We start from the raw sequence: 72089 nt of genomic DNA, 5'->3' as shown, positions 1-72089 counted from the left end.
GACCGCGCGCAATCGTATTGCAGCCATATATTTATATCGTTTCGAAAATTATATTATATTATTTTATTATCCGGTAATCGTGCGAATACGAAACGTATATGAATTTATATACAATATACATATTATATACGCACAAGCGATTGAATGTAAACGATTAATTGACAGACGACGATAATGTCGTACTGCCGTTTTCCCCGAAACCTTTCGATTATCGGTACCTACGACTTCCTTTGTAGTCAGTGTTGAGACGTCGTCGTAACTTCAGTATATTGTAATAATTAAATTTTGTAAAATTATGACAGCTAGGTTCATTATTATAATGCAGGGGTCGGCAATAAATTTATATGGCGGTCCAAATGTTTAAAAAAAAAAATTTCGAGGGCCAAAATAATCTTAAACTTAATTTTATCATTAATGTATTTATTTTTGTATTAAAAACACATTTTAAGACAAAGTATTTAATTATTTATAAAGTAATTATACATTCATACTAATAATAACAAAATTGTATTAATGAGAAAAATGACATTTCTTTTCTTGAGTTAATTTTTTAAAATCTGGTACTCTTGGAGAACAACTGATGCGTAAAGTGTTTTCAAGGTGGTGATCTGTTAATCTCGAACGGTATCGGTTTTTTAAAAACGTCATTTTTTATTATAAACAGCGGTATACGATGAACGCTATCGTAATTTCCTAATAAATCATAAAAATAGATCGCCTCTGAATATTGTATTTTACACACACACATACACACACGCGCGCGCGAATGCAAGCGGGCAAACGTAAATTGCGCCCGACGAAAGGAAAAAATTGTAAATTGCGCCCGGTATTTTTTGGGTATACATTTCTATGTTGTAAATTGCGCCCGGTATTTTCCAGGTATAAATTTCTATGTAGTAAATTGCGCCCAGAAGAAATATTATCTTTATTATAGTCATTTAGTATTACCCAGAGGACACCACGAGGAGGCGACTATCACTATCCTCCAAAAATTATTTTTAATATTATGGAATTAATAAGTTGTTTTAAATATTTTTAGGTTAATTTTTACAGTAAATAATAATAAAAAAATTGTAATACTAAAAAAAAAAGTATAAATTATATAATATAGAATTAATAGTAGGTATAATAAAATTATAAGTTATATAATATCAGCATTCAGCATAGTAATGAGACATCATTTTTACATATTCAGCTCTCGTAATTGTATTTTCATTAAATTTTTGAATAATTTTTTTCATCGTTTGAAATTTTTTTTTTGATTTGTTGTTTTGAAATTTAAACGGTTCATTTATACTATTGATTTTTATGTAAATTTCGTACTGTAGCTCTAATAATTTATCCATAAAATTATAAATATGAGGATGAGGAGTAAAAAAGCTTTTATTAAAATTACTGTTTAGAGTCGTATCTTGAACGGTTGATATTCTATGAAGTATTTTTTCTGGTCTCTCACAGATATCATCAGTTGCTTTCCGCTTTGCACTAGCGGACACAACTTGTCGTTGTAATTTTTGTAAATCAATTTGATGATTATGATTTACATTTTTTTCAGTAATATTTTTATTTTCTGTCATAGTTTTCAAAAATGCTTTACAGCTTTTCACAGTACATCGCCACTTTGTTTCACCCGAAGACAATTCACGTTTTAATTTTGAAAATTTATAATTGTCGTATATTATAATTTCATTTTCTTTTTGGCTAAATGCAGTTCGTATTTCCATGTTGTCGTGTGGTGCGAAAAACATACTAAAGTATTAGTAGTCGTAACCTGTAGTATACGTAGTCATTTCGATATCGCTAATATCATATTATATAATATAATATAATATAAATATAAATATAATATAAGAAATAATAAATATATATAATAAATTAAGATAATTTTTGGCGGTCCAGTTATTTCCCTTCCGCGGCCCGGATATGGCCCGCGGGCCGCCCATTGCCGACCCCTGTTATAATGTATCTATGTAATAATATTATATAATATCATAAAATATCTTATCTTGATATATTATTATATAATTATCTAACATAATATTATGAAAGAAATTTTTTTTATACCTTTGATAGTTTTTTTTAACTAGATATTTAAATACGTCATATGGTAATTTTGTTTTAACCTCCCCCCGAAAATTTGTTCCAGCTACGGCCTTAGTAAACTGTATTCTAATAACGCTTCACTTCACCATTGGGTTGATCAGAAACTAATTCTTCGCTAAAAAGAAGATCAAAGGCCGTAATCGATGTTTATAATCAGTTAAATTGAATGTAATATTAACACAAAATCTAATCGTTAGTATAATATATGATTATATAAGGTAGATTAAATTGAGAAATTTTGTAATTACATAATACATAAATGCCTATACTTAAATTATAAATACCTATAATTAAATTATCTGATGGAAAGGTCGAAATAAGGATATTTACGGGGGGGGGCACAAAAATTGGAATTTTTAATTTAACGCGTTCTTCTGCTAAGTGCTAAGTTACTTCGAAATAATTAACGTATATGTAATCATACTCATGCGTAACCCAAAAATATTGATAACGAAATCATCATAACGTATCTGAAAAATGTAACAGTTAAACAAACTACGTTACAGACGGTATCCGGACAATTTCCCCCCTGACTGTTTTTGACGTAGTAGGACATTTTCGTCATTTTCCTCCCAATATATTCTCGATGCGGACATTTCCCCCCCCCACCCCCATTTTATTTTTTAAAGTTTATTATTGAATAATATAATATAATTTATTATTTAATAAGACATTATTTTATTTTTAATAAAATATTATTTTTATATTAAATAATATTATTTCCTTCTTATTTATGGAATGTACATCATTCTACAAAGAAAAACACAGGTAGAACAAATAATATAAGTGAAGGTTTCAATAATAAATTTAAAACTTTGATAAGAACTCAGCATCCAAATATTTGGATGTTCATTGAAGCACTACAAAAGTCAATTAATATATTATTAAAAATTAAAACAGGTACGGTTTTTTTTACAAAAAATAAATAAATACGAAAGACGATTACAAAATATGTGCTTAATTATAAAAAAAGAATTAGAAATTAAATGTTTTTTACAAAATATATCATTTTTATGTCGACATTTATAGACTATAATACTTATATAATTTTTTTACGTTTTATTATACAATTTTTATTATATTTATGAAAAAAAAATGAAATTTATAACCTATTTTACATTTTAACTTATATACAAATTGTTGGTTTTATTATATTTATTAAAAAAAAAAATAATTTCTTATTGAATAATAAATAATATTATATTATTCAATAATAAACTTTAAAAAAAAAATGGGGGGAAATGTCCGCATCGAAAATATATTGGGGGGAAAATGTCCTACTACGCCAAAAACAGTCGGGGGGGAAATGTCCGGGGAGAAATTGTCCGCCATTCGTTACAGACTACAGTCCTAATTAAAAACGAGTAAAGCACATTACGTTACCACCCAACACTGGAGTAGGTATACTTATTAAGGTCGATTTTTCGACCGCAGCAATTTCCGCGGCTGAACGCGGAAAGTGTGAACTGTGAACGCGTATCGGGCGGTTGCATTTAAAATAAAACAATTTAAATTTGTTGAGCGGTTGAACCGCTGCGGCTCGACCGCTATGTGTGGCCCGACCCTTAATTAATTAACTTTAGATAAATAGTTTATCGTATCTTATCTCTTATCTTTACCTTAATGTGGGTAATAATCTGTTGTAACTTGTATGTATATAATTTGTGTCTAACTGTCTACACGTGTCAACAATAATTTCGGAATTTCGTAACATAATACATATTTAGGTATTTTTATTTTTATTTAGAATGAATGTGGAAAAAATGACTTAAAAACCACAAAATGCACTAAAAATTTCAAAAAATGCATTAAAGTCTTAAAAATGCAAAATAAAAGTTACATTTTTTAATTCTTTGATGTATGAAATGAACTTTTTGTTTGGAAACCAATGTTTTCGGACATCCAGAAAAAAATGCAATTTGCATACGAATCCGTTCCCTATAGTTATAACTAAGAAACGAAATTTTTACAGTTTCACAACATAAAAAGGAGAATTTTGTCTGTGCAATATCGTTTTTATTTTTTCGATATCACTTATACAAAAAAAAAATTCTTATTGTTTCATAATACATTAATTTTGTGTTTTTTAAGCACGAATAACTTTTTTTGTAGTTCTTATATCGAAAAAATAAAAACGATATTGCGCAGACAAAATTCTCCTTTTTATGTGGACATGTGGTGAAAACTTCGTTTCTTAGTTATATAACTGTAGCTTACTCGGCTCTTTCCCGCGCAAAACAGTTTTTGCAATGTTACGCACTTGTAAGATGGAGACAAGTAGACAACATATATGCGGGTGTAGCGTCCTTTTAATTCCTATTGAAAACTACTAAAACAAATTTTTTTTTTTTTTTTAATTCAAATTATCTATTTAATATAATTTTTTCATTGATTATCAAATTAAATATGCTCCAAAAATAGTAAAATTAATAAAATAAATATGTACTTAAAACTTTAAATATTTTTTACATGATGGTGTTCAGAGTGTAACTTTCAAGCTTACTTAGAAATAATTCCAATACCTCACAAAAAACATGCAAATGCTACTTCCAAGCCAATGATATAAATTTTAGTTTTTAGTTTCAGTTTTACTTATTATCATAAGTATAAATATGTATTATGTATATGTATGTAATATGTAAACTATATTTTTACCTAACTGAAAATAATTGTAATCTAGCTGTAACAATGATTGTGATGATGTCGACTCACCTTTACAGTTCACAATCCTCGTGCCTTCATCTAGATAAACGTAAATATTATCAATTTATAATTTATTTAACATTCTTCATAAGCTATAATATAATATTCACAATTATAATTTTTACTCTATACACATTTAGATCTTAATGACCATTAGTATAAGTACCTTAAGAGCTTTTTTTTAAATGTTGGTTTTTCTTGCTTACTTTTTTTTTCATCCCTTGAATATCACTATAGGCAAAAATGCTTTATACACATCAATTTACCAATGATATTAACTGGGATTTGGAAAGAACCCAAAAAAATTTAATTTCTGTGAGCTCTACTCTTTATGATTGTCTAGATGTGTTAGGTGAAGATAAGGTTAAGTTTATTTTTACACACATATTATTTTATATTTAAATATTTTTAGTTACAATCATTGTTTTAAGGACACCTTATTATTGTAAATGAACGCAGCAGCAACTTCTTCAACAAATAAAAGTTAATATTTTCCAATTATTTAACAATTTACATAGGTAGGTAGTTTATTTTCATGAAGCACAAAGTCCTCATATTCTCCTATAGAGAAGAAATCAGCTTAATAAAATGTTTTATATAGAATAACTATGTTTTCAATGTATTTAGTATTGAATATGGAAGAAAATGGAACAAGAAAATATAGGCTTATGAAAGTATTTTAAGTTATAACAAAGCTTTAACTACTCAAAAAATATTTATTAAATTCTTTGAAGAGGACGCTACACTAGCAGTGCCTGATTTAGGGGGGTACCCATAGGCGCAACTAGGGGGGTGCTTGGGGGTGCTTCAGCACCCCCAGCCTTTAATTTAGCACCCCCAGATCAAAAACATCAAAAATGGAAAAATTATATGAAAAAGTTTTTTTTGTTTTTTTTTGTTGTGTAAGGTTGTTTAAATTTTAAATATTGAAAGAGATGTTGTTAATAAAATTACTTTTTCAGAAATATTGGAAATATATTCCAATTCCACTAATAAAAGAAAAATAGTATTAGTGTAAAATAGTATATTATATATTATGTATAGGTAATATTGTATATTATGTAAATATAGTATTATTACCTAATCTTTGAGATGATTGTGCCTCATGTAAGTGACTGCTAAAAATGTAAATTGTATAATTATTTTGACATCAGTTATTGAAAAAAATAATATTATTTATCTGTTTATACTAGGTCATTATTTGAATCACCTAAATAATAATATAGGTAATATACCTAATGTGTTTATGAGGTAAATATTTGTGTGCTTATGTTTTTATAATGCATTTAAGATTGGTTATAGTAATTATAAAGTTGAAGTAGGAACTTGAGGTGTGGGGGCACAGCCCCCACGGGTCTGTTTCATCTACATAATTTTAGCACCCCTAGTGTTTGGCCTCTAGTTGCGCCTATGGGGGTACCAGGGTGACTAGTTACCCGGCCCCAATTTGAAGTGGCCCCAAAAGTTTTGCTGGTTTTATATATTATTATAATATTAATAAATTTATATGAGGCCTCTTTTTATTTAAATCCCCGAACCCAAAATTTGTAAATCAGGCTCTGTACACTAGCGTGTGTTGTCTCTGTCAAATGTACAAGATAAAAAAAAAAAACTATTTTGAACGGGAAAACTATACTGCCTCTACAATAATTATAGTAGATGAATTACCAAAATTCCACAATGCACAGGAAAGAACTTCTGTTCTTATCTGTGTAGAAGTGTTTTTAGTTTTTATTTTTTTTTTTTGATAGCACTAACCAGTAACCAATAATTCAAAATAATCATATTGTGGCTATAATAATATACTTAGTAATTTTTACTAGGTAGGTATCTAATTATTGAATACAAGTAAATTGTTAAAATTTACCAATTTGTAAAAACTAAAAACAAAAAAAAAATTTAAATAGATTCAAATCCATTTTATCTACCTAGGTACTTAATTAATATATTGAATAATGAATTCTATCGTACAGTCAACCATTTGCTCACTATAACTAAACAGGTGTAACTTGTACCACTGATGCCCACACAATCTAATCAACTTTCTGCTAACGTCAATAGATACAAAACTCATGAAGCCACAATTCTTAATACTTATAGATATTATAGATATTAGATACTAGGTACAACAAGGTGCCAACTATTTATTAATGTTAAGTAAAATTATTGTACGATCTCAGTATCTCACTAATAGTGATCATTTCTATTTATATATTTTATTTTATTACAAAAATACCTACCCACCTATACACATGAGTTTTATATATTTATAAATTCACAATTCATGAGGTTTACACGAATAGTAAAATTGAATAGAATGTTTTTAATAACCTGTTATAAAATAAAATCTTATATATTATAGTATTGACAACTTATACCTAAATTCTAAATTTGTACTAAAACTGTACTATATTAAATATAGTTATTTCATTTTATTATTTTTAAGTGTTTGAGCAATTAATTTTTGGAATTATAAATACTTATTAATACTGCAGTAAACAGTAACCACATAAACACACACTAAATTTCAATTTAAGTGAACTCTGCGTGAAATATGAAAAGATTTCTAAAACGATATAGCCCTGTCGATTTTAAATTTCATACATAATATATGTAGGTATCTATATTTACAGACATATTAATATCAAAGTGATTATTACTATAGCTGTTATTATTTTAATACCTTTTCAAGGCATTTATTTTTTTTAATCAACTTAACTTATTACTAAATTGAATTTAAGCTAAGTTAATAGTGTTTGTTTACTTGATTTAAATTTTGTATAATATGTGTATGCCCCCCCCCCAAAAAAAAAAAAAAAAATACTCAACCTGACCTTAAAAAATATCATTCATTTGTCCAGCTTTGTTAAAACTTTAGACACTATAGTAATTACAATACAAAATATCTACAGACCATAATTAAAGCTTTTATTTATTTTGTTTCAGGTGAATAAGCTGGGATGTTGTTGCTACTACACGGCTACTTGCTATTTAAAAACAAAAATACACTAGATACACTAGAAAATAATTCTATCAATCAATCAGGCCATGGGGCTTATTCACCCTTAGAATTATACATGATCAAGGATATTTATTTATATAACAAAATATACTTTAATGTTCTTTCATCAATTTATTTGTTTGATAATATTATTATGGATTAATTCTAATGCAATACTCCTGATTTTCCAATCTTACTTTTGGAGTGTCCGGTATGAAGTCAACAATTATTAAGGTTGTATTAAATGAAATATAAGGTGAATGATACAATGAATTAGTAATTGTATATCAATTGATATAATAAACCAAGATTCATGTCTTGAAGGTAAGTTTATTATTATTATGGTGTATGTTATACATGTTTATTTTGCTAGACTTCCATACCTTTTAGTCATGGCTCATATCATTAGTAACATGTAAAAGTATTATTGCAGTTGAATATGCACATAGATTGATAAAAAAAAACTGCTAATACAGATTATAATATTATTATTCATTAATTATTTGTAAACTAATATTAACTAACAACACAAAATTGGTTGTGTATGTAAAATGATTTCATTTACAAACCAATATAAATATTTTGTCATCTTAACACAGTTAAAACGGTTGAAGGTTAATTAGAAGGGCGATCAATGACAGCATGGTCATTTCATACTTCCATCACAGATTAGTAGATGGCTGACATTAGTTGTTCAGAATGTGCTGCAATCGGTGTTGAAAATTTCATCAATAACAATAGCTTATGATTGCAACTCATTTAATTGACCATACCCTATAAGATTGCTACTTAGTTTGGTATTTAGTACTAAGGGAACACTTATTTTTTATTTTCATAAAATTAAGTACCTTAATCTGAACTTTAGTGAATAATATTATAGATTATGAAACAATTGTTTTGTGTTAAAATTAATTTAATAGTATTATAGATACTTATAGAAATGAAATGATTTTCATTATGTAAAAGATTTTTTGTGAGGAATTATTCAATTAATTCGAAATCTGTATTAAATCAGTGATGATCTTATTTATATTTGTAAATAATATGTTAACATATAAAATGGTGTTTCATATAGAAAACCTTAAAGTCCTATACTGTACGTTTGCAACATAATAAAAAACACCGCAGACTTTTATATATTTAATTATTATTATAATTATTTATCTATCCTATGTTATTATCAATAGCTATAGACACTGTATATTGGGTGGCAGTATTGTGCTGAACAGTTCCCACCCGTTCCTGGTTTTTGAACAGGAAAAAAAAAGACGCTGTATTTTAAAAATAATATTAACAGTTTATTCATGTATTGGAGGTTTAGTTCATTTTGAGGGTATCATAAAAAATGCAGTATATGTGATAAATTTATATATAAAAAAGGTAATATTTTTTTTTTAGGAAGAGGAGGCACAAATGGTCATTTTATGCATGATGGAAATGCAATGGTGATACAATTATTATATTTTAGGAAAGAGTGTACTCAGTGCTGGCACAAGGTTTTGTGGGACCCTCATTCCTAACTTATACATTACATCCTCATCCTAAATTAATTATAGATTTAACATAAAGAGTAATTTTGTCCATCAATTTTAAAACAAATAATTTTTGTATGTAAATAAAATCAAGACAATCAACAATAAATGTATTATCAAATTATTTGCATAGAAAATAAACTTTTCAATGATCATCTCAATAATTATTATAAAATATAATATTGAAATACTAATATTATTAAATTAATAACTAATTTTACTAATTATATCTATATAATACCTAATAGGTAAGTAATAAATTTAATTTATAAAGCAAGTTTAAAAAAAAAATATGCTGAATACTAAACAAAAATAGAGTTAAATAATAAATAGAGAAACAAAAAACTTTTTTAAAATACGTATTTAATACAAATGACACAACACAATCATTCAATTTTAGAATATTTAAAAAGCTGTGGAAGTTGTTCTGATATGTAGAAAAAACTCTTTGTAATTAAGTATCTAGTTTACTGTAACGGATGCAATAAGCTTGTTTTAAGTCATTGCATAGGTTGGCAATTTTTAGCGGTGAGTAAAGACTGACATACAATATTTCTAATAATGTTATACATATTTCTATTATACTATAAGTAATTTTTTTTTTTAAGCAATTTGGTAGGTTTAACTTATTTTTACCAACAATGACATAATTACATTTTAGGTACAGTAGAACCTCGATTATCCATGTTTGCGATTAATCGTATTCACTCTTCCAAAAATTTAAAAATAAGTATAATCGAACATTTTATATTACATAATACACAATATCGACAATCGTATCAATGACATTTTTGACAATAATAATATGAAGATAAGCAATATTGTACATTGATAATTATATTTATTGAATCACCTTCAGTTTGCTTTTATCCATAGCTATCATTGAAAGTAACGTGTGGTATAATGTGTTGTATAAAATTATTGTATGTATATTATGTATATTTTTAATTATAATTAAATTTAAATTTTCAAAATTTCATTATTATAAAATTGTACCTATGTATTTCTACTTAAAATTAAATAAGAAATTTCATTATTATAAAAAGTCTCATTTAACCGTGATTTTCATTTATCCGTGTGACCCCTCCCAATAATAACCCTGGTTAATAAAGGTTCCACTTTACTTATAATAATTATCAAATTATTGTTTCATTGTTTCAATACGGATTACTAGGTATAGTTAATATTATCAAATAAGTCTAAATAATAAATTGTTAAACAGTCCATGTATACTGTATAGGTAATAAAAAAACAAGTAGAAGCAATAAGTTTAAAGTCTCTACAATGTATAAATAATATTTTTGAATTAATACAAAATATATATATAACCTTAAAAAAAAGATTTCAAAACTTGTAAAAATTAACTACTCAACTTGGATAAAAATTTTTTCTAAACACCAGATTTGATAGTTGGCTATAATGGATTTTTCGAGAAAATTTAAATCAGATTTAAATTTTTTCATTTTCAAAATAAAAATAAAAAATTATTGTAGTATATAATAGTAGCACAAGTATTTAAATAAATTATATAAAAAATAAAAAAATATTGATTAAAAGATTATTTAATTTGTTAGATCTACCTGTCTGTTACACCTGTATATTACGTTTGTAAAAATTAATCAATGAACAATAACTTAATTCTAAGCGTTCTTTAAGTAACTAGTTAAGTAACAATACAAAAATAAACTTTAGAATTATGATTTTTATGCTCAATAAAAATATAAATTATTTGATCTTTCAATTTTTATTATTACATTTTTTTAATATAAAATTACATATATTTTTCATTAATTTTAAATGTAAATATATTAACAAATATAGGTGCTCACATTCTAATTAAATATATGCATCTTAGGTTCAGGTAATTTAAGTTTAAATTCTGTTGGTAACAAAATTTTAACTACAGAGCAAGTTATTTTTAAATTATAAGGATTATCTTGGTAATCACATAAGTATTTGCTTCTATCATCTATTTTATGATGTAGAGTTATAGAAGATTCATTGCCCATCATTTTTAACGAACTTGAAGTCTGAAAAATAATATGTTTATGGTGGCTTTGTTAGGATATTTTAAAACAAAAATATCATATTAGGAGTAAGTTGCATAAATGTCTTGTAACAACTTACCAAACCGTTAACCATTAATGGTTTTATTAATAAAACCATTAACCATTAATGGTTTTATTAATAAAACTGTCTGTTGCTTAAATGCTAGACAGTGTTCATGATTCTGTAAACTATTGCTTACCGAGTCTGTAAACTACAGAGAGAACTTTGGTTCGATAACTTACTACTTACGGATCAATGAAATATCAATGTTATTGGTGGTTAAATAAAATTGGTAATCACGGTTATCAATAATTTAATAATTTATTATGCAACACTAGCATAGTTTTACTTTTACACAATCATTAAACCTTACAGGACCGGTAAATTACAACGCCAGCAATAAATTCACAGACTGTTCTTTATGCAACTCACCTTTATGAATGCGCAAATAATATCGATATTGTCGACATGTCAATATTGTGGCCAAAAATATCAATATTTTTATGTCAATATTTGCCATTCGTAATTTTTGTAGTATCGATATATGTGATTCAATATAAATGTAATAGCTGGACAAATGGGTCCAAAGATTTTTAGAAAAGGCTATGTTCCAGCACTCAAGTCACAGGTGATACTCAGCAGTGGCGGCGCCGAGCAGGCCATGGCCCGTCTTGAAAACTTATGGTCTGCCTTGAAATTTCGATTTTCATGAAAGTTGGAATTTAAATTTTCAAATATTATCACGTAAATAGTTTTAAAAATTTAAAATATATGTATAATGCCAAGGCCTGGTTTTTCTACAAACCTATACCAATGTACACGCACGCCATGCACGACAGTGTACGCACACAGTCACACAGACAACTGTAGATTTGTTTACGTATTACACTACTACGTCTTATATTTTGTGTCGGTGGAGGAAATGGTTATTTATTTAATATTATAATGGTTATTTGGTCATCAATTAACTTAGTGCGAATCTAATTTTAGAACTAGGGACTGGAGTCGTCTAAAAAATTTTGGATAGTATAATAAGTGAATTAGATAAACTGTTTAATAATAATTCTGATATTTTGTGTGGGAGAAGTGCCTTTAATTCAAAGGGTAACCATTTTTTTGATTTTGATTTAATTGTACCTTTAGCAAATAATTATTCTTGCGATTTAGATTCTTTAAAAGCTGAATTAAAAATAATCAAAAAATCTATTAATGTATATGAAGAAAAGTTCAAATTAAAAATAATAGATGTTTTTATTTTTCATGCATTTTTATGTGAATATCAAATAGCTTTTACTGAAATGTTTAAACTTTGTTCTATTGCCATAACTATACATATATCCTCATCTGCTTGTGAACGTACATTTTCATGTTTGAAATGAATGAAAAGTTATTTAAGGAACTCCTTGCTAGACAATAATTTATCAAATTTGAGTGTTATATCAGTAGAAAAAGTGAGGCTAAATTACTAGATATAGATGAAATTATTGATACTTTTTCAAATTCCCATAACAATCGTAGAATCATTTTAAAATAACTGCTCAATTATGATGATGATCATGATTATTATGATGATTTATTAAAATACTTATTTTGAATTATATAATTTTTAAATATATATATGTAATGTGTTATATAATATTATATTACTTAAATTAAGAAAACATATTAGTTTACTAATTTTATTAATTACACTACCTATATTAATCTTTATTTATTTTTTTACCTATTCTTTTTAAATATGAATGTCAGGAATAATTAACCTACCTGTGATCCGAAACTCCTGGTATTCAGTATTCACCGAGTTCGGATCGTGGGGGACACCCTACCCAATGCCTCAATTTATGTCCTACCAAGCGACTGTGCCTGCCCTAATATATCTTGGCCTCCTTGAAAAAAATGCCTGGCGCCGCCACTGATACTCAGGCACGGTTCTAGAATCACATTTTCATATGGCAACAGATTTGAAATTATAATAAAAATTTAATTTTTCAATAAGGGGAACTATATAATTTGCATTATCAATATATCGGTTTTATAGTTCCAAGAATACCAATTATATATCGATACATGGATTACTTAAAAAAATTGCGCATCCCTACTCATCTTAGGAATATTATATAGAGAACTACATGTCTACATACTTTAACCCATTGACGTTGTATTTCTGGTGAACGCACATTATGTTCAGCTATAGTATTTTCTAATTCATCATGAAGAATTACTTGTAAAATATATTTGTAGTGGCGATAACATCCATTTTTAATCCTGTGAGACATATAGTTTGATTATTTTATATAAGGAACATATTTTAAAACATGTAAGTATCAATACATACCATGCACTAAATATAATTTCAGGTTGGAGTGATTTCATTACATTTTGGTTCAAACCATGATCTTTGAATACGATTTTTTGATACATTGAATAAAAATTATAAAGAGGTGTTGTGAAATACAGTTTATATCCATTTAAATCTGGATCTTCAATTAATTCAGTTGGTGTAGTTAATGGTGAAAGTTTAAAATCAGTCCACAAACTCAGATTAGACCATAAAGTAAATTTGTTTATAAAATTCACTTCTCCGGGACCATCCCAATGACCTTTACCTGTGTTTAACATAATAATCATCATGAAATTTTAAGAATTATTTTAAATTCTGATCGATAATAGGCATAAACCTGATTTACTTATACCTTGTCCACAAGAGTTTTTCACCAAATTTTTATTGAATGGATCATATTTGCCAATTAAATAGAACACATACCATGGTAAATCTAGACTTCTAACAGAATTTGAACCAATTTGTGAGAAACTGTAGTACCCTCGACCATCATTCGCAAACTTATTTTCTATAGCAGTTTTTTCTTGAAATACATATGTATCTATAAGTTGTTGCCATTTCTTGCACACAAGCCTGCAAACGAAAAGCGTGTCCCAATCGATAAAGATTAAAACGTGACTAACAATTTCATTGGGTAGTAAATCAAAAAGTTCGTGATGATTCTTTAACACTGTCGTCATTATAAATTTTATTATGTATCACTGCAAAGCCAAAAAATAATTATAAAATAATTCACTATCTGGCCGTAATTTTATTTATTACAATATAGTAAGTTCAATGGAGTACATTAGACGCAAACAGTCGCTAAACACTAATCTAAGTCCATGATAAATTAAATTTAGTTATTTATTAAATTAAATTTATCATGTCTAAGTCTAACCTCTAACCAGAAGGCAGCAACAGCAAGCCAGTAACCCTAGTCTCTGATCCAGTAAATAGTGATGTCACGTGATTTCACGTCACACACGAGCATCTTGGGAGCAAAATTTCGCGACCAATCAGAATCGTTCACATTTGTTATCAACGATTGTAAAAATCACATTTCTTATCATCCTTTAAAAAAGAAAACAGTCCGAGTACGTAAGACTGATTGAGAATAAATCATATGTGCGAGAGAGACAGACGGTTAGGGTTAGGTTATCAGTGACTTTGTATAACAATTTTACAAATTCTTTGGTTTTGCTTAGATAGACTACTAATAAGATAACGTAATTTATTATTATGATAGCTGCTGTCGGAAACTCGCTGTCCTGAAACTCGGGGGATAGGTGAGACTCGCTGAAGTGGGCGGTGGAGGCTAGTGACGACAATGTCGTCGTAGTTTTACATATAAAAATTGTTTCTGTTTAAAAACAAAAATTTGAGGAGGTGATAAGGATTTCTGATAATGCTTGGCGAACTCGTTACGAAGGCGGGAATGTTTGAATTTCGAGTTTGAGTGTCTAGATATATTCTCACATCACCTATGGCCTATGCAAATCGGCCATTGAATAATACGGCCTCCCGTCGCATGTCCGATGCTTTTTCGTATGTAAAAAATCGTCAATTTGAAATCAATGTTTCAGTGTCTAGCAAGTTAATCTCCTCAAGTGAATATCGATTAACATATGTGCAGCAGCTTGTCAGGTAGGCAATCCACCTGCGGTGGATTGCAGACCCTCTGTTCCGCGGCAATACATGAAATTCGGCTACTTTGGTAGTATAAACCTATTCTGTACACGCATAATATATTATTATAAACATTTTAGAGCACACATGATTTTATTCGCCATGATAAACCCTAAGCAAATTTTATCATACACAGAGAAGTAACGTAAACCATACACACACACACACACATATATATATATTATATACCAGCCATTGAATTATACGGCCTCTCGTCGCATGTCCGATGCTTTTTCGTATGTAAAAAATCTTCAATTTGAAATCCATGTTTTGGTGTCTAGCAAGTTAATCTCCCCAAGTGAATATCGATTAACATATGTGCAGCAGCTTATCAGGTAGGCAATCCACCTGCGGTGGATTGCAGACCCTCTGTTCCACGGCAATAAATAAAACTGCGCTACTTTGGTAGTAGATATATATCTATTTTGTTCACGAAAAATATATGAATAACAAAACGCATATAAACGTATTTAATCTGATAAACCAATAGCATTTGATCATATAGACAGTCAATTTTATAAATAACACGCAATTCGCAATAGAAATTCACGATGAATAATAATAAAGTATTAAGTGAATTAAGAAATGAATGAATATCACAAATAAAATGGTGTGCATGCCGTGTAGAAATTCTTATGATTAACCGAGTATGGTTTAGTCACAAATTAGTAATAAGTATTAATACAATGATGATCTATTTTATTGTGTTTCTGTTACATTTGCATTGATGAAATGAGTAAAATAAAAGATATTCCTTTTATATATGTGTTTTTCTTCAAGGTGTTCCTATATAGTAAATTTTTTTTATATACCTATATAATCGAACCTAACTTATATTAAAATTAAATACGTCATCATAAGTTCGAACAAATTACTGCTGGTAGTTGTGTAGCCTATAGGTTATTGAATAATACTGAAGACAACATATTGTATGTTTTAAGGAATTAGAATTTATTTAGTGTAACCAATGGCTTATTTTATATTATATACTACTATATACTATTTTGTATACTATACAGTATACACACACATAGCTTAATTAAATGGTTTTTTTTTTCTTGAAAACGGTTTATTATGGAAGACGGATCGTAAATGGTTAGGTACCCATCAATTATCATTTATCGTCGTTGTGGGATATCCAAATACATTTAGGCATATAGCTCTAATTGGTTTTCAGTGATGGTGGAGCAACCTTCACTAAAAAAGAACTAAGTAATAATAAAACAAAAAATAATTAAATAAAATTCGAAAAAAATGCAAAAGATCTCAGGTGGCTATGTTATTTAAATGAGCCACCGCAATAACTTAGCTAGTCCTACAACTAACAATTTTATTATTATTAATTAATTAATAAATAATACGATGTACGCGTAGATATAAGATGCGAAGTGATTAACGGTACTAAGCGATATCCAGAGACCACAGTATTTTCAAAAACACTTTTATCGATATCATTGATATCAATAAATAGATCACGCGTAGTTATTAAATATAACTTATATAACAGACTAAAAACACGGACTACCTAGTATTTAAGTATTTATTGTAGGTATAATATGCAACAGTAATTCGAGTGACAAATTATGATCATTAGAACATTGGAAAATTATGTAAAAAAACGAAAAAAACATTAGGACATCGGTAGATTAAAAAAAAATCAATCATTTATATATTCGATATTTTGTCGTTATTAGTATGTCTTTATTCCTTACGCAGTCGGATGGAAATTTATCAAATTTATTATTCTCCGCCGCCGGGATCGAACCCTATACCCTAACGTCTAATGCCTAACGCCTAACCTACTGGGACATTCTACCGAGATACTGAATTGTGGAAAAACTTTAGCATTTAAACCGTTTTTATTTAGCGGCGATTAATACTAAAAACGTTTAAACGTGTGAATTATGTGTCAGTTAATCTTATAATATAGTAGGTATGTTTGTTTTTAATCGATGTGTTTATACTATTTCGGTATAGTATATCCATCTATGATTCTGTTCATATTGTACTAAGTTATGTTTCTATTTACTGTTTAGTCATAACATTTAGTTAACCTACCATTATTTTATTGCATATTGTAACTAACAAAATTAATCAAGAAGTCATGTGAATACACAGCAATTTCTTTTTTGTTAGGTATAAAATAAAATCAAAACATATTGTAATATATACAAAATCATTGTGTATATTTTAAAAATACATATACACGGCTAAATAATTAAGTTCTAGGTAAATGTTAAATAATTTACAATTAGTCGTTACTTCTAAATGTAGTGTAATATCAATATATTATTTTTTATTTATTTTGATAGTCTATGTTTGAATAATTTTATTAAAATCAAACTATTGAAGTCCGTTTAACTAAATTTGCTTATTAATTTATTCTAATTCTAATGATTTCTACACAATTTATCAAAATAAGGGAGTTTAACATAATATGCATGTATGTATACTATTTAATAAAAATAACATTTCATTTTGTCAACAAACTGTTTTGTGACTATACTATTATATTACATTGGTGTACATTTGTGGGCTTGGTTAAATAACTAACCTAACCAATATAGATTACCTACTTATAGAATCTACCTTGCCCAACAATAGCATAATTTAATACCGTATCCATTTCAGTACATATAGACTTTCATAACTAACACCGTCAATGAACTAAAGTGTTATTTAAATCTATCAAATATTTAAAAACAATAGGCTTTTCACAGTAGCTAACTTACCTATAAACAGTAATATTTAATAACACACTGACAATAATAGAGCCGGCGATGAACCAAAGCGTTAATATAATTACCAAAATATGCTTTTTCTGGTAAATTTGGGTAGGTATTTGATTATCACAAATGTATAGACTACTCATAGAACCTAAATTATTTATCAACAATAATATTTAATGTTTTATCCGTCCCATGAATGACATTCATACAGCCGTTAATAAATAAAACTGTCCATATTATTACTACTGGTGTAATTTAGTAACTATTTAATTACCACAAATGAATAAAAACTACATTGCCTATAAGTAATGATATTTAATAATGCATCCGTAGCAGTACATACTCACTTTTACTAAATTATTAACATTACCACCAAAATATTCTTTTCATGGTATAACCGAGTAGTTATTTAATCAATTTAAACATAAAAACCCTAAAGAGATTACATATACACAGATACTACGGTTGTCGATTAACCACCGTCGTAGACTACTCATTACACCTATCGACAGCAATTAATATTAAACACCTTATACGTAGCATCATATGATTACGTTCTTTGAGCCGTCGACGAACAAAAGTGTAAATAAATATTACATATTATTATATCACATGTAGTCGCACCTTTTATGTGCTGTGTTAAATATTTGGCTACTAACCGAGTAGCCGTTTTTGTAATAATTTATAAAAAGTAGGAACACTCAAACACCGTCGACATGAGCTTAAAATAAGGATTTCGAACAGGCAAAAGACAGAATTAAACGTATTTAAAACAATATTTATTGAATCAAACAAAAACAGTATAATATTTATTATTATCAGTACAATAGGTAGGTACAATAAGTATACTACGCGAAAAAAGAGCAGTCGGCGGTCTTAAAGACGAAAAAGATCGAAAAAAAAACGATAAAAACGAAAGTCGGCCGCGTTTTCGATTTTAAAAGAAACGCGCTTAAATTAAACGTAAAAAAAAGGCGACGGAAAAGGGCGTAAAAGCAGAAAAATCGAGTAAAAAGTCGAAAAAATGAGCGTAAAACGTTTCGAAAAATCTAAAACACGATATCTGTGACTGATGAGTGATACGATAACCGAAAAATCGTGATAGCTCGGCCGCCGCCGCGAGGAAGTAACGCGATTGGCCGGTCTTAAGAAACCCATGGAAGAAAAACGTAATTCTTCCATGGGTTGCTTAGAGCGATATATATAGGGATTCACGTTTTATTATATAAGAGATTATTGATATTTTAAATTTTAAATAAATTTTAATAATATATTATAATATATTTATTACTTTATTAATCTAAATTAAATTATTTTTGTTGATTTCACTGTGATAAATAATCTACATTGATTAATACTCTAGAAACAATATTACAAAGATTTTTTGGTTTTCCTAACTTTTGGAAGTTTTTTGACCATAACATAAAAGTACCATAAAATTAATCATGAACACACATTTAGAAAAAACAATTAAAAAAATTGCCGGTAACTATACTGCATTAGTTCCTATAAATAAATTATTATACAAAAACTAAATTTAGACATAATATAATTATTTTAATATTGTGATGCGCTATAAATCCACTATTTTCAGTCAGCTCCAAATTGTGTAGACCATATTATTTATCCATATTGATACATAAAAACACAAAACAATGATAATTAATAATCAATAAATAATAATTATAAATGTTTTAATGTTGCCAATTTTCTATTTTTCTTAACTTTTTCAGTAACCATCTCTTTATTTAAAAATTTAACTGATGAAAAAATTCTGAATCTTATAAATAAATTTAAAAGATATTCTATATTAAAATTTTCACATGGATGAGAATAATAAACTGATAGCATGCTTAGTTTTAATTTTTCACCTACCTTATTTTCAGCTGCTAAAATAGGGAAACGATTAATAAAAACTGTTTATGTAGTTATAAAATTCTGAATGAGGCATCATTAGGTTTCCAAAAGTGGATTTTTCAGAATTTTCATAGGCTTTAAAATAAGAAAATAAAAAAGATGGCTCTACATTTTTTTGAAATTTTGCATAATTTATACAAATGTCACAAACATGTGTTTCCAAACATTTTTTAATCAAATAGCCACAAATATAGGTCAGTACATTTTGTTCAGGCAATTCCAAATCCCGATAATCAACAGATGCTACTGGTATTGAAGTTTTAAATTTAAATGGAATTTTATCTGGAAACATAATATTTTGTACCTCGGTATTGGTAGGATCTGAAATTTCTGATAAAATGTCATCAAAATCTTGTAAACAATTAGCATTGTCGGAATGTTTAAAATAATTCAAGCAAAATATGTTTTTAAATGAATCATAAAATTGTACAGGAGTTGGGTTGAAATTATTTCCTTGTTTCTACCTAAAGGTATAAAACAAGTTCTCAAGACAATCTTGATTTATCCTATTTGTGAATAAAACATAATTTTGTCTGATATTTATAGAAGATAAGGATTGCCACAATAAATTTAAGCTAGCAATAGAAACTAACCATTCTCTTATAATCTTCATTTTGTTAGTTACATTTTTATTATTTCTATCTAAAACTATTAAAGATGTAAAAAAATTTTCCATAAATAATAGGTGTGATTTTTGAAGTTGAGAATTTATAAATGGTCTATTATAATCTTTAGAATTAGGCCTTTTATAAGAATTAAAAATGTCAAATAATTTATCCATATGTTTAATAAATTCAATTGTAGGCCTTGAATCAGAAGGAAGTTTATTCAAGGCTAAATATGTTTCCAAGCCAGCTCCAACTGTGGCACTAAACAACTGGGCTGCCAGATATACAGGCATCTTCTGGAATGCATTTGGATAAATATGTTGGTTAATTAATTTGGGAGCTAACCTTAAGAGGACGCCACACCCGCATGTGTTGTCTCCGTCGTACAAATGCGTAGCATAGCAAATTTTATGCTCAGAAGATCACGTTTAGCTCCGTTAATTTAAAATTTAGAGTGAATTGACCTATTATAAAAATTAAAGGTAAGATTATTACCGAGGGCATCTCATAAACTTTTTATTTTATTTTAATTTTAAACCAAGTTATGAGTATTTTAAAATTGTAAATTATTTTTATATCTAAAAATACTCATAACTCGGTTTAAAATAAAAATATAATAAAAAGCCTATGAGATTCCATCGGTAATAATCTTGCCTTTAATTTTTATAATAAGTCAATTCACTCTAAATTTTAAATTAACGGAGATAATCGTGATCTGCTGAGCGTAAAATTTGCTATGCTATGCACTTTTTTTTTCCTGTTTAAATCACTGCATGGAGGCCGAACTGTTTTCACATTGCTTAGCCCCCATGCAGCATCGCTTATTTATAAAATTCATAAATTTATACAAGTAGAAGTAGTCATAACAGTTTTGAGATACTCATTCCTCAGTAACCTGGTATATATGCGAATGCCCCAATCCTGTTATGACTTTACAAAACAATGCATTGTAAGTAGGGACAAGCAAGATTAACCCGCTATACCCCCTCACAGCAGTCTATGCTATGCACTTGTACGACGGAGACAACACATGCGGGTGTGGCGTCCTCTTAAGTTACAATTACTATCTTCCTTATAAAATAACACGACATATTTTTAGTCAATAATATTTTGGTCTACTTTGAATGAATGCTTAAAAAACATATTTCTAGTAGATTTTAAAAGGTGTGATGTATCAAAAATATAAAAAAAATTTTTATTATTGATTTCAAAATATGGACGAGAAGGAGTAATATTAAGATTATTACTTAAGCCTACAAAATTTGATCCCATGTCTGTAATGAAAGCTTTAACATCTAATGGTGTACTTTGTAGTCTTATTAATGCTGTAAAAATTATGTCTTGTAAATCATACCCAGTACAAGTACTTGAAACTAAATAATAAGCTATAGGCAACTTCCAACTCACATTAATACACCTAAACATTAATACCAGTGCATACTTTGCAGGTTCATATGTCTTGCGACAGTTCGTTATATTGAATCCCATAATTTCATCTTTTTTTATCAAATAATATAAATGACTTTTTATAGACATTTCGTCCGCACAAAGTATGCACTGTAATGCTTCTGCAGAATAATTTTTGGTTTTAAAGTTTATAAAAGAAAACAGGAAATCATTAAAACCTGGTTGCATTTCAAATTTTGAGGTAGCTCTCTTAAGTGTAACTGTACTAGGTAATGATAAAGTTGTTTTCATAAAGTTATACACTCTAGGACCTAAAAAATAAATTGCTAAAGCAAACTGTTTTAGTGATTTTGAATATCTATAACCTGGTTTTTTCCTAGATTTACACATTAAATGAGACCTAACAATCAAAAGTAAAGAAGGAGATAAAAATTTTTGACATTGCTTTAAAAAAATATCTGTAGAATCATTTTCAGCTAATACATTACTTAAATTTGCCACAGTTTTTTCTAAACTCTTAATTTTTTCCTTCGCTTCTTTCAATTGTGTTCTTAAAACAACTTTCCTAGGTGTAGAATAGGATAAATGGTCTGGTGTCTGAGAAGATGAGTCAGAGGTAATACTTAAAGATAAGCCTAAAATGATAACAATACAAATCAATAATATATTTATAAAAGAAAAAAGGTTTGCCTGAATTATTAAAGTATTTTATTTTGAAAAAAAAAAAAAAAACTAAAAATAGGTTCCTATACATATGTGTCTTAATATTACAAATCTATAATTCATTATTTAATTAACTTACTTGTACTAGTACATGGAATAAGACTTGAGCATGCGATTGGTGTAGAAAGATCATGCGATTCGTTTCTTGTCAAATCACTATTCGATTCTCTTTTAGCAAGAATTTCATCTAAAATTTGTGAGAATTAAATTATTAGTAAAGGGTACCCTTTTCTTCCAAAACCCAGCCAGTACTATCTACAGAATAAATATCATACCACTGAATAATGTAGGAACTGCAAAATCTGTCAACCTGTTTTTTTTATTGACATTAAGGAAAATTTTGTCCTCAAAGTGTTCACTACATATTCTAAGGTTCTGAACAAATGCATTTTTGTCGATATATTCAGGCAAACATTGCTCAATCCACTTAGAACGTCTAAAGAATAAAATAAAATAGGTATAGCAATGTAGGTAATGTTGAAATTTATATTATTAACTAGTAAAATGAATTATATACAATAAAATATTATTATTTACCTTTCTAAATTTTTTGGTATAGTGAAATAACTAACACCAACAGAGGTCCTCGACTTATTGTTGCAGTATTTCACTGCACATGAAGAGCCATGCCCTTTTTTTGCTTCCATAATACTTAGGATAGCAAAACAGAATGTACAAAAACACCAAATCAACAAAATTGTTAAAGAAATTATAAGAAAGTTTTAATTTATAATATTTAAATGCTTTATAAACTTAAAATAGTTAAAAGTTAAAACTGACTTGTTAGTTTGTTACCATGTAATAACAAAACAAAATGTTATCATGAGAAATTCTTGATAACATACAGTTAAAAAATATTACCAATTCATTAAAAAAAAAGAAAATTTAATTTTTCTATCAATGGCACGCTGATTTGAAAAGTACAAGAATTTGTTGACATTTTTACGATTTCGAGAGTGTACTATCGTCTATCTGGTTTTACTTAATCTGTGATCGGACTTTTTGTCCCCATACAAAACATAATAATATGATCATATCATCATTCATCGATTTTGCGACCGCGACGTGCATAACAATAAAAACAATTTGCGAATTTTTGTGATTATTACGTATTTTGTCAAAATTCAAAATTTGAATGCTTATAAAAAAAAATTGTGACTATGAATTTATTTTATTTTTCAACTGCTATTGTAACAATATGTTAAAAACCTTGTATTAAATCTTCAATATTTTCTACCCAAAAAATAAATTTTTATCGATATTAATTTTAAAAAAACTAATAATGATCGAAAATTGCATATACCTATGAATAGTACAACATACGTCAACAATTTTTGAAAATTTCATGGCGGACAGAATATACTTATAAAAACATTCGGTGAAAATTTCATGTATCAATGGTCATTTGTTTTAAAGTTACATCAATAATCAAAATCGATTTTGTCGAAAACTTATTGTGCGTAAAATTTACCGTTTTTCCCATAATTTTTAGTTGGTTTATCCCGATTATTTAGAAAAATATGACTTTTGACCACCAAAGTACCAACTAGATTCACTTTCTGATCGAATAAGGTACTGAAGTCAAAAATCGAAGCACTTTTACTACACCAAAACGAGATGACAGACACAAAAAAAAATATTCATGGTTTTGACGAATTTTTGTCAATATTTGAACTTCAAATGCTAATCACAAATGCAATTACAAGTTTTTAAATCTTTATCACAAATAAAAAGTCCACCGGAAATTCAAATTAAATTTTTATGAGCATTTGAAATTTAAATTTTTAAAACATTGGATTTTCACTTTTAGTGATTTCCTTATTTTGGTGTAACTCTAAAACAAATGACCGCAGGTACTTGAAATTTTCACTGAATGTTTATATAGGCATTTTCTATATTTGATAAAATTTTCAAAATATTGAGATTTGTTTTGAGCTGTTTACTGACATTTTAATTTTTCAACTTTTTTAGTTTTTTTTTCTATAAATATCGATAAAAATTCGTAGACACGATTTTTTTTTATAAGCATTTAAAAGTTCAAATTTTGTGAAATACATAAAAATTACAGCAATGTTCAAATTATCTTAGATAGAAAATCATAAATGTTTTTCTTTTTAATTCTAAGATTTGAAAATTTAATACAAGGCTCCTAACATATTTTTACAATAGCTATTTATTATAAATAATATACAATTAAATCTACAAAAATATCATGCATTGTGTTTAATTTAGAGATAACATTATTAAAATTGATTTTGTTCTAAGGTTTAATGTTAATAATATAATAACTAAATTATTTATTTAATAATAAAATTAACTTCTTGTCTAATTAGTATAATGCACATACGTATAACATTATAAATGATTTCATTTAAGTTAAAATACGAAAAAAATACTGATTAATAATACAAAAATCAAGTAAAAAATTATTAATTTGGGGCCTCCAAACAAATTTTGCACACAGGGCTCAGAATTAATAGTTACGGCACTGGTTTTAATATTTCCGTATATATCATCGTGTATACCTATAGGTATAGGTTTTTACGGTATTATATCGGCAGCATATATCGGAATACTGGATATCGATAAAAAGTGGTATCGGCCCATCCCTACTGTATTCCATTAATTTAGGGAACGGACTTAAATGCCATAAAAAAATAAAAAAAATGTTCTAAAAAATACGACTAAAGCCTTAAAAAAATGCCCTAAAACTTTAAAAATGTATTTTAAATTCAATAAAAACACAATTTCGAACTTAAAACTTATAAGAAACACATCATTATGAAAAATGTATCTGATAAAAATATTTAAATACAATAAAAACTATAATATGTTTTAATTTGTATGTATATGTTATATGTATATACCTATACATATAACAATAATTTCGTCTGGGCTTATCTAATCGGTAAAAACATAATACATTTTTTTTTAAATTTAAATTTTAGAATGAACATTCAACATACATTTTTATCGAATTTTATCCATTACTATATAAAAATGACTTAAAAACATATAAAATGCACTAAAAATTGCAAAATAAACATTACATTTTTTAATTCCTTGATGTATGAAATGAACTTTGGGCTTGGAAAGCAATGTTTTCGGACGTTCAAGGACCATCCAACTCATACAATTTTCTTTGGCTTAAAGTATAGTGCATTCTATAACGAAAAAAATGATACCACTTTAATTTGCTTGTGACTATTCGTTCGCTAGTTATCGTGATTCTTGACATTACGCGTGACGTCACGGATTCATTCGACGCGGCGGCGGCCATATAATATAATACACGGCAGTATTTATCCATTTTTGGTTTAATGTAAAATAACTGCTAATGAACTTATTTTTTTCGAATGAACTAATCAAATGTATTTAAGATTATCTCATAATCTTTCTATTCGTATAATTATATCATATTTTGGTTTAATATTAATAAAATAATGGCCTACATATATAATATTATATAGCCCCATACTCCCATATGTCGCCGCCGCTGTCCGCAATTAAATTTTAAGTAAGAATAGTCAGATAACAATATTATGCAAGCCCTCACCCACTTCTAATATTAGCTCAAGTTAAGTTAAAACTAAAATAGCCAGTTTAGGCTTCGAAAATCTGTAAGTACACGATGTCACGATCGTCAATACAATATTACACACGTTTACTGTAATGAATGTATGGTAAATTCGTAAAATAATTGATTTAAGTGTCATTTTTTTCTAATAGATTAAACCAAAATGTGAAATAATGATACGAATAGAAAGATTATGAGATACTCTTAAATACATTTGATTAGTTCATTCGGAAAAAAATAAATTCATTAGTAGTTATTTTACATTAAACCAAAAATGGATAAATATTGCCGAGTATTATATATGGCCGCCGCCGCGGCGAATGAATCCGTGACGTCACGCGCAATGTCAAGAACCACCGTAACTAGCGAACGAATAGTCGCAAATGAATTTTAGAAGTATCATTATCTTAGTTAGACTCTATTCTATTTATTGTGGTAATAAAATAATAATTGATTTTTTGAGTTGGATGGTCCTTTCAGAAAAAAATACAATTTGAATTCAAATCCGTTCCCTATCCATTACATTTGTGTTTAGCGCGTACCTCGAAAACTTGCATGTGATATATAGTGTGCCGTAGACCAAAAAAGCTCGAGAACTACTGATGTAGATATAATAATAATATCTTGTAATACGTATAATACGTCTATAGACATTTCACTACCTATAGGTACTTCAGGAATATTGTATGGATTTAAAAATTTTTGTTAGGTACTCTTATACCTATAATTTACACTATGTACTCGTAGTATAGTATACCTACTGTATACTGCAGGTCTGCAGCTCTTTATATTTATAGTACCTATGTATATATTATTTCTTTGACATTTAAAACTATATTAATATACAAATTATTGATTAAATTATTAGGTACATATTTCAGAGGATATTATTTTTATTTTTATTCCTTTTGAATTACATTATAAATTTTTTATTTCATATTTCGAAGTAATTATAAAGCTCAGTCCAGACCAAGAAAAATTTGTCGGGAACAATTTACTCCAAAAAATTTCGATATTTAAAAAAAAAAAATATTAAAAGTAAGTTACTTAACTTTAAATTAACGTTTTTATCATCAAAATGTTACTAACAATTATTATAATTATATATACATAATACATTTTACAAATCAACTATTTTGAATTTTTCCTAAAAACGTTAAATAGATTTTTAAATTATTATTTTCTGTATTAAAAAATAAAAATAAACATTATATATTATCCTACCTATATATATATATAACTGTATGTACTCGTAGAATAAATTTCAATTAATTATGTACCTATAAAAAAAAAAATGTTTAAATATTTATTAGAACATATAAGTTATTTAATCAGCCAAGTCTATAACCATATTACACATTGCGTACCTATACTTCGAAAATTCAACTTTGATACGTAACTACATATAAGGACATTAAAGGTTATAATATAGTTATATTCACACTTCACAGTGACTGTATAGTATCTTTTCGTACTAAGTACATATATCTGTGTCTATAAGAATAAAACCATTGGTTGAATAAAAAAACCGGTCAAGTGCGAGTTGGACTCGCGCACCGAGGGTTCCATACAAACCTGTAGGTATATAAGTAAAAGTTCACCCATCACGACAATCGAGTCATAGTCATGGTATTTTTATTGCAAAATTAAATTTATAACATCAAAATATGGAAAGCTGGAGGATCATAAATACGCGTTCATGAAGAAAAGGATTAGAAGTTTAAAATTATTTGAAAAAAAAAAAATGATGTGATCTAATTAAACATTTAAGGTTTTCGGAATTTTTCTGTTGTATGTGCGCTAAAACATTGCTTCATGCCGAATTTCGAGGTTCTAAATCGACTTGAAGTACCCTATAGATTTTGATTCCCTCGCAAGTAGTCGCGAGTTTGAAAATATGCGGCTTAAATTGTTATTATTTCTTTCGATTGCGTTGACATAAAAGTTTGATTTTGTTACTGTTTAAAGGTATTATGGACTTAAGTATTTAATATGAATTTTAATTTAATACCTCAACGCGTTCATGAGATAAGGAGTAGTAACTTTAAAATTTTCAAAATTGTCAAAAATATTATTTTTTTTATATGATGAAACTAAAAATTTACGATTTTCGTAATTTTTCCTATATCTGTGCTATAAGACGTGACTTCGTACTAAATTTCAAGATTCTAAGTTCACGGGAAGTACCCTGTAGGTTTTGATTCCCGTGCGAGTTTCGAATATTTGCGGAAATTTGCGGCCTAAATGGCTGTATTATTTGATTGCGTTGGCTTAGAAGGTTGATTTTTCTACAGCTTCCAGGAACAGTAGACCTAAGTATCATATATAAATTTCAGTTTGATACCTCCTCGCGTTCCTGAGAAAAACGGTCTTGACGGACGGACAACAAAGTGATGCTATAAGGGGGTTCCGTTTTTTTCTTTTGAGGTACGGAACCCTAAAAACGTACCACTCCTACAAAATTTCTGCCCACCATCGCCCACCTCTAAATGCGTCACAGAATGCTGCAGTCGTATTGAGGAGAGGACGCTATATATAATCGCATGCGTTGTCTCCGCCTTACAAGTGTGTAACATTGCAAATTTCGTGCTCATCGCTCATCAGATCATGTTTAGCTACGTTAGTTTAGAATTTAGAGTGAATTATGAAGATTGAAGGTAAGATTATTATCTATAGTCAATCTCATACAGACTTATTAATAGGGTTCTAGGGGTTTATAAAAATTAAAATTGATATGATAATATAAATATGAATATCAAAATCATGTATAATATGTGTGCCCGATAAAATAGAAATGTGCATATAAAAATGCCAAATAAACAAAAAACCTATGAATATGCAAAAATATGCAAAATAAGACTTCACATATACTTAACCGCGATACCTTGAAATGGATTTCTGCTATGTCACCTAGCTAGCATTAAATAAATACAACTTCGCGTGATTGATATGCAAATGCATGAACTTACGAGCCCTGGGCCACTTATAATTATATATATATATAATATATAATATATATAGTGCTGAGATTTTGAAACAAAGGCATCTTTTTTTCTAATGTTTTGAAACGTTGATTCGTAAGTATAATATGTGTTTTGGGTGATACTGATTATTTTAATGTATATAATTTTTTTTTGCTTTTTTGACAAAATTAACTTAAAAAGCATTTTTCACAACTTTACTTAAAATGAATTGTTACGGTTAACAAGAGACTTTCGACAAACTGTCATTGTTACGCATGATAAATTATATAGCACGACAAGTTATTGTTGATAGTAATTTTATTATCTAGGCCTTTCCACACGAATTATCACAGTTATAATATACACCTATATTATGTATATTATTAATTTTAGCACACCATTAAGAAAACGAATGAAAATACAATACTGAAGTATTATTCTTAAATTTTTTTCCCATGTTTGAGCTATAATAATTTAAATGCATTTTTTGAGTTTTGTAAGTCATTTTTGCGTTTTTTTAATGGCATTTTTTGAGATTTTTTAGTGCATTAAAATCTCGGTGAAAACGCTACGTAATAATACCTACCTATTTGTTTTTTTTTATTTAATATTGTTATAGCGCAAATCACTACGTAACTCTAAAGCCAGTGAAACACATGAGCAATTTGTTTCGTGAAACAAGAAATTAATTTAATTACTTGAAACCGCGTGTATTTAAATGGAGCAACACACACTGTTGTTTCCGAAACGTTATCGCAAAAATATTTTGTAAACAAGTTTCATGAAACCAAACGCGTTTATATCAACTCCCGCGCAGTTAACGACGTAAATAGGTATGTATACAAATATCAATATGATAATTTATAATAATTTATATTGTTATTGATTATGATTATATTATAGTATTAAACTATTAACTACCTTTTTAAACTATATTCTATAATCTATACTATAAAGGATCAGAAAAATTACAAATATCAATAGGTAATAGTAAAAATGTAAAAAAAAAAAATAATGCAAAAGTTTAATACCTTTTTTGGTATTTCACCACCACTGCAGAACAATAATGTCATCATCGGACGAAATCTTTAGACCAACTAAAATGAGCTGGGTGAATTAAATGGTGGGTAGGTGAAAAAATATTTATGAAACAAATTTGTTCTGTGTGTATTGACTATTGACCATGAAATATGTTTCGTGTGATTCATTGTAAAAAACAAATTTTATGAAACAAATTTCTCATGTGTGTCACCGCCCACCGGCCTAAACCGTTACAAGCGCGAATCGTGAATTTTATTGAATATTATTTTCCGTACGTTGTATGTGCAACTATCAAGATTTTTTTATTGTAGGGATCAGACTGACAACTGTGCTCCACCATCGATTGTGTATCCGTGAGTACTTATTATATATTTTCTTTGTTGCTGTGAATTGCACCATTGCTGGTATTATTATATTTATAAATACCTATTGTTTATACACTAATTGCTTAATTAAAACTATATTTAGTATTTACCTATAAAATAATCACTACTCGTTCCGATAGCTGCGCTGTATATCATTTTTTATCTGTTGGGCGGTTGAGCCAAAAGGGCTATAATTATTGTAATTTGTATTGTTGTGCATGATTATTGCATCATTTGGAATATATAGACAGAAACATTTATTACAAATTCTGTTACCATTTTTATGGTTACCCTCTCTGTTATTTTTGCTTTAAGTCTGCACACAGGCACACAGCTCGGTCGGTGTGTGAGTGTAACGTACGAAGCAAACGGTGGCCAGGCACAACGCCAGCTTATTGTTCGTCCCTGGCCCGATTTGACGGGTTTTGTGTTTACAAACATTTCACAATTTTAAAAATTCTCATAACTCGCTTTCAAATTAAAACATAACAAAAGCGGGTAAGTCGTGGATGTCGCACTGCTGTACAGTAGGTTACAATAAGTGGGTTACTGTAATGGATGGAATTAAATTTGAATCCAATGATATTATATCATTATATTCGAAAAACGATTCTGAGCGAAGACGGTTTATCTGTCTAGGATATATTATAGATTATTAAAAAATTTCAAATCTTAGATATAAAAAGAAAATTTTTTATGAATTTCTAGCTTAATATAATTTCTGTATTTTCGTGATTTTTACATAATATGTTGTCAAAACTCAAACTTTGAATGCTTAAAAAAAAAATTGTGACTATGTATTCCTTTTATTTTGCAACTGCTATTGTAAAAATATGTTAGGAGCCTTGTATTAAATTTTCAAATCTTAGAATTAAAAAGGAAAACTTTTATGAATTTCTATCTAAGATAATTTGAACATTGCCGTAATTTTTACGTATTTAGTCAAAATTTGAACTTTAAATGCTTATAAAAAAAAATCGTGCCTATGAATTTTTAATATTTTTTAACTTCTATTGTTACAATGTGTAAGAAGCCTTGTATTAAATTTTCAAGCTTTTCTACCGAACAAATAAATTTTTATCGATATTTATAGAAAAAAAAACTAAAAAAGTTGAAAAATTAAAATGTCAGTAAACAGCTCAAAACAAATCTAAATATTTTGAAAATTTTATCAAATATATAAAACGCCTATATAAACATTCAGTCAAAATTTCAAGTATCTGTGGTAATTTGTTTTAGAATTACACCAAAATAAGGAAATCGCTAAAAGTGAAAATCCAATGTTGTACAAATTTAAATTTCAAATGCTCATACAAATTTAATTTGAATTTCCGGTGGACTTTTTATTTGTGATAAAGATTGAAAAACTTGTAAGGAATCTTGTATTAAATTTTTAAATCTTAGAATTAAAAATAACATTTTTTATGAATTTCTAGCTTATTGTAAAAGGTCAATTCACTCTAAATTTTAAAGTTACGCTGCTAAACGCGAACTGCTGAGCGTGAAATTTGCCATGTTACGCACTTGTCAGACGGAGACAACACGTCATGTGGGTGTGGCGTCCTCTTAAATGATAAAAACACAGTTCCTTACTTTTTCCTCGACACGTTTTAAGTGTTGACCACTTAAGCGCCTCATACGTACCAGGAATCCATAACAATTATATGATTTGTTGATAGACGCAATTTTTATAATTCTTCTTTACTCAATTTTGTTTTAGACGGTTACTTTTGGGCCTACACATACTAGGGCCCCATATGAACGACCGCGTCGGTTTGTGACGGCCTACATCACCAGCGATCATTGATCATCCGGCGACCCGTGGGCCATGATTAATGATATAAGTAGATACTTTTTAAAAGTATTCAGTTAGTACAGTCAGTACAGATACAAAAATAAATCGGTCACGTGTGAACCTTTTTGGCTAATTTATTGATTGTGCGATATTAAATTCGAAATTAAAATTCCCAAAATCAATACTTAAATATTAAAATAAATTATGATAAACACGATTAAAAAGTAGATTGCATTAAAATGTCGCTTGCTGCATAGTTTCAATTTTTTCAGTAATATGTAAAATATTATAATAACAATAAAATAACATACTAACACCGCAGTAATAAATAATAATAAATAATAATATATGGCAACAATGAAAATGTGTGTATCTAATACACATATTATACTAGTCATTAATGTAGTACTTAATATATTTCAATAATGATAATAATAATAAATTATTAATAAAAAACTTCGGACTCTTACTAACACTGACAGTACATACAAAAAATGTACAATTTTTAAAACACTCATAACTCGCTTTAAAATTAAAACAAAATAAAAAGCCCATGTGATAATCTAGATAGTAAATGTTAGGTACCTTTGATTTTTATAAGAGGTCGTTCACCCTAAACTCTAAGCTAACAGAGGCCAGAGCTAAACGCAAGGCTGGGCATTCACGTGTTAAAAAGTTAAAATTAAATTAAGAAGTTAAGTTACTTTGAACTAAGTTACTGATCGAGTAATTTTTATTTTCATAAATAACTTCTAACTTAACGAATTTTGAAACGTAGTTTCTTATGGCGCGATGTGAGCGGAGGGACCCTAGCCCAGAAAAACCATGAGTAACGAAAATAAAATCGTTAGTCGCTATCTCTTTCTCTTTACCGCTCACGTTAATTCATTTATTTTTCTTAATATAAATTTCTTAGAGTTAAAATTGTATTTTGATTTTTACAACTTATTTGTATTATTTATGTATAAATTATAATTGTGGCAATAACCAAATATTATATAATATGTTTTAGTATGTGAGTGTTTTGCATTATTTCTATATTTGAAATAACAATAGGTATTAACTTTATAAGTCTATTTGTATGTTGTATCCAATATTTATGTGTGTAATCCATTTAATTAACTCCAAATCCAAATTTGATAATTACAATTAACAAATTTAGTGGGTATCAACATATAAAAAATATTAAAGTTTAACCATAATTTTGTAAAACTTGTAGCCTGTAGGTAAAAAAAACACATTGAAATAATTTATTTGTTTTGTTTGATTTTATAATTGATTTAAGTATGTAAGTATTACTTACTAATAGTACCTACTGTAATTATTAATTAATATAATTACGTATTATATTTATTAAAAATAGTAAGACTTCCACGTTCCACTATATTATGTTATTTGTTAAGCTTTAATAAAAATGTGTGATCATTTATTTTACATGAAAAAAGAAAATTAACTTATTTTTAACTGAGTTAAGTCAATTTTTTTCAAGTTAACTTTTAAATTTTAACGAGTTAAATAGGTAAGTAAGAAAAGTAACTTTTAGCTTTAGCTTAACTTACATTTTTGTTTTTTGTGTATTAACTTAACGAGTTAAAATATAGTTAACTTGACCAGCCTTGGCTAAACGTGAACTGCTATTGAATTTGCCATGTCAAACACTTGTTAGACAGAGACAAACACATGCGGGTGTGGCGTGTTTTTAAATAAACTTCTTACTCTTTCTTACTTTTTCCTTGACCACTTAAGCGCCTCATACGTACCAGGAATCCATAACGATCCTACGATTTTGTGATAGACGCAATTTTTATAATTCCTTCACTTTCTCAATTTTATTTTAGATGGTTACTTTTGGGCCTACACATACCAGGGCCCCATATGAACGATCGCGGCGATTTGTGGCGATCTACACCACCGGCGATCATTGCCCGTCCGGCATACGTCGCACGTCTCCCCAGAGGTGATTTTTTTTTAAGTATTCAATAATATTACAAGTACAAAAATAAATCAGTCAAACAATTAAGTATGTTATTAAACACCATAGATGCTTTATATTAGATTAATATTATATCTTTAGGTAATACGCATTTTTTATAATGTAATCACGTGCGTATTAATAATACATTTAAATATAATATAATATATAGCCATATATAGGTATAACTTCACAAAATTATTACAGAAGACGTGTAAGGTGAGTGATATAATTTTGTTTATCGATACGTTGATATTCACCTACTTACCTACACATGTGTCATGTGTGTGGGTAGGTATGTGAATAAGTTGATATTAAACAACACAAATATAAGACTACACAACTTCTCTGCAACATAACAATGTTAGTATATGTTACTATTATACGACCTGTACTTAAAACTTGTACTGCATGATATTTACTATTTAGAATGTAACCATTTTATTTTTTTACAACACCTATGCCCAGTTAAAGGGATGTAGACATGTAGTTTTAGAGCAGTAATCGTAGACCATCTCATTGATGTGAAATAGACTTTGAATGAAAAGTTTGAGACTTTAAAACAACCATATCTGAGATGTGTTGTTGGTCAAATGCACAATGGGAACATACTTATTTTGAAAAGTATTTACAATATATATGTTTGAATACTCTGCAATAAAAATTGTAATTGAGTGCCTAATATGAATACAAATACTTAAAAAAAAAAGTATTTATATATACTTTTAATCTTCAGCTACTTTCATTTTTTTTACACTACATTTTTTCACGTTATATATCAACAGAATCAATTTTCGTGTTATTGTACGTTACATTTATAGAGCCTTTACGCCGTATAATTTGGTGTAATTATCAAAGTTACGCATTTGGTTTTTTTTGTCGAATTATCAGAGTTAGAATTTTAATTCATAGAAAAAATATTAAAATTAAATAAAGAATTTTTTTATGCGATTATATTATATAAAACTAAAACGAATAACAAGTATTCGAAAATTTGAGAAAGCATTCAAATTAATTTTGTTCAAGTACTTTTCAAAAAGTATATGATGTACTGTCATTATAATATATATCTATTGTCTTAAAGTAGCTAAAAATTAATACCTTTATTTCGCATTGTGGTGCGGGTAGGTACTACCACAACTATAAACTATTTAAAAGACAAAAAAAAAAATAATAATTTGGTACACGGACAATGTTTCATTTATAAAGTAGAAAGGTACACAAAAGTTCAATATTTTACTGCTATACATATTTATTTAAAATTGGATAGTTAATAATTCAGTGTTTTTCGTGTAAATAATTTCTGCTGATCATTGTCAGACATACTATATTTTTGTCAACACAATGACTTTAGAATGGGTCTTGCTTCAGCACTAAAAGCTGAAATTTGTTATGGTTGCGCAATGTCTCGTCCCTAGGGCAGGGCGAGTGGAGTCTGGGTACTCACCACAACAGTGGCTTAATTAGGAATTTGGTTGGGGAGGGGTAGTATTATATGGTTTTAGCAAAATCTGTTAGCCTCATAAAGTAACCTACCACATCAAATATAAAATGTTAACAGTAAAGTAAAAGATTGGGGGGAGGGGGGGTATTTATCACCCTTAATTATGCACCACAGTTAGACAGGCTGCACTATTATAGATACAAAAAAATTAAGTTTATGGTGAAAATAAAGTTCATAAAGCTAAATATGTTACTTTAGTTGTTACTTATTATTTGTATAAACTGTAAAATACCTACAAAACATACCTACCTAAGACTGATATATTATCTTTTTAATAATAATAACATTTTTTTTAAATATAATTCTAAATGTTATCTATAAATTTGGTATGAAGTCATTTCTAGACTTAAAATAAAACTACAATGTTTACTATGATAAAATGGAAAAATATTCATATGTTCATAATAATAATATAATATAATATCTATTATAGTAATTTATTGACCCACCTCAGTGCTTTAAATGTCAAGCATATGGCCGTACCCATAATTACTGTTGTCACCCATCTAGATGCGTCAAATGACTCAAATGTGACCATCTCACAGCGGACTGCATTAAAGACCAATCACTCCCGGCTAAGTGTGCTCTGTGCTCTAGTAATCACACAGATTCTTATATAGAATGTATACTTAGCAAGAAATTAATCCAAGCAAAAGACAAAAACTAAAAATATCAGAACTTCAGAGTCAAGAAGCTCGTGCTAGTCATCATGGCAACAATACCTAAGTGGGTCTAATTTGTGCCAATATATTTATTTACATTTCTGACCGAAATAAAAACTTTATTAAGATCTCTACTCTCCCTTTTCACTAAATTATAATTTATCAGTGATAAACAAACTCACAACGCATTCTCCATAATTTATCACAACCAATTACATTCAACGTATTTATGAAATCCACACAACCTTATTTGTACCTATAATAACCTTATTACTACCTACTATTATATTCTTTGTTTTTTCTCTTCTTCTGTGTATTCAATATTGTTATGATTTAATATATTGCTGTTAATTTATTTATTTTGCTGTTAATTTTATGATGTATAGTCGATCTGTAATAGTTGTTAAATGAAAGGCTAATAATAATAATAAATTAATAACAATAAAAAAAATATTAATTTCTTAAATGTAATTTATGATATTATATATTCGATATTACAATTAAAATGTTTTTATTTTTTCTTTGCGACAAACCGTATGAAATTAGCTAGTTTATTTTATTATATAATTTTCAATCAGCTAGTTTATACATATTTAAATTTAAATTTAATTGCATTGCCAAGTTTAACTACTCAGTAAATGGTGTACAACATAACTAAATAACATAAATGGCAATACATCAATAGTCTATCAATAGTCTTAATATTAAATTAGAAACAACATATTGTAAAAAAAGTATAACAGTAAAAAAATACAATACACTCAACTAACAAATTAATTTATACAAAATATTAAAATTGTTATATTTTCCTTTTGTGGATACTTAAAATAAAATAAATCACAAATTCCATTTTTAATTATACCAAGAATTATTCAAAAACATTACAGAATAAAATAAAATGTACAGTAGTAAGTATTAACTTTTAACTTAACCAAACTGTATGTTAACGAATAACAATAAAATATAGTAAAACACAATAAAAAAACAATCAATTTATTTATGTATGAAAATATTGATATAAATAGTACGTATGTTATTATCTGTTACTATTTAATCATTTTCATTTATAAGTAATTCTGTTAGTTGATCAAGAGTGAGATCAACACCTAACGATGGGTCATCATTGATAAATGTTTTTGTGATTTTTTCTTCGATCGAATTTTCAATGATGAAATGATGTATATATGTTTGTCTAAAAATAATAAATAAATTAAAATATAATTAACAAATATGATTACAATTTTATGGTGGAGTGATAAAAATATTATTCTAGGATAAATTAGGATAACAATTTAGAGAAAATATAACAAAATTAAAGGATTGGAATTAAATTCAAAGAATTTAGTCATTGAAAAATAACTTATACTTTGTACAACTATTAAATAACTAAATTAAGTAATAAATTGTAAAAATAAATTGCAGGAATGAGTTTAAAATTAAACTTAAACCAAAAAATTTGGACTGAGAACTTTAAGCCTAAAATTAATTCAAACAGTAAAATGCTGCAATAAAGTATTTTCAATTAAAAATATGATGATACTGAACTACAATAATTCAATTACTTTATTTGTTTGCAACATATTTGATCGACAATTTGGTTCTCAAATGATTTGTCCATAATTGGTTCCATAAAAAATACTGTTGTTGCAAAATTTAATTTCAAATTATTCAATCCTATGTTTAAATTGATTAATATTGTTGTCATCTCTTCTGAATTCTATCAACAAAAACAAAGAATATTATATCAATACAACTGAGGATTTGATTATATTTATAATAATACTGTATTAATGTATTATGTAAATTATGGATTAAATTCGATGTTCCCTAAATATGTTAGTATTTTACTGACCTTAAAGTCGTTTAGGACATTAGAACTATTTGAACAACCCAAATCCAATTGTGTAAACTTTATAGCATTTACGCTTAATGCTGCAGAAAGACAATCCAACGATGTTTTTAACTGAAATTCATTTGATATTTAAAAATAATATTTATGCTTAAGTAAATACTATAGATATAAGAAATACTCACAGACGAAAAAATTATGACTTTACTACATTGATCTATCGTTATAACTTCTTTCAGTTTACAAACTATACTTCGTATCTTAGTGGAATAGGATCCAATCATTTGAATACTAGTTTTTTGTTCTGTTTGAAGCACTCCATATTTTCCATAGAATTTGAAGCATGACATTTTAGGCAAGTCAAATTGATAGAATTGGAACATTTATATGCTTTTATCAAACAATTATCGCATAAAATATGATAACAATATAACACTACAAGCTGTTAAGGAATAGTAAAATTTAACATTACTAAACATAACTAAATATTTCTACAGTTGTCTACATACTTCAGTTGGACTAGTCTTACAAGCACTACACATAAAGCAAATATTTGACATGTTAATGTTGGAAATATATTTTATAACCTTCAAGAAACGTAAAGATTCATGATTGGTTTTTAATTTATCTACATAATGTTCATTTTCTGTTCTTAATGTAGACAAATGTTGCTGCAGCTGAAATGTTTAAAAATAATTAATAACAAACAAATCTTTATTTCTCAGTTAACTTACCAAGTTGGTAATCTCAACACTATCATTCATCTTTTTTTTTTTAAATTGAATGTCCAGGTTTTTCAACCTCAGCTAAAACGTCATCAATTGTAGGCAATGATTTAGCTTTAATAATATGTTCGAAAGCGTTCTTACATTTATCAAGATTGAACCAAAACCTCCATATATTAAGAAATTCTGAACTAAGTAAGTTCAGAATTTCCATACGTTCAGTTGCTATTTTCATATAATCATCAGTCATTATTGTCATTATTGTCTCTTTCGCACAGAATTAAGCCTAAAAAAAATAAAATGTATATTAATGAAAAATGTAAAAGCTCATTTAATATTTTAACTAACTCCTTAATAAAATTTCATGTTGGGACATAATTTTTTCTTTATTCATTTCTGCAAGATTGTTCATGATATACTCATCAAGATCTTCAATATTATTAACTATCAAGTTTTTATAACGATGTATTGATGTTCAAATCGACAAAATAAACATCTGAAAACATAACAATAATTAATTCATCTAAAAAATAAACAGTAATTACACACAATAATTATTAACAAACTCGTTAATTTTAGTGCGAATTGCTTCATTGCAAACATATGTAAGGTTATTCCCATTGAAATTGTCATCCAATGTTTTGTACATTGACACTACATTATTTCTAGTTGTAACAATCTTTGACAGCCAATTACTTAAAGCAAAATTAACATCACCCATTGATTTCAATCTAAATAAAATCAAACAAATTTAAAAAAAATTGTAATTAAATCTAATATGAAAAAGTTGAAAATGGTTATATACAATAAATTATATATTTACTTAGTCACAATGTTCGGTATCCAAGCTTTACGGTTAGAATCTATAATTATTTTTACTTCAGATAAAAAATCTGATGGAGATGAAACACATTCCAAAATATGAATCCACCAGTTATCATTTCTTAGCGAATTAATTTCATTATCGATATTTTTTGTTTCGGATATCTTTTGTCGTAATATTTTCCGATGATTTACAATCTAAAATAAAAAGATTTCATTTTTAAAAGGTAGAAAAACTTGTGGATATTTTTATTAAATGTTCTAATGTTGGTAAGTTATAAAACGGAAATTTTTTTTTATAAATTTACATATATGGTAAATAATTTACAAATTTTCGTTATTTTAACAAATTCCGTCAAAAATCTAATTTTAGACAATCATATAAATTTATTATGGATATACACACAACTTTTTTTTAATAATTACATTACTAATAACAGTAATAACTCACTCATCTAGAACTTTGAATAAAATCTCTCAATTTGTTATCCAACAAAAACTTATTTATAAACAACAACTATTTCACTTATGTCGGTTATTATATGACTAAAAGATGAGGAACGTGTTAAAAATCTTTAATGGACATAATCCACGGGATTTTGTCACAGAATGTTTTGAACATCATCACACTGATTATACGAATTAACCACACATTTTGAATCATAAAGAATCGGTATTTTCTACGAGCAATGAAGTGAGCTGGATAAGCTAGTATATAAATATATAATATTAGATTATTGGGATTCAGTTTGATAGAAAAAATATTAACAAATATTTCATTAATAAAACTTTTTAAATTTTATCAGTTTCACGAATTGTAATAAGCAGTTTGCTTTAAAGCAATAAATCATGGATTGTTCTAAATAAATAAGTTATAATGCAAATATATGGTTTGCTTCAATTAATTAAGAGGGCGCAACACCCGTATTTGTTGTCTCAATCCTACAAACGACTGTACATAATAATATAGCAAATTTATGCTCAGTAGTTCACGTTTTATTACGTTTGCTTAAAAATTAGAGTGAATATACCTATTAAGAAACTTGATGGTAAAAACATTATCTGTATTTTGTAGGAAGTTTTTTTTACGATAATTCAGTTTTTAAGTGAGTTATGCGCATATTATAATAAATTGTAAAATTAAAATGCTCAAAAGTCTTCGCGTAAAAAAAACTACCAACAAAATACAGATAATGTTTTTACCATCAAATTTCATAATAGGTCTATTCACTCATTTCACTCTAATTCTTAAGCAAATGGAATAAAAAGTGAACTGCTGATCGTAAATTTGCTATGTTACTATTATACATAATATTCATTTTGGTTTCCGATGCTGCGTAGCATCTTTCGTCAAAGGGAACTACGACGGCACGACGCACAGTTTTAATATCTCTAGTATACATTTTTATTACTACATAAATCTAAGCTGTACACAAACGATACTCACATTATTAGAATGAAATTGTAAAACATATGCTTCCAAATTCTGAATTTTATTTTCCAAATAAGGTATAGTATATTCAGGATGTTTTATTTCGGGAGAATTTTTTTTTTTTGAGAAGCATCGAAAATGTATAAATCAGTCCAATAATCTATTTAAAAAATTTTCAAATTAATAAACTTAAGTATAAAATTATAATTATTTATACATTTTACCTGGTAATTTATACCAATTGAAACTGATCCTTTATTATGGTATTTATTAATTAAATCCATTAATATTAAAAGATATTGGTGAAAAGTATGTTCAACATCATCTGGAAGAAAGGTAAACACATTGGCCAACTTTTTCAGATTTGTAATACACTGATGCAAAAATTCCCTGCATCCATCAACACGATTTTTAATTTCATCGTTTGATAAACTAGGTAGTTAAATTAAACATCCCATGCATCTTCAACTTGTATTTGCCATGAATCTATGAAATAAAATAAAATATATGTAGGTACCTTTTGTATGAATCATTTAGATTTTTTATGATAGGTTCGTATGTATATAAAATTATAATTACAAGTGGAACTACACATGCTTCTAATAATGTTAAAATATCTGCAATAATTTCTTGTTTTGTATCCCGATTGACGTCCAATAATTTATTCATCAAGACAGACTTTTTTCTTAAAACAAAATAAAATAAAACATTATAAATTATATTATTGTAATTTCAATAATGTGTATAGTCAATATTAGAGCATATTTTAAAATGTATAGAATATTTTTCATTACAATATTTTTTTATTCTATATATTATAGAAATTTTATTACTTATATAGTTATATATGAAGCAATATTTAAAAACTAACTATTGCCAAAGCATTGATTTTCACAAATTATATAAAAAAAAAAAAAAAATACATGAATATACCAACTATATATAGTAATTATTAAGAAAATAATACTAAAGATACCTAAAAGCTGGGTATATACTTTACCAAATTAAACCAGACATGAGCAAAAGGGTGTGCCAATATAATTCTAATAACATTTTCATTGGAAGCAGAGCAATCTACTATTTAATATATTCAAAACCATAATCTATTGTCACAGTTCACACATGATTTAGTAAAATACAATAATGATTTTTAAATAATAATTACATGTACAAAGTCAGCTATTTTACAATATTTTAAGAAACTTAACCTGAAATAATTATTGATGTTTTATAGCCAATAAACACATTTGGATGAAAACAATGTTATTCAAAAGTATATCATATTGTATAGTTATTAGTTTCAAATACTGCTAAGATTTCAGTTGTTTGGTATTTTTGATGTGACAGTAACACAAAATAATGGTTCCTGACATTTTGCGTAATTCATTTAACCTAGTAATATGAAAATAAAACAACACTAATTTAAAAGGGTCAAACTAGAATATGATTTTCACTATAAATACAGGAATTGAGTTAATAGTTTATTTAAAAAATACACTAGAAGAAGTTTATTGGTAAGCTAATCATTAGCTAATAGCTGATATATGAGCACAGAAATTATATTAAAAACAATTACTGATGAATAGTATTTGGATGTTTATGTATCATGAATAAATTGGATAAATATGAAAAATGATACAATACGAAGTTAAATTCATAAAACATGCAAATTTTCAGAAAAGTCACTATAATATGGAAAAAAGTTTATACACTGATTAATATTGTAAATAAAACTAACGTCAAAATTCAAATACAATAACAAAGATTAAAATTTGTGTGTGTGTCGTATTATTTATATATAAGTTCATTCAGGATATACAAATAATTAAAAAAAGTTTATAGAAATACAAATGTGTAAGTAATTAATGGAAATTTTATTTTCATTTTCAAAATCCAAAAACAAGACGTATTCAACTACCTCATCAGTTATGACAAAACTAGAAAATATTAAGTGAAATCAAAATGATGTTACTAATCAACTTGATTTAAAAAAAAAGTATATTGAACTTCATAAAACGTGTACAACACACTGTCAACTAGGTAATAATCACCAGTTATTATTTAAATTATCTGCTAAGTTATATATTGCAACAGAGCCAAATTGTAAGAAGATACATAATAAAATATAGTAAATAATATATGAATAATATATTCGATAAACTATGTATATTTTTAAAGTACTAGTTATATATCTAAAAGTGTATAAAAAACATGATGTGAGATGGTTTCTTTCTTGATGATTTTAATGTGTATGGCACAAATAAATGATAAAACATGTCATATTTTAATCAATACTTTAATTATGCATCTATCTATCGTATGTTAAACAAATTATATGTATCAAGTTTAATATAACTAATTTTTATTATTGAGTAAAACATTACTTGTCTTTTAAATGAGAAGTCTTAATAGTAAACAATTTTTCTATCTCCTGATAAAAAAAAATTTTCAATATTCGAAAATTGCAACCAATGAACTTTATAATTAATATCTTTGATTAAATTACACCATAAAATATCGGAAAATAATAGGATATAGAATCTTCCGGTTTTTCTTTAATCGCCTTAGTAAAATTAGCATAATCAAATTTGACTCCCAATAAATTCAAGTACTTCATAATACTAAAAAAATCTAAAAACATAATTTTCAAAACATTAAAAGGTGTTGTACATAACATAGTGTAGTAGATGTTTACTTTTTGAAGATTCTTGTACTAGCGTTCCGGGCAATATCCATTTATGGCCTGATTTTAATGGCGATAGAATTTCGAATACTTTATCAATGTTACTATTGTATGTTTGCGGTTGATCGAGACAAATTCTCCACCATTTTAAGCAAAGTAGTGGTGATTGGGGATACTTCTTCAAATGCCGCAAGCCAGTGACAGTTTGATTTTCATCAACCTTTAAATAATTATAGGTATATATTTTTTAATAATTCTTAATTCAAATATAAGTTATGGTTCATGGTTTCATGAGCAATGAGCCAATGAAATACATTTATTTGTCTGAATTTTCACTGAGTTAACATTATTTATTTATTATAATACAAATATTACACAATTATTCAATATAATGATCATAAATAGTTTAATAAGTTCCATCAAATTAGCACCCAAATTTCTATAGGTACTATTCAAAATTGCACTAGTATATAGTAATATAATTTTGAAAATTCAATCCAATGTGCCCAGTAAGAAGCATTTTTCTTAAAAAAAATATAAATCGAAATTGTATCACTTAATGATACGTCATGAGTTTTTTCTGTGAAGCATGTTTTTGAATAAAAACACAAATAATGTGCAAAAGGAAACAATCTCCGAGAAAATTTTGTAATGTAATCAAATATATTTTTAGAAAACTTGCCGAATAAATAGGATAGTTAAAATAATTGAGACAGAATATTGATTATTTTGACCAAAAAAAACATATTTACTCATAAAAATTAATATTTGTATGTACTCATTAACATGACCCATTCAAACGCATTTAGACAATTGTCTACTATATTAAAATATTATTAAATTATAAAAAAATAAAAAAATACCTAAAATCATTATTCTCCACTTAAACATCTATATCCAAATTTAAGTCTAAAGAACTTAAATGGTTATAAACAAGATAAGTATTTTTAATATTTTTAACTTGCTATTATAACAACATAAGAGGAACCTAATTTTTTTAAAGTTTTTTTAACCAAACCAAATTTATTTTATCTACAATAATTTATAAAAAAATTATAAAAATTTCTTAGACATATAAATAGATCAAAAAGAGTCAAAATATTTTGAAATTTGTATGGTTTACTATGACCTCTCGACACACATAACCATCTTTGTAAAATCGATATTTTCATCGCTCCAAGTGGTTCAGATATACGATTCTATTCTCTATACACTTCTTTGTAAAATATGTCAACTATTAAATATAATACTTACATAACGTTGTCCATAGCTTAATTCCTTTGCTATATGTTATAGTTATATATTATATATTATATTATATTATATATTATATATTATAGTTATATATGTTATATATTATAGTTTACTATATGTAATAAGTACTACGTCAAAGGTATTGAAAATAGTCGGTTGCATAAATTTACATGAATGAATTCCATTATAGACAAAACACTTTAAGGGTGGGCTAACTATTTTCTGTATCTGAAATTAAAATTACAATATTAATTTTCATAAATAATGTATAATTAAATGAAAATGTTACGTCATGAATCCAGTGTTCCAAACAATAGTCTGGAACAATAATTAGTGTAGCTCTACATTGAATGGGATCATTGAATGTCCAGCAACTGGAACACAAATATGGCAGCCCTCCATATATTTTTGGATTATACACCACACAACTTTTCATGTTGTGCTTCACCACACATTCCACAAATCAGTAAAATGCTATTTGATTGTATATTGTTACAATAACAAGCAAGAATTTCCTCACTCTTGACATTTCTTTTTGACAATTTGTAAGATAAACGCTGAATTATACTTTGTGATGTATCTGCTGTAAATGTAATATAAATTATAATTGAAATATAACAAGCATTTAATTACAAATTGATGGCATGCACTAACTTGTAAATCCATTGAATGCTTTTGGTATATTAACATAACGACTATTTATTTTTGATATTATACATTTGGCATGCAACGGTATCATATAGTCTGATTTTAAATTTTTGTCGAGGTTATCAAGAAGTAGGACTTTTTGCCGAAAAACCTAAAAAACTTATAACAATTGATTTACTGAAATAAAATAAACGGAAAATGTAATATTAAATACTATTTGTGGTGGAGAATTTGCCAAAATGCAAGATATCATTTCCAATCGTTTATCTTCATTCAATACATCTGCTCAGGGCCGGCGCAAGAAGTTTTGGCGCCCTTAACACCCCCCCCCCCCCCAAGACTAGTTTGAGTAGTATTAAAATTAAGTTTTTTAGTAAGTTAAATAAAATTAGCATGTATTTTGTATCATAACAATATTGTAATAAGGTTAGACATATTATTTTATTAACTTATAAAATTGTACAACGAAAATAATATTAAATTTATATTATCATATTTATAGATACTGCGAAAAACGTGTTAAGTTAATAATACTAATTTTCATAATAATAAATATGCGAATGTGCGATTCACCACGTTATATCGACCGTTGCGCCATATATTAATTATTATATATCATCATATATTCATATCAATTATCAAAATTCAAAGTATATCCATTAACATAAAATATCAAATCAATTAATATTATATTATTTCACGCCACCAGCCCACCACTGCCTATAATATAGGAATATTGTGTTTCTGGTTTCACTAACTACTTATTAATTAAAACGGAATTTATTGTAAAAAAGAAACCAAAATACTATGTACAAATTTACTAAACAAAATATATTATCATATGAATATTGATTACCTGTTGGCGCCCACAGAAATTTTTCTAGGGGGGGGGGGCAATGTTAGGATTTGAGGATAAATATTATAATTTTACTAGGTGTTTTAAAATAATAACGTTTTTTATTATACTCGTATACAATGTATTATATTTTATTATATTACAAATTATTTTATATTTTAAATTTGTTGTATAGTATATAGTCATTTATCTTAAAACATTCAATTAAAAAAAATATTTTGAAAAAACCAGGGGGGGCAAATGCCCCAGCTTGCACCCCCCTGCGGGCACCTATGGTTGGCAGTTACTTGTTAGCTTATACATTTGAGTATTTGACATTACACAGGAGCGAGAGCTCGTCGAAAACAATAAATTGAATAAATAATTTGTGTGTGTCAGACAATTGTGTCTTTTCGATTTACGCTTTACTCTGCGGTATTTTCACCGTAAGGTCCGAATGGGTTTTACCGCCACGGTTTTTCTAACGAATCTAACTAATCGTCTAGTTATATGATTTTATTTATAAATAGGTAAATATTATAATAATATAATAATTATTACGACCATCTATATATTTTATTGACACACACAAATGCGGTGGTATGCTTCCATAGTTCCGTGTATTCTTTTTACATCAAAACCAGCGGTATCGATGCACTGTTATGTTATTCTTATATTCTACAAATATGACTAATATGAGACAATCGAAGATGCATCTTCAATTAAAATGACTTAGATAATGAATATTTCAAATTGTATAGATTATTAATGCGTTTTAAAAGATAAATAAATAAAAATAATTTTCAGTTTGGCGCCCCTCCGTGCTGGCGCCCTGGGCAGTCGCACAGGTCGCCCATAGCTTTCGCCGGCCCTGCGATCTGATAAAATACCTCCTGTAAACTGAGATTGATCATTTATAGCTGAAAAAAATAAAATTTTCATATTAACTATGCAAATCAATCAATAAATAATTATAATTGAGTTATATATTTGTAAAAATCATGGTTTCATGATTTATTCTTGGACCATCAATTGAAAAGTTTTATGAATATTACACTCTATGTATGTTGATAATATTAGTATTTAATATCTAAAAATGTTGAGATAACTACTTTTGGAAAAATAATGTTTCTTTTGATTGCAATTTGGTATTTTCATCAAATTTTTTTTTTTATAAATTAAGTTAATACAGAAACAAAATTTCAAAAACAATAGCAACCAGTTCAATTCACTATTCAGTTAAGGTTTGAATTTTTGGAAATATTTATAAAATGTTGTACCATGGTATTTAATTGGTAATTATAACATAATATAATATTTATCAATTTACCATCAACTTACAATTCCTGCGTTCAACATTCGCCATCCATGACACGGTTTTACGGTGATATGAAGCATAGTTTTCACTCAAAGTAAAATGTGGTGGCATCACAAATTTCTCTTCAAAATCAAAATTATAAGATTGAATGGTTTCTATAAGTAGTGGGTCGTAAATATCATTTTCTGAGCACATCAAGAGTGGAAATTTTTTTCTAGTTATCTTTCTGGCGATCGATGACACAAATCTGAAATAAAAAATATAAAATATCCATTTAGGTATTGTCTGTAAAAAGTATACTCATCGAAATATTCTAAATTGTACATGTAGCCGCAATCGGCTTTAATATTAATACGTTTTTGTATATTAAAACGCCTTTACGGCAGGAAGGCAGGCCACCCAAAATGCTGCACTACCAACCAGATAACTAATAAGGAATAGTGAAAAATAATAGTATAATATAGTATAGTATGTATAATAATAATTGAGTTTGCCAACAGTAGAGTGTATAATTAAACAAGTGTAAATAATGTAATATATATAATAATTGAGCTTATGACAATAGCAATGTATAAGTAATAAATAAATGTAAATAAGGTAAATAATAATATCAGGCCTCATAATGGCTCAGGTAGTAAGGAACAATATAATTTTAGTGAGAATAATTGGGTAAAGTAAAAGCCCGTCGGCTATACAAAAAAAAATCAAAACTATATAATACAACACAATTAATGGTCGACCAATTTTAATAATAACAAATAAAATGAACATTGCTATTATATCCTTAATTATAAATTATTATAATAACGGTATATATTGTTTAATTATAATATAATGTAACTAAAAAAGATTTTAGGAACCATGTTATAATGTTAAAAACTGCCTAACAGAAATTACAAAGATGGGTTTTAGTCAAATTCAATCAAAAGATCTTTAGTAGGTACTTCAAACAGGATGCATCTAAGATAGTAAGATAGGTACACTACGTTTAAATAAAAAAATTGAACCATGGATATGGATGAGCTGAGAAAACAATAACATTTTTGATAAAACTGCCGGAAGAAGTTCATTTATGAATAACGGACTGATGAATAAACCATATATAGGTAAAGTGGTAAAAATGTTATAACACGTTACGCGCGTGTTCGCGTAAACTGTACAATTTTAGTATGACATACGTTTGACGTGACTAGGTAGGTACGATGCTCATAATTCACTTCAAAACTGGACCATCGTAAAAAAACCTAAAACACACATAACACCACGTAGGCAATGTTCATCAATTTTCATAAGAGGTCGATTCACTCTAAATTTTAAACTAACGCTGTTACAGGCAATCAGCTGAGCGCGAATTTTATAGGTATGATACGCACTTGTAAGACGGAGACAACAGAATATGCCGAGGCCACTCTCACGCGGCCTATATTAAGGGCCGGCCGTAAGTTTTTTGACGCCCTAGGCAAATCTAATTTACGCTGCCCTACGCAATAGTTAATTTTTTTGGGGAGGAGGCGGTTGAATAAAACACGGAAATCCATTTTGAACTATGAACTCTTGTTTTATTTAAAAAAAAAAATGTTTTGACTGATCTCAGTTTTCTTTACGAAATATAAAATAATAATAAAATAAATGTTGGGTATGAAATAGGACGAGTAATATTTTTGACCATCGTTATATCACAGATCAACTTTAATCAAATTTAATTAAACATCAAAAAACATGTTAAATAAAATCAGGCTGCCTATTTCGACCCCCCCAAAAATTCGGTCAGTGGTTTTCGTACTCGCAGGCGCGGTTTCTCGTCAGTCGCCGCCGTTGGCCTGGCGGCGCGGTGGTTGCGCGGTACCGCCAGGCGGTCGTTCGGTTACTGTACGGCGGAGAGGTGGTCGCGGTGCGGAGGATCGTAGGCCGTACGGCGACGCGGTGCTCGGGCAAGAACAAGTGGAGAGGTACAGCGGTGCTCGGGCAAGAACTAGTGGCGTGGTACCGCGGTACGATCGGGCGGTTTTGAGGTAGCGGAGAGGTGGAGGGGTGCACGCCGTGTTGCGCGCCTAAAACGATGCTATCAGACATTAGACAACGACGTCAATAACAACTACATCACAAAAACAATATTTTCACATACGTCTGAGAATATTGTTATCTAGCGGCGCCGCCGGAAGTCTGCGTGTTATCGAATACTACACACACACACACACGGCGCGCGCGCGTTCTCATAATATTGTACTGTACAACAATTATTATTATTATTATTATTTTCCCAATGACTTGGGCAATTTTGAAAATGAAATCACGCAGTACGTATACGCGCCGCTAAACGTTATTAGTTTATTACAATATAGGCACGATGATAGGCGCAAATAACTAACATCGGAATCGAGCACCCAATAGATTTTTGAAGAAGCGAATCTGCGGGGGCTTTACCCCTCACATTTCTCATAATATTATGTCGACACTCCTCCTTATAACCATCAGATATTATGTTGGATGTAATAATTGTTTATGACGTTAAAATCGGTATATATATTTTATTCGATATTGAAAATATCTAAACGTAAAAATCAACTTAAATGCTGTCAATAATTAATAGACTTTAGGTTTTCCGAATCAAAATTATACGCAGTCGTAGCGAAGCCCTTCGACGAAGAGCAAAACAAACCGGTTTTTTATTTGGCCACCACTGGATGCGGCGGAACAGTGCTGGTCAATTGAAATTTGAAATATACACGTGCTGCCGCGTGCAACAGCGAGTGCGCGCGTCGACGGCTGGCTTCGAGTGGCTTGTCGTTGGCCGGGTACGGTGTGATGGTGCGGCGGTCGCGGTACGATCGGGCGGTCGTTCTGTTGCGGTACGGTGGAGTGGTGGTCGCGGTACGGGACGATCGGTTCTCGAACCGTACGGCGGAGCGGTGCACGCTGTACGACCGACCGGTCGTTTGGTTGGGGTGTGAGGTGGAGGGATGACGCCAATAATTTGCGCGCCGAATATTATAATATAATAATATTATGCTTGTAGAGAGGAGCGTTGTCAATAGCATTTGGGAATTATTATAGCCATCACACACACGCACGCACGCACACACACTTACACGCAAATTCACACACACACGCACGCGCGAACGCGCACACACACTCACACACACACATTTACACGCACTCACACTTACACGCACGCACACGCACATACGCACACACACGCGTGTAAAAAAATAACGTCAAGTTAAATAATTTGCATAGTACTCGCAGTCAATAACTTATTCTAATGTTAGGTTAGGTTAGGGTTAGGATAGTCGGTCGGCTCGGCGTGAGCACACATGCTCGGTCTGTTCGTGCTCAGGTGTGTGGATATATATATATATATTTAAACGAAAAAATGTGACATCGCACTAAATACCAACACAATAACATAATGAACACAAATTATTCCACTAATAAGTAATATTATTCATCGTACGGTATAAATTATGAAAATTGCTTTCAAACCAAAGTTAAATGTACGATATAGTTATATTTTGTATTATGATTAAAATTGTATAATTACTTCGATAATTCTTGAACGTCTGCCGCCGGTGAGTGGACTTCCACCTCCGGCAAGTGGAATTCCACCTTCGGTGAGTGGACTCCCGCCGCCGGTGGTTGAGTAGCAGACGCAGACGAAGTCGGGTTTGCTACACCACTCGGTCCGGGCACTGGTGACGCGTACACGGAGTTTGGCATTTCGAACGCTTTTTCAATCAAATCACCGTCCGGTGAGATCAAACGCGGCGAAAAATAATCGTTGACGAACGTTTTGGACCGTGTACGGTCAGGTGAAGGAGGGGCGATGAGGAACGGCCGAACGGACAACGGTGTATAATAGGCAGAGACGCGGAGAACCGATGACCGAGCAGGACGAGAGCGGTAGGACGAATGAGCAGCAACAGGCGCGGTACAAGAACGTTAGACGGACTCGGACGACGTCGTCCGCACGAGGGGAGAATATATTAATTATATTATAATTAATAATTGGATTGGATCTGATTGGACGAACCGTGCTCGATAAGTGCGCACCAGTGCAACCGATCCGGTGGAGGTGCTCTCGGGGGCGTGCTGCAGTGTGGGTAAACACGTTCGGCGTGTATGGTACACGAAATCCGAATAATTTTAACACCTGCAGTGTCACGTTTTACGAACCGTCACCCCCCCCCCCTCCACCCCTAGAGGGGTCACCTTTATATATTATAAAACATTTTATACTTAGAGACGCGGTTTAAGAATTGTTTTATAGGGAGGGAATATTGGGAAAATGGTATCGCGTCCACGCGAGTTTGTAGGGGACTTAGCCCTTCCCTTTTGAGGTTTCCGATATTTTTCTATTACCTGTGTATGCCGTACGAAGCCCCAAAAATGTTGAACGCTGATACATATACATAAAAACAAATTATGCACACCCGAAAGATTTGCTTACAGACTATATAGTCACTATAAAGATTAACGCAATATTATTATCTTTAACCAACTCTTATCTGATGATGACATTGTTTTCGACGACTTCAAAACAAAGTCAGGCCTGATCGTTTAAATTGTTTAAAATGTGAAAAGTTAATAGTTTCCTTTTTATTTTGCGGTGGTGGCCCATATTCATCAATAACTACATTAATATTTATCTTATTTTCACTTATTTTGCGCGTTGGACTCAAATATCATAAATGTAGTATAAATACCTATGAGATACCTATCTAAAGGGTAATCTTAACATTTGTAAAATAAGATTAATTACTTACAGAATTATAATTTGAGCGACTTAATTTATAAGGTATACAAAAATAAAATATAAACCGAAAATACATTGGCGTTCCTCATTAATCGTACTGTGCAAGGAGATAAATTAAAGGAAATTAGTGAGAGAAGTTAGAAAGACTCGTTTAGCCCATTTAGTTTATTACGTTGATATAAACCCGACGCCTGTAGAGAAGACAGCACTAGTTGATTTATGTCAATGGTTATTAAAAAAAAAAAAAAAAAGCGGGTAAGTCGTGGATGTCGCTCTGCTGTACAGTAGGTTACTGTAATGGGTGGGATTAAATTTGAATGCAATGATAGGTATCATTGTATACGAAAAACGATTCTGAACGGAGATGATTTGTCAGTTTAGGATATATTATATTTAAATATTGTCATATATTCTATTTTGAAACAAATATTTTATTTTTCAATTAAGACGCATTTTGCATAAGGCATGGTTAATCAATTAGTGTAGTTATCATGTAGTTATCATAATTCATAATACCTTATATATATATACGAATACCTGGTTTGGGGATAAATCGTTATCATTACGCGATTTCATAAAAATTTAAAACTTGAACGCTCAAAACATTTTTCCTATAATGACGCTTCAAATTTTTTGTATAGCTATTTGAATCAAAACTTGTGGAAAACTTGGTGTTAAATTTTATAATCTTAGATATAAATACAAACAATATTATGAATTTTGAACTACAAAATAATTTGCAAATATTCATGGTTTTGACAAATTTTTGTCAATATTTGAAATTCAAATGCTAATAAAAATTTAGTTTGAATTTCCGGTGGACATTTTTCTGTGATAAAGATTGACAAATTTGTTAGGAATCTTGTGTTAAATTTTCAAATCTTAGATTTAAAAAGAAAATTTTTTATGAATTTCTAGCTTATAATAATTTGCGAATTTTCGTGATTTTTACGTATGTTGTCAAAATTAAAATTTAAATGTTTGTAAAAAAAAAAATGTGACTATACATTTCTTGTATTTTTCAACTGCTATTGTAAAAATATTTTAGGAGCCTTGTATTAAATTTTCAAATCTTAGGTATAAAAGGAAAATTTTTTATGAATTTCTAGAATAAAATTATTTACGAATTTTCGTGATTTTTACGTATGTTGTCAAAATTAAAATTTGAATGCATGTAAAAAAAAAATTGTGGCTATATTTTTAACTGCTATTGCAAAACTATATTATGAGCCTTGTATTAAATTCTCAAATCTTAGAATTAAAAAGAAAAACTTTTATGAATTTTGATCTAAGATAATTTGAAAATTGCCGTAATTTTTACGTATTAAGTCAATATTTGAACTTCAAATACTAATAAAAAAAAATTGTGCCTATGTATTCATATAATTTTTTAATCACTATAATAATAACTTATGAGGAACTTTGTATTAAATTTTCAAGTATTTTTATAGGGCCAAAAAAATTTTATCGATACTTCAAAAAAAAATTTTCACACAAATTGAAAATTTCAGTCGTCTATAAATATCTCAAAAAAAGTCAAAATATTTTGAAAATTAAATCATGTAAAGAAAATGCCAATCTAAATAACTGGTAAAATTTTCAAGTATCTGCTACATATACTTTTTGAATAATAACAGATATTTAAATTCGTTTGAGGATAAATCGTTATCGTTACGCTATTTCGTAAAAATTTAAAATTCAAACGCACTTAAAATTTTTCCTATAATGTTGCTTCGAGTTTTCTCTATAGTTACTTGAAGGAAAACTTAGTGTTGTATTTTTAATCCTTAGTTATAAACACAAATATTTTTATGATTTTTCAACTTCAAAATTACATGCAAATTTTCGCGTTTTCGACAAATTTCGTAAAATTTTGAACTATAAACGCTTATTAAAAAAAATCGTGACTTACGATTTTTAATTTTTTTTAGCTACAATAAGAACAACTCATAAGGAACCTTCTATTAAATTTTCAAGTTTTTTTGGTCGTCCAACATTTTTTTACCGAAACTTCAAAAAAACATTCTCAAAAAAATCGAATATTTCAGTGGTCTATAAATAACTCAAAAAAAGTAGAAAATTTTTGAAAATTAAACTGTATATAGATATCACTAACATTAACATTTGGTGAAAATATCAAGTATTTACAGTGATTAGTTTTTGAATTAGAACCATATAAAAATATCGATTTGGTCGAGAACTGGTTTTGCGTAAAAATTCCCGTTTTTCTGTCATTTTTTTTTTGTTATTCTCGATTTTTTTGAAAACTGTTGGAAAATGTTTACTTTTGACTTCTATAATGCACCAAGGACCTTCAATTTTACATCGGAAACCACCCCCAAAGTTTGAAATCGAAGCATTATTTCGACTAGTAATGCTGTACACAGACACACAAAAAAAAAACATAAAAAAAAACACACATCATTGTAAAACCAATACATTCATCACTTCGTTCAGAATCTAAAAATGAATGAAAACAGTAAAGTAAATCACCAGTACACCACACTGACTAAGGCTAAAATAGAATCCAATACAGTTGTAACTCTTCGTTATCCGCTGAGATTACGTTCCAGAAAAGTTACGCAGATATAATATTGAAACGAGACCATAAAGCAATTTAAAAAAGGAGATTAGGTTTTATTTAATTTTAAAAATCACAATAAGGTTAATATTTTTTATAATAATTATATATTTGATTAATTATTATTTTTATCATACGTGATATATTAATTATCCATTATGCATACATTACGATTATGAATGATGAAAAAACCACTGAACAAATTAACGATATAGCTGATATAAGAAAAGAAAAGAAGTCGTGAATCATAATTTAATGCTCTTATCTATGCATTTAGTACATATAAACATATAGTTTACTTAACGATATAACAACAATTATTTACAATTTTCTAAAATATATTATCTGCAGAGTTCATATAACAACGATACAATGTTGACTCAACCGCAGTTAACGATGGATTATTGTATGATATGCTGTACTAAGTTTAAAATAAAATACATACCATAACGTTCATAACGTTTATTCTTAAATATTTAAATACGCGTGATACAATTCGACGATGTCAATATTGTGATTTTGGTTTTTTAATCTGAAAATATTTTGTTTCTATATTAAAAATGTATGGCCGTATACAGCCTGTTGGTCGCGGAGTTAAGTGGCGGCCTGGGTATGCTGCACTTGTAGCGTTTTCGATTTGATGCACTTTTTCCGGTATTCGTCAAATACGCCGAATTTGGGACACTACCAGTGTAGTGTACTGATGCATTTTAACAATCATTGACACCAATTTTTTTAGTTAATTTTAATTTTTATAATTTTAGCTTAGACAATTAATATAGTCAACAATTTATATAAATTATTTTATAAGCACGATATTTGTCCAAATTTTGATTTGTCTTCAAATAATATAAAATTAAATAATACCTAATAAATAATATAATGGTGTTCAAACATACCTATCACATAGATATTATATTAGATTAAAGCACATAAAAACCGATTCGTAGTTATAACAGAAATATTATCATAGACGTTTATGTGTATTTTTTACATATATTTAAAAATCGATTGGCGCAGTTAATGTTCACCTTTTTTTTAATGTAATTATCTTATAATCTGTCTTTCTTCACCAGCGATTTTCACCGCAATTGATAAATGTCCCCCCCCCCTTTTGCATTAAGTGCAAAAACGTATTCGAATTTACCAATGTTGAGTGAACTGGTGTGGTGTTTTGAAAAATATGATTTAGGTACACGGATAGCACTCGCTGCGCTCTTTATGCACCACCGATTTCGTGACTTCGCGAGGACATGTATAATGAGTGCATTTCATAAATATAGACCTTTTTTTCTACGGACACATAGCACACATTTTTATGTAATTTCCTACATTTATAGTATTGCTATTTATAATTTATATAATTTATAGCGATGTTTATTTCTTATCTGATTTTAAGAGGAAATAACGGCTACAAACATCATATGTCTATATATATATATACAATTGGTTTTAAATAAGTGATGAGTAGGCTGAATTGGCCAATAACAGAATTCACTGACGTGCTGTCTGTTATTATTATTTTTATTATTATTATTGGTATATTTTGGTGTATACATATTCATCGAACAATAACTACCCGGCTCGCTCTTTTCTCATTGCGACGGCGACTGCGCGGCGTATGAATATCATTCGGATTTATTATGTTATATATGTATACACGGATGGGAAGGCGAGCAGTTCCCAAGATCTGCAAAATAAATGTTTTCGGGGTTTTAAAAGAAAACAGAGGATCTTTCTCTCTCTCTCTCGCTCTTGCTGGAACAATCGATCGTTTCACGAGAATTTAGGTTCGACGATGCTTGCCCCGAGCAGGTATAAAGAGCCGTCGATGGGGTGGCTTCGTGGAATTCGTATACATGTATATACACAATACACATAATGTGTTTATCCTGAAACGACGAAGGGTCGTCCGCAGTTGTCAGATTTCGGCAAGAGAGGAGAACAAAGACCGACCGATTGCCGTCATCGTGGCACCGAAAAAGAATTTGAGGAAGGTCCCAAAACACCCTCACTGCACGTTCAAAGTATGTAACGCAGATGCATGGGGAGACGGGGCGGTCCACGAACAAAAATAATGTTGAATGTGGTCAAAAGACTGCACGAGAATCGAGTACAAATGTATAAAATAAGAACTACAAACACATTTTTAACGTTTTATATCGTATAATATTATTTTCTAAACTACGCAACAAGTGGTTCTCAATCGGTGTGTCTCAAAAAAAAAAAAATCATTAATTTATATTATACAATAATAATGTTCAAAGTGACATTATTATATTGTGCTGTAAGTCGTTATGACGTGTTGGTAAAAAAACACATCATAATAAAAACAATAGCGTTAAGAGTCTATTATTCTTAATTTACATGATGTAGGCATAATATATGTTCATAATAATTATTGGATTTAGTTGAATCAAAGTGTCGTCGTAAAAATAAAGATTGAAACCCGTTTCGATTAAGTGTTGTACACAGCAGAATAAGAAAATTATTTTAGTTATATTTTATCCAGCGACGCAGCGAGAGGTCGTAAAAAACAGATAACGCGCGATAGTCCATACAATATTCCTATATTTTTAGAAATAACTATTTAATTAATCAAAACTCCGATAAAGCCTTCCAAATAAATTGCATCGCGTTTTAATCATTTACAAGATTCTACATTATTCGTGTACAGACTCTGTCAATTTTGTAAATTATTAAACATTGTTAAACTAAAATAATATAATATGATATATGTAAAATATTATATACAATATATTATATATTATAATTTAATATGTTTTTAACTAAAATATGTTAAACATATTATTATCTATTATCGCCTAATAAAAAATTATATTACTGAGGCTACCTTTAATGTTATCGGTTTACTTTGGTTTCGGTATATAGTGCCTAATGATAAATTCTTAAAGTTGTAGACTAAATTATTACATGGTGCTAAAATGTTTGAAAAGACTGAAAGTCTATTGATTCTTAAGCCCGGTGAACATAAATCCGACGGACAAGATGATGCCGGTAAAAAAGTCCCACGAAAAATGTCCGATGTCGTAAATGTCCACAAACAAAAGTCTGGTTTATTTATTACATATATTTGTATTAATAAGTATTCATTTTTCAACTTAAATCAATATTATAGGTACCTACTTTTAAAAATTAAAATTTTTTGTCAATATAATGACCAATATAATATTACCATCATCATTATAAATTAAATGCGTCCATGTTTTGTATAAGTCCAAAGTGCACTGTGTACGACTAAAAGAGTTTAAATATGATTAGGTAGTCAAATTTAAAAATAAAATATTTAAATGTTCGATCATATATTACCCAATATATTATTTTTTTTTACTACCGAATCCCAACCTCTTCTGTTCTATATATCATATAAAAGTATAATATTACGTACATAAACATATAATTATTAACTTTCAATAAATATAAATAAACAAACTGGGCTTTTATTCGCGGACTTTATGACATAGGACTTTTTACCAGATTTTTTATCGCCGAACTTTTTTTCGTAGATTCAGTATTGCCATCTGCCAATAAAATATTCTCTCACCATCGCTACTTACCTATATCGTCTCTCATATTTTCGATGTTCTAATTAGGTATTTATTATTAAATAAATAATTGATTGAATTGTCGCGTTGATTTTTTTCCTAAAATAATAAATCGGATGTACCAAATTTTAATCATAAGTAATCATGGCGGGTTTATGGTTATAAATTAATAATATCGAATATACTCACGAAATAGGTATATTGTAGATGTTATAAATAGGTAGTAATGTTATGACTACGTTATTCAGAGAAGAAATGTATAACTATTTACTCAGTATCCTATACATGTTGTTTTTACAGGTACTCATAACCATTATTAATTAATAATTAATCATTTGTTATTATTATTCATTCATAGAATTACGACTGAACCGTATAATATTATGTAGAAGTAATAATTACAATTATATTCCAATATTGAATTTGAATATTATAATTTAGTCGTGGAATGGTAAATGCAGTTAAAAAAGCCAAACACTGCACTTCGCAATGTTATGCTCAATGTTATTTACTCAACTATACTCACTCGTTAATCTCTGTAATTCACGGAAAATATTACTATAGACAATAGTTTATAATAATGTTTAATTTATGAACATCTCTGTGACACCAGTAATTTACGTCCGCCCCCCTCGAGACTAAAATAATATACAGTCGCGGTTCTTGCAAATCTGTCTGGGCGCAACACTGTGCAGTGTTGTTGACTATTAGATAAACAAATACGCACAAATAATTTAATTATTTTGTTGAACTCCGTCATTGACTAATATACAATTAAAGCGTCAATAGGTACTTTTGCATTTATGATTTTATCGTTTTAATTTCAAATGCATACACCATAAATACAATATAAATAGAGGGATATGGTATGACGATCAGAATATCGAAAATACGAGATAAAACCAGAGTGGCGAAAGTATATACTTTCTTGGCGATGAGCGCCAACTAAAGCTGTACAGTTTTACGTGGCTTTTTTTTTTACACGAAACGACGAAGGAGCTTTATGCTATGATAATACGACTAATATCTAAAACTTCAATACTCTGAACAAATATCATTTCTGCAGTCTATAGTGTCTATATCGTATCAACAAGACTACAAGAGTATGGAACTATAGAATTTAGGCGATTGTAAACTGCACCTGTATACCTACTATAGATTGATAAAAAAGTTATGAAAACGTATAATGTGAAGTCTGCCAGTTTTAATTCCAAACCTGTAATGAGTGAATGGAAACTCCGCCAGTGTTTAAGTCGTCGTTTAAGTAATACTAAATAGTATATATCAACTAAATAAATTAAATAAAAATAAAAATTAAATTATACTCTGCAGGGGAAGTAAAACTTCTTTCATAAGTATTGGGTCCGTTAAATCATAAGTGAGATAGGGAAGGAGTGAAAAAAATCAGTACGAAAAACAAAGCATAAAATACACACTGAATAACATTTAACCATCCAAGCGATTTCTGTTGCAGTCATACACACGCATTCGTACACCGTTTCATTTTTCGTGACGTTTCATTCTTTCGTGGCGTTTGTATCACATAATTTTAGTATAGGTACAGTTCAAAATATTATAACACAACAGAGTATACCTATTAGTTATATAATTTACGATTATGACGATTATTTACTGTGATTTTTTGACGTGGTACACATTACAAATTTTGTAAGATTTTTTTTTTGATAATCATTATCATTATTATTTTTTTAAATTTCTGTATTTTTACACATACCTATACTATGAAGTATAATTTTACGAGGACGATTATCATTATACAAATTATTCATTTTTTTTTTTTTAAACATAATTATACCTAATATATTATATTAATTTTACACCAATTATTGTTAATTGATTTTCTGCGTTGACTGAGTTTATATGAACTAAATTTAAACCTGATGTTTTACTCTAAATAAACTAGTGACGGAGTTTATATACGCCCTAAGATTTTTACTTGTTACAGTTCTAGGTATATAGCAATTCGGTCGTTTAGGGTTCCCTAAAACTTTTTTTGATTTTTTCCGTTTTGAAAACAAATTTTGCGAAATTAGCGAGAGACGGGAACTTATTGTCACGCTACATAAACTTATCCGAGTCAGTCGAATGGGCTTGTTTTCAAGAACGGATGGAGATCAATTATTGAAATATTACTCAGGTGTCAGGTATATAATCGAATAATAAACAATATTATTGGTGTACTTAAATCAGTGGCCAAAACAAATTATATTTTAATCATTACGAGCACAAAACATGAACATCGTAATTTTGTTTCGCCCGTGTAACCATAATAATATTCCCTTATCGACTATTGCTCGAAAACCCATATATTAATTTATTATTATTATTATGTTTACGAGTAGTCCGCAGTGTTCATTTATTTCAACACCAATCCGATATATTTTTATACTAATGTTTTTGTACAATATGCTTCATGCTTGCCGTATTACTACTCCTGACACTATCGTTTTTAATAATCGAACACAGTCTAATTTTTTCAATCAATGTACCTAATTAATATAATATAACCCGGAGTTCAGAGAGTTCACTAGTCTACGTTTTCGTCGATAATCAGTATACATTTTTATATTATTAGTTATTACTGTTATTAGTGTTATTACTTATTAGTATAGTTGATGCTCACAAGTATAATATATAACAATCAGTTCTCCGCTTTGCACTCCGCTATTATACCGAAATCAACTAATTACAAATATTGATAATATTTTTTTTTTACATTAATTAAGGCATTCGTTACCAATTCCAGTGCTTCCTAAACTGGCCCACTCCTCGGAAATTTGAAAATAAACCATCATTGTATACAATTTATTGTAATAATTATTGTTTAATTTCGAATATAAATAAATAATAATTTTATGTACACTAAATATTATATTATTTTAAATGATAATGTGTGTCTATTATAATTATTTACGTATTGTTACAATATTTACCACAAATTATGCAGCAGCTAATAAAGCCCCGTACAATGATCGCGAGGATTCAGTGGCGTGCACATATTATCATTTTTTTTGATAGAGTGAGGGTGTAAAAAGTTTTGAGCATTTCCCAAATGGGTAATTTAAGAAATCGAACTAGGTAAAAAAGCTTAAACATTGAATGCAAAGGTCCTCATGAAATACTTTAATTTCTGTTTAAAAATATTAAAAATACCTACATGAGCACGATTATTTTTCATACCCATTTCATAATGCATTAGGCAAAATTTTGATAAAATTCTTAAAAATCCTAAAAATGTTCAAACTATTTTTTATTACTTTCCATACCTAACATCAGAAGTTTTAATTGAAGTTTCCCCACTCATTTTTTTACCTTAAACAGTTTAGTTATTCACGATATATTATCGATTTTTATAAATTTAATTTTTAATTATTAAATTTGACTATTGAGTGTTTTTTACACTTTATAGTTTATAGGACACAACGTCTCCGCTCAGAATTGTTTTTTTGAATGCATTGATTTCAAATATAACACATCCATTACAATTATAATATATGCTCAGCATATAATACTGTATAGCAAAATAATGGTATCCACTTGTTCACCTTTTTTGCTATTTATAATTTATATGTTATACATTATGAGCACATTTTAGTTTAAACCATACGTCCATACAGAGGATTTAAAAAAAAAATAAAATCCATTTAACCTAACGAAAGAGAGCACCATGGACAAACAGTTTGGGAACCACAGCTTGTATTTATATCGCTTATTTTGTGTTATATTTTATTTTACATTTACTCAGATTTCAGATAATATTGAACCAAGACGCGAGTGTGAGCGAGTATAGAGGTCGTCCGATTTGTTTTCTCGTCGTTCGATTTATATTATTTTTTTTTTTCCTAATAAATTATGTGGGCATAAGACGTATATAAGCACACAGAAATACTATTATATTTTATTCCGTAGGCATTTCGGTGTATACAGATGACGTTTTAGAAAAAAAAAAAAAAGGTATAACATGTTGCTGTAGGATCGACAACACACACATTGTCATTATTCCATCGCACCACCGCCCCATCACCGCTTGTTTTGGCTTACGGTGTTGTACAAAGGGAACCGTTGTAGCCCCGCTTCTACCATCACCGGCACACCCTCCAAATGTAACCTTCTACACAGACTTCTCCGAGTAAACAAAATAATATTATGTGTTTTATTAGGTATGTGCACTATACGTTTTATGCGCCCGTCGTCTCACGAACCCCGCCGCGTTACGAGTTTTACGACTAACGACTGTAATTAATTCTGTTTGATAGGTAAAATAATCTTATACATAGGTAGGAGGTTTCTAATGTATTATAAACTAAAACAGAAACGACGTATAACCGCCGCGCAGCATCAATATTTTACGGGATGAATTAACATTCAGTCGAAACTCGTAATGTCGACTATCGGTCCAGACATCATCTGTTACCTATTACCATCAACAGACCCGAAATTTTGATCAACCGAGATACCGAATTAATAGCAGATCTCTCTCGCTCTCTCTCTCTCTCTCTCTCTCTATATATATATATATATATATATATATATATATATTATATTAACGTGCGCCCGTCGACCGAAATCGTCCGAGTCGGTTGTCGCCCCGCCGAACATAAATAATTATTACAATTTACGACTATTATCTCGTGTTCACGATAAAATAATGGTGTTTAAATAAAACACAAACGGCTAGAATATGTTTTGTCTGGGTCAAAGTGAATTCATATTATATATAGACAAACACAAATAATATTTTAATAAAACATTATTGATTAGTTTGCGATTTTTTGCTTTAAAATATATAACATTAAAACAATGCAATAAATTAAAATTTAATCGAAATTAAATTAACTTCCAGAACTTAGTTAAAGTTATTTTAACGCTTTTTTTTTTTTAATATGGAACCAACATAAGACTCAAGAATGCTCATTATTGCTGTTTCGAGTTTAGTGTAATATATATTTCATAGTCAGTACCTAAGAGTTTACTTAATCTAGAGAATTTTTCAAGTATACAAAACATTTTAATTTTAATTAAATCCGTATACATGACAACTTTTTTTTTTTTGAACAACGTATTACAAATCAATCGAAATAAATATCTATCTATCTTTATTGTGTAATAATTATTTTAGTGTACAATGTATTCAAGGAGAACAAATATAGAAGCCTCCTCCTCGTGCAGGTGCTCTTTGGGTTACCTATGCTAAAGGCGCGATTTCAGTTTTTGACTAGGAGGAGTTTTACATATTCAAATGTAACAGACTCTTAGGACTTTAAACATAATACATTTAAATACATTTACATTATAATATTTTTTTTCACTGACTTTTTAACATTTAAAATACACACTGATGTTATAATTCATCTACCTATCAGTTATTACTTAAATAAAAAATATTTAACAAATTGCAATATTTTGAAACTTATTTATATTATATTATAATTTATAAAAACTATCGATTAAAAATCGAAAAAACACACGAAAAATGAATGTTCGTTTATACTCAGAATTCAAAAAATAATATCTTCAAACAACGTTGAATAAATTATTAAGATTAAATAACTTATGAAGGTTTTAATACTTCAATTAAAATATGAATTTTTAGATGGGCTAATTTTAAAATTGGAGGGAGGTAAGCCTCTTAAAGTCTCCCTCTAAAATCGTAGTCGTGCTAAATGGTTTCTAAAATGTTGAACTTGAACCTGGGTGAAAAAAGTGGCGCCTAATTTTGACAGCTGATTGCTAATTTGAATTAGTTATTACGTTTATTATTATTTGAGATCGAACAGTCCAATTTTATCTCAATTTTGTTCACCAACTCCTGTAAACTTAATTTTCAAATTTCAAATATTTATAAATTTATGAAATTTCTCCTTTTGATTATTTGGAATTGAAATCACTCATCTTAAAATATAGTATTGGTGATATCAAGTAGATATAACTATAGTGAACTCGGAAGTATTATCGTACTTTTGTAACAATCGGTGTGTACTCGAAACAACATATATTTGTTGAAAAGTGTCATGTCAAGTGCATAAAAAAAATGCATCGAAATCTTGGCCCTACCAATAATTCTTTACTACTCACATGAATGCATTTTAAATATAACCTATATTAAACTCCTAAAATATACCTACACTATAACCAACTCTGCTATTTATAAGCAATACCTACTGTATTTTTTAGCATATATGTAATGAATTTCGTATTTGTGTAATAATATTTCTATCGAATTTTTTTCTGAAACAAATGTCTACCTGCACCTACTTATTTTGCAGTGATTTAATAATTTATTAAAATTATAGGATTGTAGGTTATTTACGATGATTAAATGTTTAAGATAACAGCAAATTTACTCTCAGCAGATCACGTTTTAATTTAAAAATAGTAATAGCAAAACTAAACATGTGTATAATATTTCCATTACTAGGAATTTCCTATTATATTTATAAATAAAAAAAAAAGCGGGAAAGTCGTGGATGTCGCTCTGCTGTACAGTAGGTTACTGTAATGGATGGGATTAAATATGAATGCAATGATAGGTATCATTGTATACGAAAAACGATTCTGAACGGAGATGATTTGTCAGTCTAGGATATATTATATTTAAATATAGTCATATATTCTATTTTGAAACAAATACATTATTTTTCAATTAGGACGCATTTTGAATAAGGCATGGTTAATCAATTTTCCCAAAAACATTGCATGTAGTTATCATAATTCATAATACTTTATAATATTAAGTTTATATTATCATAGATATACATATACCTGGTTTGAGGATAAATCGTTATCATTACGCGATTTCATAAAAATTTAAAACTCAAACGCTCAAAACATTTTTCCTATAATGACGCTTCAAATTTTCTTTATAGCTAATTGAAGCAAAACTTATGGAAAACTTAATGTTACATTTTATAACCTTAGATATAAATACAAACAATATTATGAGTTTTGAACTACAAAATAATTTGCAAATATTCATGGTTTTGACGAATTTTTGTCAATATTTGAAATTCAAATGCTAATAAAAATTTAATTTGAATTTCCGGAGGACATTTTTTTTGTGATAAAGATTGACAAATTTTTAAGGAATCTTGTATTAAATTTTCAAATCTTAGATTTAAAAAGAAAATTTTTTATGAATTTCTAGCTTAAAACAATTTGCGAATTTTTATGATTATTACGTATTTTGTCAAAATTCAAATTTTGAATGTTTATAAATACAAATTGTGACTATGAATTTAATTTATTTTTCAACTGCTATTGTAACAATATATTAAGAGCCTTGTATTAAATCTTTAATATTTTCTACCCAAAAAATAAATTTTTATCGATATTAATTTTAAAAAATACAAATAATTATCGAAAATTGCATATACATGTGAATAGTACAACATAAAGTCAAACATTTTTGAAAATTTCATGGTGGATAGAATATACTTATAAAAACATTCGGTGAAAATTTCATGTATCAATGGTCATTTGTTTTAAAGTTACATCAATAATCAAAATCGATTTTGTCGAAAACTTATTGTGCGTAAAATTTCCCGTTTTTCCCTTAATTTTTAGTTTGTTTATCCCGATTATTTAGAAAAATATACTTTTGACCACCAAAGTACCAACTAGATTCACTTTCTGATCGAATAAGGACTGAATTCAAAAATCGAAGCACTTTTACTGCCCCAAAACGAGATGGCAGACAAAAAAAAAAATATTTATGGTTTTGACGAATTTTTGTCAATATTTGAACTTCAAATGTTAATCAAAAAAAAATGTGCCTATGTATTCTTATAATTTTTTAATCACTATAAGAATAACTTATGAGAAACTTTGTATTAAAATTTCAAGTATTTTAATTGGGCCAAACAAAATTTATCGACACTTCAAAAAAAATTTTCAGTAAAATTGAAAATTTTAGTTGTCTATAAATATCTCAAAAAAAATCAAAATATTTTGAAAATTAAATCATGTAAAGAAAATGCTAATCTTAATAACTGGTAAAATATTCAAGTATCTACAACATAAACTTTTTAAGTAAAAACTTGGTGTTAAATTTTATAACCTTAGATATAAATACAAACAATATTATGAATTTTAAACTACAAAATATAATTTGTAAATATTCATGATTTTGACAAATTTTTGTCAATATTTGAAATTCAAATGCTAATAAAAATTTAATTTGAATTTCCGGTGGACATTTTTTTTGTGATAAAGATTGAAAAACTTGTAAGGAGCCTTGTATTAAATGTTCAAATCTTAGGTATAAAAGGAAATTTTTTTATGAATTTCTAGAATAAAATAATTTACGAATTTTCGTGATTTTTACATATGTTTTCAAAATTAAAATTTGAATGCATGTAAAAAAAAAATGTAGCTATATATTTCTTTTATTTTTCGACTGCTATTGCAAAACTATATTATGAGCCTTGTATTAAATTCTTAAATCTTAGAATTAAAAAGAAAAACTTTTATGAATTTCGATCTGATAATTTGAAAATTGCCGTAATTTTTACGTATTAAGTCAATATTTGAACTTCAAATACTAATAAAAAAAAATTGTGCATATGTATTCATATAATTTTTTAATTACTATAATAATAACTTATGAGGAACTTTGTATTAAATTTTCAAGTATTTTGATAGGGCCAAAAAATTTTTATCGACACTTCAAAAAACAATTTTCAGACAAATTGAAAATTTCAGTCGTCTATAAATATCTCAAAAAAAGTCAAAATATTTTGAAAATTATATCATGTAAAGAAAATGCCAATCTAAATAACTGATAAAATTTTCACGTATCTACGACTTATACTTTTTGAATAATAACAAATATTTAAAATCGTTTGAGGATAAATCGTTATCGTTACGCTATTTCGTAAAAATTTAAAATTCAAAAGCACTTATAATTTTTCCTATAATGATGCTTCGAGTTTTCTCTTTAGCTACTTAATGGAAAACTTATGGAAAACTTAGTTTTGTATTTTTAATCCTTAGTTATAAACGCAAAAAATTTATGATTTTTCAACTTCAAAATTACTTGCAAATTTTCGCGTTTTCGACAGATTTCGTAAAATTTTGAACTGTAAACGCTTATTAAAAAAAATTGTGCCTATGTATTCTTATAATTTTTTTATCACTATAAGAATAACCTATGAGGAACTTTGTATTAAATTTTCAAGTATTTTGATAGAGCCAAAAAGTTTTTATCGACACTTCAAAAAAAAATTTTCAAACAAATTGAAAATTTCAGTCGTCTATTAATATCTCAAAAAAAGTCAAAATATTTTGAAAATTAAACTGTATATAGATAGCACTACCATAAACATTTGGTGAAAATTTCAAGTATTTACAGTGATTAGATACAGAGTTTTTGAATTACAACCATATAAAAAAATTGATTTGGTCGAAAACTGATTTTGCGTAAAAATTCCCGTTTTTCTGTCTTTTACATCGGAAACCACCCCCAAAGTTTGAAATCGAAGCATTATTTCGACTAGTTATGCTGTACACAGACACACAAAAAAAAACACACATCATTGTAAAATCAATACATTCATCACTTCGTTCAGAATCTAAAAGGCGGGTAAGTCGTGGATGTCGCTCTGCTGTACAGTAGGCTACAAGTGGGTTACTGTAATGGATGGAATTAAATTTGAATCTAATGATATTATATCATTGTATACGAAAAACGATTCTGGTCGAAGACGGTTTATCTGTCTAGGATATATTATAGATTATTAAAAATTTTCAAATCTTAGATTTAAATAGAAACATTTTTATGAATTTCTTGTTTAAAATAATCTTCGTGATTTTCGTGATTTTTACATATGTTGTCCAAATTCAAACTTTGAATGGCTTGTAAAAAAAAATTGTGCCAATATATTTCTTTTATTTTTCACCTGCTATTGTAAAAATATGTTAGGAGCCTTAAATAAAATTTTAAATTCTTAGATATAAAAGGAAATTTTTTAATGAATTTCTAGCATAAAATAATTTTCAAATTTTCATGATTTTTATGTATGTTGTCGAAGTTCAAAATTTGAATGCTTGTAAAAATAAATTGTGACTGTGAATTTATTTTATTTTTCAACTGCTATTGTTAAAATCTGTTAGATAATTTGAACATTGCCGTAATTTTTATGTATTTAGTCAAAATTTGAACTTGATTTAAACGTGATGACAGACACAAAAAAAAAACACACACATCATGGTAATATCAATACATTCATCGCTCCGCTCAGAATCTAAAAATGTAAAAAAGTTCCCTAGGTAATTGTATTTTTTTCATTTTTAATGCAATTTTTTCATTAATATATATTAATGAAAAAATTATATGTTATATACTAATTAAACCTTAAAAAAAGATTATAAATGTTTTAATGAAAAATATTCTGAATATAAAATATTTTGAATGAAAAATCACGTTTTTCATTTTTGGTTACAAATGTCATATTTATAGACGGTGACGAAATCTCATATTGCCCGCCTTACTACAAGACACAAGAGCAGGCCCTTCAATTAAGAGGACGTTCCAGCATTATGGCATTCGTTGTCTCTTGCAGTCTTACAAGCGCGTAACATAGCAAATTTACGCTTAGAAAATTACGTTTTAGTTTAAAAATTAAAGTGAATTGACTTCTCTTAAAATTTATAGGTAAGAACATTATCTGCGTTTGTTTGTTGATTTTTTAGGATAGTTCAGTTTTTATGTGTGCTATGAATATTTATATTCTATAATATATATTACAACATTTAAAGATAAGAGCGTTATCTGTGTTCGTGTGTCGGGATTTAACGATGGTTCAATTTTTTAACAAATTTTGAGTATATATTATGTAATATAAATATTCATAACACACATAAAAACTGAACTATCCTAAAAAACCAACAAACAAACACAGATAATGTTCTTACCTTTAAATTTTATGAGAGGTAAATTAACTTTGATTGTTAAATTACGACGGAGGTCGGAGACAACACTAGCGGGTATTACCTACGCCCTCTTAAAATAGTTATGCATCATGATTTAATGAATTTAATCTTTATGACAAATGCCTATAATTTTCACTTTGCAGTAGGTACCTACTCTAATATTTCTACAAGATGATGACGATAGTTAGACATTTTTGATAACAAAATGGATGGTCACAAACGGTGTAAGCATAAATAAATGAATATAATATAACATATGTAGGTATTCGGGTATTCCTCAGAAAGAAACGTTTCTCCAGCCCTCTTATATTTTTATACTTATTTTATTGAAAATAGACCCACACAAATCCATACAAATTCCATACTATAAATACCTATGAAAAAATAATATTAAAAATCGTTCAGGGGAGAGGGGCTGGAGAAACGTACGTTCCGTGAGCTAGATTTCGTGTTTGACGTCTGAAAGAGACGTATATAATCACTCGTTTTGATAGGACTTCTCGGTTGAATGGGAGTTGCAAATCTCCATCTCCAGAAAACGTCGTTGTACCTACATACCTATAATCGTCAGGAAGCGGTTTATGACCTCGGCCGGTTATACTAGCAATAAATTAACAAAGTTGTTCGCAACAGTCATGGCGGCAATATAGTAGATCCACCTCCATTTCTGCGGTTTTCAAAGCTAATATGTTTGTGGGTGTGCAAGCGGTTTATTGTTTCGATCAAAATGTACCAATCCTATGTCAATCAAACCAACCTAGTTATATAGTGGGCGGTGAATTTATGATGGACATATATTTAATTACCTAAAATAGGTAGATACCTCTGGGTGCACATGGACATGACACGCGTTTGGGTTCAATTTAACTAAATGTGAATGTCCGCAATTGGTGAATGCTGACAGTCACCAGGTTAATGTTAACATATTATACACTTAAGAAATTGATGAATGTCGAAAAATTAAAATAATACAGACATTTACTAGTGCATGTTGTCATTTACTTTAGGATTTTGGTCAATTTTGACATACACAGCGAGGATTTGGTTAATGTTGACATGGGTAGGTACGTATTCACGCGTACTTATAATATTATAGTTTTATAGTACTATAGTTGAAAGTTGAATATATCATATATGTATTATAAAATAGAAACAACTTAATTGAATCAAAAAATTATTACTATTATTAAACAATAATCAATATTATGCTATATTATATTTGACATTTGTATTATTATAAGGTATTTAAATTATGATAATTTTATATTATTACTTATTACAGCATGACAAACTGTCATGACAATATGTATACTACATAAAATGCCAACATTTTTACAGCCACACTTTTTTGTAGTACACTTTGTTTTACAGTTATATCTTGTATATCCTTGCTCACCAATTAATGAATTTGATGTAGAAGCTTCCCTTAAGGAAATTTGTTGATTCCTTTGTACATCAGTGAATGATATTAAATTATTATTATAAATTATTATAAAATATTTCCACCATGTTTTCTATTTAAAAAAAAAATTGCCTGAATTAAATGTTATTTAAAATAAAAATATATAACTAGTTACATTGAATGATGACAATAACACACTAAATGATTGCAAGACAGCATAGCATGGAGGTTATCCAGATATAATAAAAGTAGTTGGGTAAGGTAATAAAATATTTTATCGAAATTATCAATTTTTACAATACCTTATATTATACTGCAGCATAAGTACTAGATAGTATAAGGTAAAGATATGTGAACAAAAAATAGTGTTTATAAACAATTATAATATATTTTTTTACAGATTTAATAATGGTCAAAATATTTTAAAATTAAAGCTGCTGAAAATAAAAGCTTAAGCGAAGACATGCTATCAGTCACTAAAAACAAACCTCAATAATCTTCATGGTATCTCTTAGGTACCACGAATATAAGTTCTAAAAAGGAAAAAAATATGTTTAAAAACATATAGGCACGTACTAGGTACTTAATATGATATTTAAAAAAAATAAGAT

General features: G+C 28.2%; 2 protein-coding genes and 1 pseudogene across 3 annotated transcripts; all 3 read right to left on the bottom strand.

The window, feature by feature from the left end:
* Window positions 1–11075: 11075 nt before the first annotated feature.
* On the bottom strand, window positions 11076–14663 carry LOC107169351 (uncharacterized). The gene is made up of 4 exons (XM_015519077.2): window positions 14082–14663; window positions 13724–13994; window positions 13530–13653; window positions 11076–11369 (listed from the first exon to the last, which is right to left on the bottom strand). The coding sequence occupies exons 1-4, from the start codon at window positions 14407–14409 to the stop codon at window positions 11172–11174; spliced, it is 921 nt and encodes a 306-aa protein (XP_015374563.1). The 5' UTR covers window positions 14410–14663; the 3' UTR covers window positions 11076–11171.
* A 22977-nt stretch (window positions 14664–37640) lies between these two features.
* LOC149059922 (E3 ubiquitin-protein ligase SHPRH-like) lies at window positions 37641–46326 on the bottom strand (annotated as a pseudogene). Its single transcript, XR_016191588.1, has 20 exons — window positions 46288–46326; window positions 46080–46224; window positions 45715–46008; window positions 45534–45653; window positions 45426–45458; window positions 44184–44391; window positions 43873–44119; window positions 42068–42173; window positions 41940–41974; window positions 41713–41878; window positions 41504–41626; window positions 40058–40254; window positions 39801–39965; window positions 39583–39730; window positions 39244–39520; window positions 39019–39186; window positions 38695–38951; window positions 38513–38623; window positions 38223–38377; window positions 37641–37852 (listed from the first exon to the last, which is right to left on the bottom strand). The product of XR_016191588.1 is annotated as an E3 ubiquitin-protein ligase SHPRH-like (transcript).
* Window positions 46327–47654: 1328 nt separating this feature from the next.
* On the bottom strand, window positions 47655–71555 carry LOC149059921 (uncharacterized). Its single transcript, XM_089216247.1, has 3 exons — window positions 71473–71555; window positions 48250–48473; window positions 47655–47828 (listed from the first exon to the last, which is right to left on the bottom strand). Exons 2-3 carry the CDS (start codon window positions 48419–48421, stop codon window positions 47674–47676), a joined length of 327 nt encoding a protein of 108 aa, XP_089072373.1. The 5' UTR covers window positions 48422–48473; window positions 71473–71555; the 3' UTR covers window positions 47655–47673.
* Window positions 71556–72089: the final 534 nt, after the last annotated feature.

The sequence above is a fragment of the Diuraphis noxia genome, unplaced genomic scaffold (genome assembly GCF_037042655.1).
Source record: "Diuraphis noxia isolate RWA-SAM2 unplaced genomic scaffold, SU_Dnox_SAM2 contig0001, whole genome shotgun sequence".
NCBI lineage: Eukaryota > Metazoa > Arthropoda > Insecta > Hemiptera > Aphididae > Diuraphis > Diuraphis noxia.
This window is presented reverse-complemented; position numbering and strand designations above follow the sequence as displayed.

Excerpts from the sequence above, each read along its gene's own strand:
- LOC107169351 (XM_015519077.2), bottom strand. The coding sequence starts at position 14,409 with ATGACGACAGTGTTAAAGAATCATCACGAACTTTTTGATTTACTACCC. Across the intron at positions 13,995-14,081 it reads GAAAAACTCTTGTGGACAAG|GTAAAGGTCATTGGGATGGT; the intron begins GTATAAGTAAAT and ends TGTTAAACACAG. Across the intron at positions 11,370-13,529 it reads TACAACGTCAATGGGTTAAA|ACTTCAAGTTCGTTAAAAAT; the intron begins GTATGTAGACAT and ends ATTATTTTTCAG.
- LOC149059921 (XM_089216247.1), bottom strand. The coding sequence starts at position 48,421 with ATGTGCTCAGAAAATGATATTTACGACCCACTACTTATAGAAACCATT. Across the intron at positions 47,829-48,249 it reads GAATGTTGAACGCAGGAATT|CTATAAATGATCAATCTCAG; the intron begins GTAAGTTGATGG and ends TATTTTTTTCAG.